The sequence below is a fragment of the Rhinoraja longicauda genome, chromosome 16, assembly GCF_053455715.1.
Source record: "Rhinoraja longicauda isolate Sanriku21f chromosome 16, sRhiLon1.1, whole genome shotgun sequence".
Taxonomy (NCBI): Eukaryota; Metazoa; Chordata; class Chondrichthyes; order Rajiformes; family Arhynchobatidae; genus Rhinoraja; species Rhinoraja longicauda.
This window is the reverse complement of record NC_135968.1, coordinates 11,006,260-11,078,348: the sequence shown is the minus strand read 5'-3', so window position 1 is coordinate 11,078,348 and position 72,089 is coordinate 11,006,260. Positions and strand designations below refer to the sequence as shown.

The 72,089-nt window shown below is 44.0% G+C and overlaps 2 protein-coding genes across 2 annotated transcripts; one reads left to right on the top strand and one right to left on the bottom strand.

The window, feature by feature from the left end:
- Nucleotides 1-37,148: 37,148 nt before the first annotated feature.
- On the bottom strand, nt 37,149-54,566 carry tfam (transcription factor A, mitochondrial). The gene is made up of 7 exons (XM_078412763.1): nt 54,441-54,566; nt 46,983-47,116; nt 46,175-46,245; nt 45,859-46,008; nt 44,420-44,515; nt 41,549-41,605; nt 37,149-37,886 (listed from the first exon to the last, which is right to left on the bottom strand). Exons 1-7 carry the CDS (start codon nt 54,509-54,511, stop codon nt 37,635-37,637), a joined length of 831 nt encoding a protein of 276 aa, XP_078268889.1. The 5' UTR covers nt 54,512-54,566; the 3' UTR covers nt 37,149-37,634.
- A 6,277-nt stretch (nt 54,567-60,843) lies between these two features.
- Nucleotides 60,844-71,024, top strand: cisd1 (CDGSH iron sulfur domain 1). The gene is made up of 3 exons (XM_078413195.1): nt 60,844-60,998; nt 66,141-66,343; nt 70,611-71,024. The coding sequence occupies exons 1-3, from the start codon at nt 60,974-60,976 to the stop codon at nt 70,698-70,700; spliced, it is 318 nt and encodes a 105-aa protein (XP_078269321.1). The 5' UTR covers nt 60,844-60,973; the 3' UTR covers nt 70,701-71,024.
- Nucleotides 71,025-72,089: the final 1,065 nt, after the last annotated feature.

The window sequence follows — 72,089 nt, the reverse complement described above, 5'->3', positions numbered from 1 at the left end:
CACCCTTTAGACGCACATCAGTGCCTCCACTGGTAAAGGGCTATAATTGCAACGTGATCAGTTCACATAGGCAGTCTCATTAGATAAGATTAGTTCATTTTCATCTACATCAGGGTGCAATGAAATACCTTGTACGCACGGAGCTCATAGAGTATACATGTTAATGATAGATGCAACATTAAATGCAACGATTAATGAAAACAGCAGAATGTTGCAAGATTGTAATGCAAAATCTGAGTAGTCTACTTTACAGATACAGCATGGAAACAGGTCCTTCGGCATACCCAATCCGCGCCATCAAGCGATCGCCCCGTACTCTAGCACTATCCTACACACTTGGGACAATTTACAAATTTTACCAAAGCCAATTAACCCACAAACCAAAGACAGACACAAAATGCTGGAGTAACTCAGATGGGACAATAGACAATAGGGTCAGGCAGCATCTCTGGAGAAAAGGAATGGGTGACATTTTGGGTCGACACCCTTCTTCAAACTGACCTGAAATGTCAACCATTCTGAGTTTACTTTAGAGATACAGCATGGAAACAGGCCCTTCGGCCCACCCAATCTATGCCGTCCAGCGATCGCCCCATACTGTAGCACTAACCTACACACTTGGGACTATTTACTCATTTTACCGAAGCCAATTAACCCACAAACCAAAGACAGAGACAAAATGCTGGAGTAACTAAAGGCCTGAAGAAGGGCCTCGACCGAAAATGTCATCTATTCCTTTTCTCCACTGAGTTACACCAGCTTTTTGTGTCTGTCGTCTGTGTAAAGCAGCATCTGCAGTTCCACCCTACACATTTAACCTACGAACCTAGTTGTGCAAAGGAATATTAAAGTACAACAACCACAAGAGGTAGAGTTAAGAGTGAGTGTCCGTGGTAGCAGCTCCAGGAACGGTGTGTGAAAAAGATGATTGGTTCAAGAGTCAGACAGCGATGGGGAAGATGCACCTGGAGGCACTGTGGCAATGTTTAGAGATGAGCTTATTTGGTATTGTGATGCTGAAGGCTGAGCCGTAGTCAATGAATAGCATCCTCACATTGGTGATGCTGTTGACAAGGTGATCCAGGGCAGATTGTAGTGCAAGAGAAAGAGGGCGGCAGGGTGGTGCAGCAGTAGTGTTGCTGCCTTTACAGCGTCAGAGACCCAGGTTCGATCCTGACTACGGGTGCTGTCTGTTCATCTCCCGATGAACACTTGGGTTTTCTCCGGGTGCTCCGATTTCCTCCCACACTCGAAAGACGCACAGGGTTGTAGGATAATTGACTTTGATAAAAATTGTAAATTGGCACTGGTGTGTAGGATAGTGTTAGTGAATAGGGGTCGCTGGTCGGCGCGGACTCGGTGGGCCAAAGGGCCTATTTCCACGCTGTATCTCTGAACTAAACTCAACTAATAAATGCCATTATTCATAGACATATCTTTCCTGTATGTAAGAAAATAACTGCAAATCGACGGTATTTATTCACAAAGTGCTGGAGTAACTCAGCAGGTCAGGCAGCATCTCAGGAGAGAAGGAATGGGTGACGTTTCGGGTCGAGACCCTTCTTCAGACCTTTCCTGTATGTGAATTATCAGACATGTCGATTTTCTGGAAGACTGGCACAAGTATAGGCCATTACCAGTCTTTCAAAGCACTTTAATTTAGTTTAGAGATACAGCGCAGAAACAGGCCTTTCGGCCCACCGAGACAACGCCGACCAGCAATCCCCAAGCACTAACACTATCTTACACACCGTTACCAAGCCAATTAACCTACAAACCAGTACCTCCAAAGAGTTTGGAAGGAAACCGGAGCTCCCGGAGATAACCCACGCAGGGAGAATGTACAAACTCCGTACAGACATCACCTGTAGTGTGGATCGAACCCGGGTCTCTGGCATTGTAAGGCAACAACTCTACCACTGCACCACCACGTCATTATCTAAGACCCATCTGGCAGTAGTCATTGAAACTGAACAATATATTTTTCTTAGGGGGTGAAACGATGGAGGTTTCCTTGAAGCAGTTGAAGTGAGAGGTTGAAGATGTTGGTGAAACTATGCATAATTGATAGGCACACACTAAAAGGAACTCCATCTGGGCCGATCGCTTTCTGAGAGTTTATCCATGTGAAAGCAGATCTGACTTCTGCCTCCGAAATAGAGTCATACAGCGTGGAAACAGGGCCTTCGACCCAAGTTGTGCACTCTGGACAAAATGTCCCAGCTACACTCGTCCCACCTGCCCACGTATCCCTGCAAACCTGTCCCATCCATGTACCTGTCTAACTGTTTCTTAAATGTTGGGATAGTCCCAGCCTCAACTACCTCCCCTGGCAGCTTGTTCTACACGCTCACCACCCTTTGTGTGAAAATGTATGGGACAGAGCCAAGATATTAAAAATAGAGAAAAAATATATAAATGAGCAAATAATCTACCTCTGTGATATCGATTGGTGAAGAAATATTACTCGAGAACAGCGTTCATAAGTTCATAAGTCATAGGAGCAGAAGTATGCCAATAGGTCCATCAGGTCTACTCCGCCATTCAGTCATGGCTGATCTATCTTTCCCTCAACCCCACTCTCCTGCCTTCTCCCCATAATCTCTGACACCCGTACTAATCAAGAAACTATCAATCTCCGCCTTAAATATATCCATTGACCTGGCCTCCATAGCCTTCTGCGGCAATGAATTCGACAGATTCACCACCCTCTGACTAAAGAAATTCCTCCTCATCTCCTTTCTAAAGGTACGTCCTTTTATTCCGAGGCTATGGCCTCTGGTCCTAGAGTGGAAACATCCCACTAGTGGAAACATCCTCTCCACATCCACTCTATCCAGGCCTTTCACTATTTGGTAAGTTTCAATGAGGTCCCTCCACATCCAATTGAAGAGTAAAGTGTGCCCAGGTTAAGTGTGACTTCTGCAATATGACACCCAACTGACTAGCATTCCCACCGTGCTACTTCACAGAATGGCCATGATTGGGTTGAAGCCATTGGAGTGAGTCTTGAGACGATGAGTTCCGATTCGGATACAAGTGTCACCATGAACCGAGGCAGGGCAGCCAGAGTTTGGAACTGAAGGCTAAACAAAAAAACGGTCAACCGCAAGATAGAGACTAAAATAAACCTGCATGTCCTGATTCAAATACTCGTCAGGTTCTATCGCTGTCTCACCTGGATAGTTTAGTTTTTGTTTAGTTTAGAGATACGGCGCGGAAACAGGCCCTTCGGCCTAACAAGTTCCCGCCGACCAGCGATCACCGCGCATTAACACTATCCCACACACACTGGGGGCAATTTGCATTTATACCAAGCCAATTAACCTACAAACCTGTACGGCTTTGGAGTGCAGAAGGAAATCGAAGATCGGCCCGCCGCGGCCTGGAATAGGCCGCGGACCTTTCACCGTCCGGCGCGGCCTGGAATAGGCCGCGGACCTTTCACCGTCCGGCGCGGCCTGGAATAGGCCGCGGACCTTTCACCGTCCGGCGCGGTGCTTCAATGTCGGGAGCCCCGACCGCCCCGATGTGGCAACTCCAACAGCCTGACCGCGGGAGAAGACGGCAGGGGAAGAGAAAAAGACATTCTGGCCTTCCATCACAGTGAGGAGGTGACTGGAGGAGACTCACTGTGATGGGTATTTCTTTTGTTTGGTGTTGGTTTATGATTGTATGTGTTATTGCATTTTTCTTTTGCTTATTTTTATTGGTCTTATTGTTGAACTGCGGGTAATTTTTCATTTCACTGCACATTTATGTGTATAATAATAATAATAATAATAATACATTACATTTATATAGCGCTTTTCATATACTCAAAGACGCTTTATAGGGATTTAGAGAACATAGGGAAGTGAATAAATAGATAAATAAGTAAACGAACAGAGAAAGGAGACAGAGGGTGGGGTGACCTTCAGTGGTTGAAGGCAGTACTGAATAGGTGAGACTTCAGTGATGTTTTGAATGTGGTGAGTGTGGAGGAGTCTCTGACGGTTTGAGGTAGTGAGTTCCATAGGGTGGGAGCAGCGATGGAGAAAGCCCTGTCCCCCCAGGATGTGAGTTTGGTCCGGATGTGGGGGGATAGGAGATTGGCAGCAGCAGAGCGGAGGGTGCAGGTGGCAGTGTGCCTGTGGAGGAGGTCGGTCAGGTAGGATGGGGCCAGGTTATGGAGGGCTTTGTAGGTCATGAGGAGGATTTTGTACTGGATTCTCTGGGGGATGGGGAGCCAGTGGAGCTTGTAAAGGACGGGGGTGATATGGTCACGGATCGGGGTGTGGGTGAGTAGACGGGCAGCGGAGTTTTGAATGTATTGAAGTTTACTGATGATTTTTGAGGGTGCGCCATAGAGGAGGCTGTTGCAGTAGTCCAGACGGGAGGTGATGAAGGCGTGGATGAGGGTTTCTGCAGCTGTGGAGGAGAGGGATGGATGGAGACGGGCAATGTTTTTGAGGTGGAAGAAGGCTGTCTTTGTGATGTGTTTGATGTGTTTGTCGAAGGAGAGGGTTTGATCAAAGATGATTCCAAGATTCCGGATGTGAGAAATAAATTGACTATTGACTATTGACTATTGATCACGGAGAAAACCCACTGGAGAATGTACAAACTCTCTCCAGACAGCACCGGTAGTCAGTGATGCAGTGCTAATTGTTTAGGTGCCAGAGCTGTCACTGGTGCCAGAGCGGCCGCTGTTAAATTCCCCGCTAGTTAAGATTCCCTGCTGTTTATTTTGGCTTTTGTTTTTTTTACAGAGGTGCCGGGGCGTTGCTCCGGTGAGCTCAGTCAGCACTGCACCCCTGCCTGCAGTCAGGATCAAATCCAGGTCTCCGGCGCTGTAAGCGCTGTAAGGCAGCAACTCTACCGCTGCGCCACCGAGAGGAGATTCATATGGTGAAAAGCTGCAAACATTTATTGAAATCACTTTGAATCCCCATTATCTATCAAGAATGTTGGAAACTTCCAATACTTCAGTCAAGCTTTAATAGACAATAGACAATAGGTGCAGGAGGAGGCCATTCGGCCCTTCGAGCCAGCACCGCCATTCAATGTGATCATGGCTGATCATTCACTATCAGTACCCCATTCCTGCCTTCTCCCCATACCCCTGACTCCGCTATCCTTAAGAGCTCTATCTAGCTCTCTCTTGAATGCATTCAGAGAATTGGCCTCCACTGCCTTCTGAGGCAGAGAATTCCACAGATTTACAACTCTAATACTTGGTGAGAGTCGTGTTATTCAGTCTGTCCTGCTCATTCCATGAAGCCAAGGGCTCGATGAAATCCATCCGTGTTATGTTTTAATATTTAAGTGACATATTACAGATGGCCCTTTCAACATTACACATCCTCATAGTTTTCTCTCAACAAATGTACACGCTGGAAAAAGGGCAGCCCGAGAGGAGATGTAACCCACAGTGCTGTTCCATTTTCTTTGCAATCATTGTATTTATTAACATTAAAAATCTACATATACCTATATGAACTGTGCAGGTCTAGGTTTTGACACACGTACATTCTTGCTATTGAGGGAGTGCAGCGTGGGTTCACTAGGTTAATTTCCGGAATGGCGGGACTGTCGTATGTTGAAAGACTGGAGCTTGCATACACTGGAATTTAGCAGGATGAGAGGGGATCTTATTGAAACATATAAGATTATTAAGGGATTGGACACGCTAGAGGCAGGAAACATGTTCCCGATGTTGGGGGAGTCCAGAACCAGGGGCCACAGTTTAAGAATAAGGGGTAGGCCATTTAGAACGGAGATGAGGAAAAACATTTTCACTCAGAGAGTTGTAAATCTGTGGAATTCTTTGCCTCAGAAGCCAGTGGAGGTCAATTCTCTGGATGCTTTCAAGGGAGAGCTAAATAGAGCTCTTAATGATAGCGGAGTCAGGGGGTATGGGGAGAAGGCAGGAATGGGGTACTGATTGTGAGTGATCAGGCATGATCACATTGAATGGCGGTGCTGGCTCGAAGGGCCGAATGGCCTCCTCCTGCACCTATTGTCTACACAAATTGCCAGGTAATATTTCTTTAGTTAATTTTCGTATCAATGTTGATAAAGGTGTTTGGACATTTAAGCAATTGTCAGTCTGAAGAAGGGCTCGACCCGAAACGTCACCCATTCCTTCTCTCCCGAGATGCTGCCTGACCTACTGAGTTACTCCAGCATTTTGTGAATAAATACCTTCGAGTCATTTTTCGGAAAGTAAATATTAAATTGGGTTTGGGTACCTGAGTTTTCCATTTCATTTGGCTTGCGTTTGAGAAGTGCCCTGGGGCGCATTTCTGTTTCTCTTTCAATGCTCAATTCCTTCTTCGTCATTACTATAGTCCTCTTCCTCCTTCTCAACCACATCCAGTTGTGCTAGCCCACCTTGGTTCTTGGTCCTCCAAAATATTCCAAATGGAATTTAAACTGGAGGTGGACCTCAAACCTCATGGCCCCTAGGGTGGGGAAGAATAATTGGTCAGCTTTCCTGCTTCTAATTGTTTCCTAATATTCTCAGCTGGAACTCAAAACATGTCCAGGTTTGGCTTGGAAAATCTATAGTTTAGTTTAGTTTGGTTTAGTTGAGTTTAGTTTAGTTTGGTTTGATTTGGTCATAAGTCATAAGGTCATAAGTGATAGTAGAATTAGGCCATTCGGCCCATCAAGTCTACTCCGCCACTCAATCTATCTCTCCCTCCTAACCCCATTCTCCTGCCTTCTCTCCGTAACCTCAGACTAATCAAAAATCTGTCTGCCTTTAAAATGTCCACTGACTTGGCCTCTACAACCTTATGTGGCAAATAATTCCACAGATTCACCACCCTCTGATGAATTATGTTTTTCCTCATCTCCTTCCTAACGTAACGTCCTTCAATTCTAAGGCTATGACCTCGAGGTCTAGACTCCCCCACTAGTGGAAACATCCTCTCCACATTGAGTTTGCTTTCTTTACTACCAATTCGACTTAAAGATTAACTTTTTGGGAATCCTGCACCAGCACTCCCTAGTCCCTTTGCACCTCCGATTTCTGGATTCTCTCCCCATTTAGAAAATAGTCTACGCCTTTATTCCTACTACCAAAATGCATGACTCCACACTTTGCTGCAGTATATTCAATCTGGCACTTCTCTGCCCACTCTCCCCTGTCCAAATCCTTCTGCAGAGTCCCTGCTTTCTCTACACTACCTGCCCTTCCACCTATTGCATCCGCAAACTTGGCCAAATCATTAATATATAACGTGAAGAGTACCGGCCCCAGCACCGACCCCTGCGGAACCCCACGAGTCACTGGCAGCCCACCAGAGAAAGCCCCCTTTATTGCCACTCTGTCTTCTGCCATCCAGCCAACCTGCTATCCATGCTAGTATCTGCCCTTTGATACCATGGGCTCTCATCATCCTTAGCCAGCCTCACGTATGGCACCTTGTCAAAGGCTTTCTGAAAATCTAGGTAAATAACATCTACTGGCTCTCCTTTGTCTGTCCTGCTATTTATGTCTTCAAAGAATTCGAGCAAATTTATCATGCAAGACCTCCCCTTCACAAAGCCATGCTGACTTCGACCGGTGTTATCGTGACCTTCTAAGTGCTCCGTAACCTCATCCTTCATAATGGACTATAAAAGCTTACCAACCACCAGAGTCAGACTGACCGGCCTATAGTTCCCACTATTTCGCTTTGCTCCCTTCTTGTGCAGCGGGGTAATATTGGCAATTTTCCAATCAACTGGGACCTTTCCTGTCTCCAGTGATGCTTGAAATATCACTGTCAACGCTTCCACAATCTCTAAACTCACCTCTTTCAGAGCCCTAGGGTGCAGTCCATCTGGTCCACATGACTTATCCACTTTCAGCCCTTTCAACATCCCAAGCACCTTCTCCCGAGTAATAGCCACTCCACTAACTTACAAGCCCCGACTCTCTTGAATTTCAGGCAAGTTGCTGGTGTTTTCCACTGTGAAGGCTGATGCAAAAAAGTTATTCAACTCCTCTGCCATTTCTTTATTCCCCATTATCAGTTTAGTTTAGTTTAGTTTAGTTTAGTTTAGTTTAGTTTAGTTTAGTTTAGTTTATTGTCATGTGTACCGAGGTACAGTGAAAAGCTTTTGGTGCGTGCTAACCAGTGGAAAGACTATACATGATTACAATCGAACCATCCACAGTGTACAGATACATGATAAAGGAAATAACGTTTAGTGTAAGGAAAAGTCCAGTCCCAGAAACGTTTTAGCTTTTGTCCAAGTAAAGTAAAATAACACTGGGGAAGGGTTCCATCACCTGCTAACGTTTAGTGAAATGTTAACATATGTATATGTATACCGCCTTCCCAGCATGCTAGCTCCTTCATTAACCCCAGCCAGTGAATCAATTATATCCCCAACCACCAGGGACCAGAAAACTAGACCATGGAGCAGTACAGCACAGGAACAGGCCCTTTGGCCCACAATGTCTGTGCCAAACAGGCTGCCAAGATAAACTAATCTCCTCTGTCTGCACATGATCCATATCCCTCCATTTCCTGCATTTCCATGTGAAAAGTCAAACACAACAGAGTCAATGAAGGAGAAAGCACAGAACAAGCCAGCCACCTCATTAGGTGCAGAGTTCCAAGCCTTCTCAGATACTCCCCTCAAACATCTCTCTCCCTCCCTCCCAGGCCCACCAGCACAGCGTTCTGCACTGGAGCAGTTGAGCATCTCGGTCCATATCCATCCTTGAAACTGCTATTGATGCCATGCGGCTACATTTCTTTCATGCAATGAAGTTAAGGAAAATAGCTTGTACTTTTCACAATTTCAAGAGGTTGTTACAGGCAAATTAGTCTGTTTTGGCATGTGAAGTGCAGCAGCCACGTTATGATGCAGCAGCCAAAATTTAACCCAGAGAGTTGTGAATCTGTGGAATTCTCCGCCACAGAAGGCAGTGGAGGCCAATTCACTGGATATTTTCAAGAGGGAGTTAGATTTAGCTCTTAGGGCGAACGGAATCAAGGGATTTGGGGAGAAAGTAGGAATGGGGCACTGATTTTGGATGATCAGCCATGATAACATTGAATGGCGGTGCTGGCTCAATGCTATTCCTACTCCTCCACCTATTTTCTATGTTTCTAGGTTGTTTTGTAAGAAAGTCCCGCAAACACACTTAACTCCCATTGTGGTGGCATGCAAAAGTCAGCATCAGGTTAGAATACTGGGCTTGTCTCTGTGCCTGGGGTTCGTGAACAGAGGATGCTGGGGGATTCTGCATCGCATGCTTTCATTACGCGGGGTGTATTGTTTCAAGGGTTTTTGAAAAGGTGGCGATTCTAAATCAGGGTGTACACATCTACACGGTTCCTTCGTGTAGAAATAAAGAACTGCAGATGCTGGATTATACCGAAGGTAGACACAAAGTGCTGGAGTAACCAGGGACGTCTTAACGCATGGGCCTGATGGGCACTTGCCCAGGGGCCCACGAGCATAGGGGCCCCATGCTGATCTGTGTATGTTAAGTGACTTGCAATAAATAAATACTACTTTAAAAATGTAGGTTCAATAAGTGCTTTTTTCGCAACATTTTCGGTCACTAAGTGCTTCTCACAGCGATCTGTAAGTGCTTTTCGCAACAATGTAGCACCCTAAGTCCATCGCTAAGTGCTTTTCGGTAAGTGCTTTTAGCCGGCATGACAGGGGGGGGCTGGTAGGGAAAGGGGGGGTGGGGGAGAGTAACGGTAGGGGCCCCAGTACACTGCTTTGCCCGGGGGCCCATAATGCTGTAAAAACGGCCCTGGGAGTAACTCAGCATCTCTGGAGAAAAAAGGATGGGCGATGTTTCGTGTCGGGACCCTTCCTCAGATGGGTTCCTTCCGCAGGTTGCAATCCCCCAAATCTCTTTTACGCATGGCCCTTTTGTGGAAATTGTCCCTACAGGTGTACCAGAGAGAGTAAAGTAAAGGATTCGCACACAAGCTCAACTCTCGGTCTTATATTGCTTTGAAATGCTATGGAGGAGAGCTCCACGATGAAAACAAACGGCAGGGTCGTGGATTTGTGATCAAGTCAAGTCAAGTTTATTTGTCACATACACATACACGATGTGCAGTGAAATGAAAGTGGCAATGCCTGCGGATTGTGCACAAAAAAGAATTACAGTTACAGCATATAAATTAAAGTTAATACAGAGAAGACAAAATTTAGTCCCTGAAGTTATAAAAGTTAACAGTCCTGTTGGCCTGTGGGAAGAAACTCCGTCTCATCCTCTCCGTTTTCACAGCGTGACATTTGCCTGACCGTAGCAGCTGGAACAGTCCGTTGCTGGGGTGGCAGGGGTCCCTCATAATCTTGCTTGCTCTCGATCTGCACCTCCTGATGTATAGGTCCTGCAGGGGGGCGAGTGTAGTTCCCATGGTGCGTTCTGCCGAACGCACTACTCTCTGCAGGGCCTTCCTGTCCTGGGCGGAGCTGTTCCCAAACCAGACTGTGATGTTGCCGGACAGGATGCTCTCTACAGCCCCAGAGTGGAAGCATTGAAGGATCCTCAGAGACACTCTGAATTTCCTCAGCTGTCTAAGGTGGTAGAGGCGCTGCTTTGCCTTACCCACCAGTGCGGCAATGTGCGTTGTCCATGTCAGATCCTCTGGATCTGGATCTTGGATTTAAAAATGATATTTAAGATTTATTCTTGCAACCAGACTGTAAACAACGCAAGGTGGGTGATTAACGCTGGGTCAGTCCCAAGTGACTGAGGAATGTAGGTTCAGATTCCCTGGAGAAAGCAGTTCATAAGCTCATAAGTGACAGGAGTAGAAATAAGCCATTCGGCCTATCAAGTCAATCATGGCTGATCTACCTTTCCCTCTCAACCCCATTCTCCTGCCTTCTCCCCATAACAATAGACAATAGACAATAGGAGCAGGAGGAGGCCATTCGGCCCTTCGAGTCAGCACCGCCATTCAATGTGATCATGGCTGATCATTCTCAATCAGTACCCCGTTCCTGCCTTCTCCCCATACCCCCTGACTCCGCTATCCTTAAGAGCTCTATCTAGCTCTCTCTTGAATGCATTCAGAGAATTGGCCTCCACTGCCTTCTGAGACGGAGAATTCCACAGATTCACAACTCTCTGACTGAAAAAGCTTTTCCTCATCTCAGTTCTAAATGGCCTACCCCTTATTCTTAAACTGTGGCCCCTTGTTCTGGACTCCCCCAACATTGGGAACATGTTTCCTGCCTCTAATATGTCCAACCCCTTAATAATTTTATACGTTCCGATAAGATCCCCTCTCATCCTTCTAAATTCCAGTGTATACAAGCCTAGTCGTTCCAGTCTCCTCTGACGCCCGCACTGGTCAAGAATCTATCAATTTCTGCATTAAAAATATCCATTGACTTGGCCTCCACAGCCTTCTGTGGCAAAGAATTCCACAGATTCACCACCCTCTGAATAAAGAAATTCCTCCTCATTTCCTTTCAACAGGTGTGTCCTTTTATTCTTTTTATTCTAACACTCTTGACTCTTGAGACCCTACCAAGTCCTCTTCTATCTGCTTACTGTAGCTTTCCCTGAACAGCATGAAAGCCTTGAGTCTGAAAAAGGGTCTCGATCCAAGACGTCCCCAATCCATGTTCTCCAGAGATGCTGCCAGTCCTGCTGAGATACCCCAGCACTTTGTGTCTTTTTTTGTAAACCAGCATCTGCAGTTTCTTCTGTCCCCATTTTACTGCTCCACTACAAAACCTCCATGAGGTATGTCGACTTTGAAGAAGTTCTCCTTCTCTCTCCGATCGAAGTTACGTAAAACCTTCTCTCACTGTTCCCTCGCTGTGATTCTTTTTTTAAATTAAAAAAAAATAAAAATTTATTAGCAAAGAAGAAAGAGAATTACAAATATAAAGGTTATGGGGATAGATCCGGGAGATGAGGAGTATAGTTGTACATCCAACCCTAAACTCAAGTTTTAACTTTAGTTTAAAATTTTAGTTTTGTGTGAAACCCATTTTTTAAAAAATTCAATAAATGGAGACGAAATTCCAGCCCTACATACATATCTTATTGGCAATCTATCAGAAGATTAATTATTTGCTCTTCGTCGAAAACTTTAATTTACTTTCAGTTAGCGTTGTATTGATTAGTGAAGTTTTAACAAATTGCTCAATCATCATTTGCTCTGTAGATTCGTGTTAACCTTGAAGGAAGAAACACTATCAGGCTGGGGGAATGTCTCTGCGCATAATGTGTCCGGGCATGTGTGTAACCACCTCCCGGACAGCGTGGCAAGAAGCACTGCTCAGCTGGAAACGAAGTTCCAGCAATGAAGTTCTCACAGGGAGAGTGCTTTGGAATGTGTAGGAAAGAACTGCAGATGCTGCTTTAAATCGAAGGGAGACACAAAATGCTGGAGTAACTCTGCTGGACAGGCAGCGTCCCTGGAGAGAAGGAATGGGTGACGAGAAAGGGATCTCGACCCGAAACGTCACCCATTCCTTCTCTCCAGAGATGCTGCCTGTCCAGCTGAGTTACTCCAGCATTTTGTGTCGACCTTCTGTGTGGAATGTGATCTGCAACAAAACCTGCTTATTGAGCTCCATCTGGTGGCCATTGTGAGCGTGGCAGCGGTCAGAGTGCAGATCTTTGGTGTAAAAAAACATAAACATGTGGACGCCAGCAACAAAATAAATTGTGGTGAATTTAACTGAGGGCTTTCCAGATTTAAAATTGCAGTAATATGCAAGCGGAAAAGTGAATAAATGGATGGGCAATCAGAGTAAGGAAACAAAATAAATAAAACAAGTTGGTACTGAAGAAGATAGACACAAAGTGCTGGAGTAACTCAGCGGGTCAGGCAGCATCTCTGGAGAAAAAGGAATGGGTGAGGTTTTGGGTCAAGCCCTTTCTTCAGACCTCCTTCCTTCGCAAGGGTCACTCCTCCTCCTTTTTCTCCAGAGATGCTGCCTGACCCGCTGAGTTACTCCAGCACTTTGTGTCAATCTTTGGTATAAACCAGCATCTGTAGTTCATTTGTTTCTAATATTTTGCCTGGTATTGAAGAAGGGGTCTGAAGAAGGGCCACGGTCTGAAACATCACTTAGCCATGTTCTCCAGAGATGCTGCCTGACCTGCTGAGTTGCTCCAGCACTTTGTGGCATTGAAATAATTCAGAGTTCCCTCAGGATATTTCTAAATGCTTCACAGCAAATTTAAGTACCTCCAAATATGGTCACTGGTATTACTGGCATTAAATGGGAAACTTGCAGCCAATTCCTATTCAGCAAGATCCCAAAAGCAGGAATAAGGTACTGTTCAGATAATCAGATTTGAGTACATTATATATGTACATACACACGCGCACACACACACACACACACATATGCACACACATATATACATACATGTATACATATAGTCATAGTTGATACAGTGTGGAAGCAGGCCCTTCAGCCCAACTTGTCCAAAATATGTCCTAGCTACACACCTGCCTATGTTTGGTCCATATCCCTCCAATCCTGTCCTATCCATGTACCTGCCTAACTGCTTCTTAAACGTTGGGATAGTCCCAGCTTCAACTACCTCCTCTGGCAACTTTTCCATACACCCACCACCCTTTGTGTGAAAAGGGTACCCCTCAGATTCCAATTAAATCTTTTCCCCTTCAGCTTAAACCTATGTCCTCTGGTCCTTGATTCACCTTCTCTGGGCAAGAGACTCTGTGCATCTCGCCGATCTATTCCTCTCATGATTTTGTACACATCTATAGAAACATAGAAAATAGGTGCAGGAGTAGGCCATTCGGCCCTTCGAGCCTGCACCGCCATTCAATATGATCATGGCTGATTATCCAGCTCAGTAACCTGTGCCTGCCTTCTCTCCATACCCCCTGATCCCTTTAGCCACAAGGGCCACATCTAACTCCCTCTTAAATATAGCCAATGAACTGGCCTCAACTACCCTCTGTGGCAGAGAATTCCACAGACTCACCACTCTCTGTGAAGAAATGTTTTCCCATCTCGGTCCTAAAAGACTTCCCCCTTATCCTTAAGCTGTGACCCCTGGTTCTGGACTTCCCCAACATCGGGAACAATCTTCCCGCATCTAGCCTCTCCAACCCATTAAGAATTTTATATGTTTCAATAAGATCCCCCCTCAGTCTTCTAAATTCCAGCGAGTATAAGCCTAGTCTATCCAGTCTTTCTTCATATGAAAGTCCTGCCATCCCAGGGATCAATCTGGTGAACCTTCTCTGTACTCCCTCTAAGGCTAGAATCACCCCCTCATCCTCCTGCACTTCAGGGAATAGAGTCCCAGCCTACCCAACCTCTCCATATAGCTCAGACCATCTCGTCCTGGTAACATCCTCATAAATCTTCTCTGTACCCTGTCCAGCTTGACAACATCTTTCCTATAACACGGTGCCCAGAACTGAACACAATAGTCTAAATGCGGTCTCACCAATATCTTATACAAGTGCAACATGACCGCCCAACATCTATACTCGATACTCTGACTGATGAAGGCCACTGTTCTTTAGGCATCGTCCACGTGAGAAGGAACCATTCACCAGCGCCTTTTCTCACACTGGCACCTTCTTGAATCTGAATATCAAACTAAGATTGGGTGCTCAGCAGAGGTTATTTTCGGAGCAGCAAACAAACAAGAACTGTAATGACAGGAAGCAATGGCCAAAACTAAAGAGCATGAAACAAAGGACATGGTTTCGATCATTGGGAAGCAGTTTAGTAGCATTGTCTTAACAACAATACCGTGCAATTATCTGGTGCCCTTAGTGTAGTAAAATGGGCCAAAGAATTTCACAGGAGTGTAAGCAGGTGAAACTGACAGGGAGCCAAAAAGATATTTGACAAAAACTCGGCCAAAGGTACGGGGCTTAAATTGCATCTTAAAAGAAGAGAAAAGGGTGGAGAGGCAGAGGGGATTACGGAGGGAATTCCAGAGCTTGGGATTCAGAATGTCAAAGGCATGCTGGCCAAAGATGGACACAAAAGGCTGAAGTAACTCAGCAGGTCAGGCAGTATCTGTGGAGAACAGGAAGAGGTGACATTTCGGGTCAGAACCCTTCTGAAGACTCTGACTCAGATTTGGCATGGTGGCCAAAGATGGGCTGGTGCAAATCAGGGACCAACAAGAGGAACAGGGGAAGTGTAGAAGGGTCTCGACCCGAAACGTCACCCATTCCTTCTCTCCCGAGATGCTGCCTGACCTGCTGAGTTACTCCATCATTTTGTGAATAAATCGAAGTGTACAGTGCCCTCCATAATGTTTGGGACGAGGACCCATCATTTATTTATTTGCCTCTCTACTCCACAATTTGAGATTTGTAATAGAAAAAAAAAATCACATGTGGTTAAAGTGTACATTGTCAGATTTTAATAAAAGCCAATTTTATACATTTTGGTTTCACCATATAGAAATTACAGCATTGTTTATACATAGTCCCCCCATTTCAGGGCACCATAATGTTTGGGACACAAGGCTTCACAGGCGTTTATAATTGCTCAGGTGTGTTTAATTGCCTCTTTAATGCAGGTATAAGAGAGCTCTCAGCACCTAGTCTTTCCTCCAGTCTTTCCATCACCTTTGGAAACTTTCATTGCTGTTTATCCACATGAGGACCAAAGTTGTGCCAATGAAAGTCAAAGAAGCCATTATGAGACTGAGAAACAAGAATAAAACTGTTCGAGACATCAGCCAAACCTTAGGCTTACCAAAATCAACTGTTTGGAACATCATTAAGAATAAAGAGAGCACTGGTGAGCGTACTAATCGCAATGGGACTGGCAGGCCAATGAAGACCTCCACAGCTGATGACAGAAGAATTCTCACTAAAATAAAGAAAAAATTCCAAACACCTGTCCGACAGATCAGAAATACTCTTCGGGAGTCAGGTGTGGATTTGTCAATGACCACTGTCCGCAGAAGACTTCATGAACAGAAATGCAAACCACTGGTTAGCTTTAAAAATAGGATGGCCAGGTTACATTTTGCCAAGAAGTACTTAAAAGAGCAACCACAGTTCTGGAAAAAGGTCTTGTGGACAGATGAGATGAAGATTAACTTATATCAGAGTGATGGCAAGAGCAAAGTATGGAGGAGAGAAGGAACTGCCCAAGATCCAAAGCATACCACCTCATCTGTGAAACACGGTGGTGGGGGTGTTATGGCCTGGGCATGCATGGCTGCTGAAGGTACAGGCTCACTTATCTTCATTGATGATACAACTGCTGATGGTCGTAGCATAATGAATTCTGAACTGTATAGACACATCCTATCTACTCAAGTTCAAACAAATGCCTCAAAACTTATTAGCCAGCGGTTCATTCTACAGCAAGACAATGATCCCAAACATACTGCTAAAGCAACAAAGGAGTTTTTCAAAGCTAAAAAATGGTCAATTCTTGTATGGCCAAGTCAATAACCCGATCTGAACCCAATTGAGCATGCATTTTATATGCTGAAGAGAAAACTGAAGGGGACTAACCCCCAAAACAAGCATAAGCTAAAGATGGCTGCAATACAGGCCTGGCAGAGCATCAGCAGAGAAGACACCCAGCAACTGGTGATGTCCATGAATAGCAGGCTTCAAGCAGTCATTGCATGCAAAGGGTATGCAACAAAATACTGAACATGACTACTTTCATTTACATGACACTGCTGTGTCCCAAACATTATGGTGCCCTGAAATTGGGGGACTATGTATAAACACTGCTGTAATTTCTACATGGTGAAACCAAAAAGTATAAAAATGGCCTTTAATAAAATCTGACAATGTGCACTTTAACCATATGTGATTTTTTTTCTATTACAAATCTCAAATTGTGGAGTACATGGCAAATAAATAAATGATGGGTCTATGTCCCAAACATTATGGAGGGCACTGTATGTATCTCAGTCTTGCAGGTGTGGAGGGGGTTACAGAGAGAGGGAGAGAAGGGAGATCACGGAAAGATTTAAAAACAAGGGTGAGAATTTTAAAATCAAGTCCTTGTTTACCTTAGTTTTTGTTTAGTTTACAGACACGGTGTGGAAACAGGCCCTTCAGCCCACCCAATCCGTGCCGACCGGCGATCCCTGTACACTTGCAGTATCCTACACTCTAGGGACAAGTTACAATTATTACCAAAGCCAATTAACTTACAAACCTGGACGTCTTTGGAATATGGGAGGAAACCGGAGCACCCGGGGAAAACCCACAGTCACGGGGAGAACGTACAAACTCCACACAGACAGCACTTGACGCATTGGAGAATATAGCTCCATTCTTAATGTGGAGACAAAGACTGCAATGAAGTCCTCAGCCATCGAAGGAGACGGTGAAAGTTTATTTCTTAAAGTCCCTAGTCACCGCCTAATCAGCTTGATATGTACAATGCTGGATAGCTGACAATTGCATTCTTTCCCACAAGCTGTGCTGGTTTCGACACCTGTTGCAGGCCACAGAAGTGGCTTTGTTCAGCGAACAGCAATATAAAATAAGTACTGCAACTAATTCCCCTGCACCTCAGTGTCACAGTCAGTCATCCCACACTGTAACACTACCTGGCTTGCACAAAGGATTTAACTTGGATCAGCTCCGTCCGTGCAGGTTACAGCTCACAGCTGAACCGGCCTCATGCCTCAGAATCAGAAGGTGTGGAATTCATGGTTTCAGGAAGTGATGTGTTGCAGGAGACACAAGGAACTGCAGATGCTGGAATCTCGAGCAAAACGCGAGTGCTGGAGGAACTTTATGGGCGGCAAGGTGGCAGAGCGCCAGAGACCTGGGTTCGATCCTGACTATACGTAGTGCTGTCTGAACGCAGTATGAATGTTCTCACCGTGACCGCGTGAGCTTTATCCAGGATCTCCAGTTTCCTCCCAAACTCCAAAGATGTACAAAGTTGGCAGGCCAATAGGCTTGGTATAACCAGTGTTGCAGTGCTAATCTTTTAGGTGCCGGAGCTGTCACTGGTGCCAGGGCGGCAGCTGTTAAATTCCCCGTTAGTTAAAATTCCCCGCTGTTTAATTTGGGGGGTTTTAACAGAGGTGCCGGTGAGCTATACCCCTGGGTATAACTGTAAATTGTCCCTAGTGTGTGTGTGGGTCATGTAAGTGTGCAGGGATCGCTGGTCGGCGCGGACACGGTGGGCCGAAGGGCCTGTTTCCGCACTCTACCTCTAAACTAAACTAAACTTAGCGGGTCGGGCAGCATCTGTGGAGGGAATGGACAGGATCCTTCTTCAGACTGATCGACAGAAGATGTTTCAGGTTGGGACCCTTCTTCAAACAAATCAGTCTGAAGAATGGTCCCAAACCAAAACATCGTCTGTCCAATCCCACCACAGATGCTGCCTGACCCGCTGAGTTCCTCCAACACTTTGTGACTTGCCACATGAACAACTTGTGACCGTACAGTGTCACATGTTGGAACAATATATAAAGTTGGCAGTGATCCACCCAAGGACTCGGGTGCTGCATGGCGACACAGCAGGTAGTACCACTACACTCCTGACCTCAGCTGCTGTCAGTGTAGACCTTGCACATTCTCCCTGTGAACTTGTGGGACCCACTGGGTGCTCTGGTTTTGTCCTAGTGCCTAAAAAACATGGTTAGCGTGTTAACTGGCTACTGTAAATTCACAATAAGTTCATAAATTATGGGCACAATAAGTTCATAAGTTATAAGTTATAACCTCATCTATTGTATCCGCTGCTCTAGATGTCAACTTCTTTACATTGGCGAAACCAAACGCAGGCTCGGCGATCGTTTCGCTCAACACCTTCGCCCAGTCTGCCTTAACCAACCTGATCTCCCGGTGGCTGAGCACTTCAACTCCCCCTCCCACTCCCAGTCCCAGTCTGACCTTTCTGTTATGGGCCTCCTCCAGTGCCATAGTGAGGCCCACCGGAAATTGGAGGAACAGCACCTCATATTTCGCCTGAGCAGCTTGCAGCCCAGCGGTAAGAACATTGACTTCTCCAACTTTAGATAGTTCCTCTGTCCCTCTCTTCCCCTCCCCCTTCCCAGATCGCCCTCTATCTTCCTGTCTCCACCTATATACTTCCTTTGTCCCGCCCCCCTGACATCAGTCTGAAGAAGGGTCTCGACCCGAAATGTCACCCATTCCTTCTCTCCTGAGATGACCTGCTGAGTTACTCCAGTATTTTGTGAATAAATACCTTCGATTTGTACCAGCATCTGCAGCTATTTTCTTACATAAGTTATGGACGTATATTGAAATGCAACGGAGGAGTGCTGCATGATAAGAACTACCTGTAGGGACGTGGATTTTTGATGGATTTTAAAATGATATTCAGGATTTATTCTTACAACCAGACTAGAAACAACACATGTTGAGTGATTGATACTGAATCTGCTCGGTCAGTCTCAAGTGACTGAGAAATGTAGGTTCAGATTCCCTGGAGAAAGCAGTCCATATGTGATAGGAGCAGAATTAGGCCATGTCTAATGAGCAAGTCTACTCCGCAATTCAATCATGGCTGATCTATCTTTCCCTCACAACCCCATTCTCCTCCCTTCGCCCCATAACCCGCGACCCCTTACTATTCAAGAATCTGCCTTAAAAATGTCCATTGACTTGGCCTCCACAGCCATCTGTGCCTCAGATGCCTCAAGTCAGTAGAATCTGTCCAGATGAAGCTACTTATCCCCTTCAGTCTGAAGAAGGTTTCCCACCCGAAACGTCATCCGTCTATTCCTTCCACAAATGTTGCCTGAACCGCTGAGTTCCTCCAGCATTTTGTGTTCTGCTTCTTATATCCGTGCCTGGTGGAAAAGTAGAATTGGCTTCTTTAGGTAGTAGTAGAGAGAGCAGTGCACATGCATTTAGAAGGAAACTGAATAATGAAACTATATGGGAACAGTGGGTTATACTGAAGGAGTTGAATGAAGTAGGATGGAGGAGGCTTGAAGGATCATGTGTGCCAGAATTGGCTGGTTGTGCCTTTTGGTCAGTTTCTGTAAAACACATCTTATGTAACACTGTAAATTAACCTGTGATGGACCAGGCAGTGTCTACCACCCTCTGTAAATCTCCTTGGTTCCTGGGCATCCAAGATGCCGAACCTGACCCTGATGCAACCTGTCAATATACTCTCCACTGCACGCCTGCAGACGTTCAAGAGAGTATTCAAGGAATTAGAGGCATTGATGGGATTTCCTTATATTGCTTCAACGTGTCGGCCCCAGGACAGATCTTCAGAGATTTGCACGGCCAGGAATTTGAACCAGTTGATGCTCCCCGTCACCAACATCATCCCTTCAGGAAGTCAACAATCTGCTCCTTATTCTTGCTGACGAGATTGTTGGCCTGGCACCATTTAATGGAACTTTCAACCTCCCTCCTATACCCTGACGCGTCCCTAGTAAACTCCGACCTTGCTGACCTGCTCAGCTTGATGTTAAAGATTCCAGAACAAAACTTGAAGATAATAATAATAATAATAATAATAATACATTTAATTTATATAGCGCTTTTCAGGATACTCAAAGACGCTTTACAGAGCAAACAAGACACAAAGACAAACAAACAAACAAAAGATTTGTCCTGACGGAGAAACGGCGAACAAACAGCGCCAGCGTCCTCTCACGTCAGGGTCCGGCAGTAAACAATAAAGAACACAAGACACACAATTACAATTTAACACAAACAACCATCACAGTGATTGCTCCAGGCACACCCTCACTGTGATGGAAGGCAAAGAAAAGTCTTATCTCCTCCTCATTTTTCTCCCGGTGGTCAGGCAGTCAAACTGCTGCCTCGAGGCGATCGAGGCTCCCGACTTTTGAAACCCCCGCCGGGCGATGGAAGGTCCTAGGGCCGAGCCGAGCAGGCCGATGAAGGTCTTAAGCCCCCACCGGGCGATGGAAAGTGCAGCGGCCGAGCCACGCAGGGCGATGAAGGGCCTGCGAGCGGGTCGATCGAGCCTCGCGATTCGGGGCGGTCGAAGCTGCTCCTGCTGAGGAGCAAGTTCTCCCCATGTCTTCTGGAACCAAGAAATGGAGATGAAGTGATCATTCATCTCATTAGTTGTTCCACAGAACCCTGCGGAACATTTTCTGAGAGTGCACTTGGACTCTGCAAGGGCAATAATGAAATGCAATTTAATATTTCCTTACTTGAAATTGGCTTCTCCGGCTCTTTTGGCTTCTCTTATGCGGGTTTTGCTGTTCCAATTGCAGGGGATATCAGTAACCTTGCCGGTTTTCAGTTTGTTCAATATTAAGAAATAAAGTCTAAAATAAATTAATTTCCAATGGATCATCTTAAGTGCAGCTTTCACACAAAATGAGGATGCAACGTTTGGTCAGATTATCTCCCTTGATTTTTGACTGCTGACTACTGAATTATACTCCTGGTAAAACATTTAAGGCTTGGATGAAAAGTAGCAGCATATCCTCTTTCAGTACATTGATTCTAAGAATGCCTGATTAAACAACTAACAGAGGTGGTATTTAAGAAATTTGACAGAGACTTTAAGCTTTCATATCACGTTGTTCTGGAATCTATAAAAAAATACGCCTCAATTTTTTAGTCTGCATTGCTTTACTAGTTTAGAATCTGAGTTTTGTAAGTTAATACAGACGATCAGTCAAAGTGGTGAAGGATGTTAAATGTATCATAATATTATCTCAAGAATCTCCTCATAAAATCAGTGCCATGGTACTTCGTGAATGGGACATTGTTACGAACAAGTTTCTTATCTTTATAGCTATTTTACTCGTCAAATTATATTTTTCTTCTTCCTCAAAGTCATCCTCCTTAATAATAATAAAAAAATGGCTCTTCACCAATTTTAAAGCAGTAACTATTTGACATGCTAATGACATTCACACATTACAAACTATATTAAAAGAATGATTGTGCACATCTCACTCACTAATTCTTTCTGATAGTTTTCTGTATTCCCCTTTGTATAAAGTCATAGAGTCGTAAGGTCATGAGGTCATAAGGAATAGGAGTAGAATTAAGCCATTCGGCCCATCAAGTCTACTCCACCATTCAATCATGGCTGATCTATCTCTCCCTCCTAACCCCATTCTCCTGCCTTCTCCCCATAACCTCTGACATCATAGAGTGATACAATGTTGAAACAGGCCCTTCGGCCCAACATGTCCCAGCTACACTTGTCCCACCTGCCCGCATTTGGTCCATATCCCTCCAAACATGTCCTATCCATGTACCTGTCTAACTGTCTCGTCCTTTCACATTTGATTCAACACTTTTAACTGTCCTGATTCTCCAACTAACAAGTTTACCTTAGCTTTTCCCAAGCACATACTTCCAAATATTTGGTCCTGAATGGTGTGTGCTCAGGTATCCATCCTCATTCAGATCTGAAGAAGGTTTGCGACCCGAAACGTCACCCATTCCTTCTCTCCAGAGATGCTGCCTGTCCCCCTGAGTTACCCCCGCTTTTTGTGTCTATCTTCGGTTCAAACGAGCATCTGCAGTTCCTTCTAACGCATGTTATAACATGAGTTGGCTGCCATGTAAGGAACACGGAACCACAGTGAGAAAACAGCGGTGACACAGGTACAATCAGCACAAAGAGATGGCATTTGAAAAGAGGCGAGGAAGTGTAAATTATATACAAATTATGTACATGCAAATTATATGAAAGAAAATTTCAAAAGAGTGCACTTCGAGAAGAGTAGGGAATCATTGAAATAGCTTCAGCATTTGCACACACAGCTGGAGTTAATTTCATAGTCAATGAAAGAGAACAAAGACAGTTTGGAAATGATCACATCTGTAAATATCATTGCATTGCATGTTCTACGTTTGCTTCCACCACACATAGAAACATAGAAAATAGGTGCAGGAGTAGGCCATTCGGCCCTTCGAGCCTGCACCGCCATTCAATATGATCATGGCTGATCATCCAACTCAGTATCCCGTACCTGCCTTCTCTCCATACCCCCTGATCCCTTTAGCCACACTCTTTCTTAAGTTAATTAATTTAATTCAATTACCGTTCAACTTAAGCCAGCCAAAGTACTCCTGCAAAGATGGTCAAATTGAAAATTTTAGCCAAGTCAAGTCAAGTCAATTTTATTTGTATAGCACATTTAAAAACAACCCACGTTGACCAAAGTGCTGCACATCTGATTAGGAAAAAAAAGAAACATACAGTGGCAGGCAGCCAAACACAACGGCGCGGCCATCTTGAACAAAATGTTTAACTAAAGCAGAATGGTGTCCCGCGGCCGCGCCGCACCGGGCGATGGAAGGCCCCGCGGCCGAGCCGCACCGGGCGCTGTTCAGTCCCGTGGCCGCGCCGCGCCGCGCCGGGTGATGGAAGGCGATGGAAGACCAGGGGTGCAAATCTTAGCAACAAAATTTTATTGCAAGATATTACATATTGATTATGTTAAAAAAGGCCAAAGCGCCAACAGCCCAGCAGTGTTACAACAAGGTGCCCAGGTTTTATGTGAGGGAAGGAACTGCAGATGCTGGTTTACACTAAAGATAGACACAAAGTTCTGGAGTAACTCAACGGGACAGCCAGCATCTCTGGACAGAAGGAATGGGTGACGTTTGGGCTCGAGACCCTTCTTCACTTGTTACTACTTTATTTACTTTACCACTTTAATACCACTCGTCCGAAGTAATAACCAAAACACAGGAATAGTCTGAAGAAAGGTCTCAACTCGAAACGTCACCCATTCCTTCTCTCCAGAGATGCTGCCTGTTCCTCTGAGTTACTCCAGCATTTTGTGTCTATCTTCAGAAATAATCTATTCTTTATTCATTTGACATTTTGTACACAGGCTGGGAAAAGCTCAGGGAGAATGACATTTAGAGGGCAGGCTGTTTGTGCAACATTAAATACCATGTAATGCAGTCTTCGATATTTTTGAGTTGCTATACTTATCCATAAATATTCAAATCTTTCAGACCCAAGAACTTGAATCTTCTTTCCCCATCCTTTTTAAATACCGGCCCACCACCGATTTTCCAGTAACTGATGGTCCAGCACCTCCTTTAATTCAAACAAATTCACAAGAGCGCAATTGAAATCCACCCCCCCCCCCCCCCCCGAAAATATGGTGCCTAGGCTGGGTGAGGCGGCTGAATTCAACCTCAGCGAGACTTCCGCGGCCGATCTGCGGGTCAAAATTACCTTCCGCGGCCAGAGCTCTGGAACTCCGGCCTGGCTGAACCGGCAGATCCGTTCCCATAGCTGACTTCCGAGACGATTTTGTGGGCTGGTATCTTAATCTCCCAAAGCCATGTCCTCTGTTGGTCTGACAAAACGGATAATACAGCAGGCCTCTGGAACCAAGGGAAAAAGTGATGGAACCTGTACTTAATTTTTGATCGAGCCGTGGACATATTTGTTTATTCATTCTTCGTCCATTAAATATCTTTCCTTTCTTCTGAATTATTTTACATTGGCACATTTATCCCTTTCTTGCCGTCTTTGGTGGATATAAAATTGTCATTGAAATTGCTGTCAGTGCGAAGAAGGATCTCGACCCAGAACGTCACCCATTCCTTGTATCTATCGTCAAGAACCCAGAATCAGGGGCCACAGTTTAAGAATAAGGGGTGGGCCATTTAGAACGGAGATGAGGAAAAACTTTTTCACTTAGAGAGTTGTAAATCTGTGGAATTCTCTGCCTCGGAAGGCAGTGGGGGCCAATTCTCTGAATGCTTTCAAGAGAGAGTTAGATAGAGCTCTTAATGATAGTGGAGTCATGGGGTATGGGGAGAGGGCAGGAAAGGGGTGCTGATTGTGGATGATCAGCCATGATCACATTGGCTCGAGGGACCGAATGGCCTACTCCTCTATTGTCTATTGTCAGTGGAGCTCCATTCGTTAGCAGCTCCAGAACCAATTAGCAGCAAATTATTATGGTCAAAGCGTCCATTGGTTGACTTCTGCATCAAAATAATACCTCCTGGTCTGGTGAGCAAATGATTGGGGCACATGGGATCCATGGTGACTAGGTAGATTGGAATACAAATTGGCTTCGCCACATAAGACCCAGGGTGGTTGTGAAGACTGGAAATCCATGACCAGTGGTGCCCAGCAGGGATTAGCGCTGGAACCTCTGCTATTTGTGATACAGATCAATGATTTGAAAAAAAAAATGTACATGGACTGATAAGAAAGTTTGCAGACAAAACAAAAATGAAGCATTATTGAATTATTGAAAAATTGGTAGAGTTGTAGACAACGAGGAAAGTTATCAAGGAAAGATGCAGGATATAGAACAATTGGAAATCTGGCTTGATAGATGGCAGATGGAGATTAATACGGACAAGTATACGGCACGGTAGCGCAGCGGTAGAGTTGCTGCTTTACAGCGAATGCAGCGCCGGAGACACAGGTTCGATCCTGACTACGGGTGCTGCACTGTAAGGAGTTTGTACGTTCTCCCCGTGGGTTTTCTCCGAGATCTTCGGTTTCCTCCCACACTCCAAAGACGTACAGGTATGTAGGTTAATTGGCTGGGTAAATGTAAAAATTGTCCCTAGTGGGTGTAGGATAGTGTTAATGTGCGGGGATCACTGGGCGGCACGGACTTGGAGGGCCGAAAAGGCCTGTTTCCGGCTGTAGATATATGATATGATATGATATGAAGTGTGAGGTGGTAGATCAAGTGTAAGAGAAAAGTACTCGTTAAATGGCAGGAAAGCAAGGTACATTGATGCACAGCAAGATCTTGGGGAGCAAGTCCACTGCTCTCTGAAAGTGGTACACACATAGACAGAGTGGTAAAGAAGGCACATGGTACCCTTCTTGCCTTCACCTGTTGGGGCACTGAGGTTAAAAGTCCAGAAGTCATGTTGCAGCTTTATAAAGCTTTGGTTAGGCCACATTTGGAGTATTGTCCACAGTTCAGGTTACCACATGATGTTATGGACAAATACCATTGTCTTATTAGTGAAAATGTCGCTTTAAAAATGTGATTTTTCACACATTGAATAACACCCATGGAACTTCCAGCTCGACATACATATCTTTTTGGCAATCTATCAGAAGATTAATTATTTACTTTTCCCCTTCAAAAATTTCAATTTACTTTTATTTTCAAGTTATAACAAATTGCCTATCATTTGTTTAGTTCAGAGATACAGTGCGGAAACAGGCCCTTCGGCCCAACCGAGTCCGCAACGACCAGTGATCCCCGCTCACTAACACCATCCTACACACACAAGGGACAATTTACAATTTTACCAAGACAATTAACCTGCAAACCTATACGTCTTTGGAGTGTGGGGGGAAACGGGAGTTCCCGGAGATCACGGGGAGAACGTACAAACTCCGTACAGACAGCACTCGTAGTCAGGAGTGAACCCGGGTCTCTGGAGCTGTAAGGCAGCCACTCTACCGCTGCACCACAGCGCCTCTTCTCTGAAGAATCGTGGTATCTTTGAAGGATGAAACATTGTAGCTACATTTGATCTTATCACGAACAGGGCATTTTGGACTGAGGATTGATGATGGAAGACCTTTGAATATATTTACAGTATTGGAGATAGGTAATCTAACCCTAGTCATGGATGTTTACATTTCCCGTTAGCCATTTTTATAACCTTGCTGATAAACCTGAAAAAAAAGTGCAATCACATTACTGGTTGAGGTCAAAAGTGTATAAAATTTAGTGTTAGATTTTAGTTTTAGAGATACTTAAATTTGTGAAAAGGGTTGAGAATGTAGGCTTGAGTCAAGGCCCTGCCAATAATTTTGCTTCTAATATGAGAGTAATTGAAGTGGAAAAACCCAAGTCGGATCCAATTCCCAAACTGACACTCAAGAGTTTCCGAGTAGGTGTTTTCTGCAAGAATATTTTGGGATTATTGCAATTTTTGTGTGTCGTGGTTCATGCTTGTTTGATCATCAGATTTTCCTGTAAATTTATGGAGTGGAGTTACATGGCTGGATAGTTGCTTAGAGACCTGTCATATCATGCTTGACACAACTAACGCGATTGATGGAGCCAACAGATTATAATTACATATATTTTCAATCTGACTGCTCCTAACTCAAATATGAACAGATCAAAAACAAATGTTAAGCAAAAAAAGAGCTGCCATGTAAGGTACACCGAAAAGTGCTGTGGACGAATTGATTACAAAACCTCTGAACGCAAATGTCCGTAAATAGTTTCTTGCTTCCTTAGGGCGAAAAGGGGAACAGTGTGGAATGCAATATGTATGTGCTTCAGTGTATAACTTGGGAATTATTCTCTGCACCACGTACCTTTAACTTGAAAACATTTGTTTTTATTAATTTCCTATTAGAAAGTTTCCTTTCCTTTCCTTTAACTTTCATTGAAGTTTGCTGAAAAAATAGCCAATGCTGTTGATTACTAATGGGCATGTTCAGTAAACAAATCAAACACATTAAAAAGCTGGAAACAATTCATATGCATCACTGGGCTATTAGGTAATGCCATAACAGTTGTGCCCTGGCATACTTGTCCGCCAAATAACTTGAGTTATACATTATGGAGCTGGCTATTCATTGTTCAAGGTAAACTTTGTTGATCAAATGTCAAAGGCAAGACTGTATTTCAAAGTTAATATGGGTGCGGGTTTGGATACGTTTGATATACAAGCTTGAGACAGCTTTGACCTGTTCCAATGAAGTAAAAGTGTAAACTGACCACATAGGTTAAGATTGCCCAAACAATACTAAAAACGACTAACTGGCAAGGATCTGGTAGTGATTCTCATTGTATGAATTACTTGTCCGCCCACTTAAAAAAAAAAAAAAAATGATAATTTTATGAGCTTTCCTGTTTAACCCAATCATAAACTATTTCACAGCTGCGTTAGGATTTTGTCTTCACCATTTCACTATTACTATGTTAAATAATTAAACTCATCATCAGGCTCCACGACCTGGGCCTCTGCACCTTTCCTTGCAAATAGATCCTTGACTTCCTCATTGGCAGACATCAATCGGTATAATCAAGAAGACGTCCCGACCCGAATCGTCATCTATTCCTATTTTCCAGAGATGCTGAGTTACTCCAGCATTTTGTGTCTATCTTCGGTGCAAACCAGCATCCATAGCAACATCTCCTCCTCACTGGCCGTCACCTCAGCCGTGCCTCAATGGCATATGCTGAGCCGCCTGCTCTACCTTTAGTTTAGTTTAGAGAAACAGCGCTGAAACAGGCCCTTCGGCCCACCGAGTCCGTACCAGCCAGCGATCCCCCGAACATTAACACTATCCTGCACACACTAGGGACAATTTACACTTATACCAAGCCAACTAACCAACAAACCTGGTCGTCTTTGGAGTGTGGGAGGAAACCAAAGATCTCGGAGAAAACCCACACAGTTCATGGAGACAACATACAAACTCCGTATAGGCAAGCACCCGTAGTCAGGACCGAACCCGGGACCTCCTAAAGTTACATTTACGACTGTGTCGCCAAGCACAGCTCCAATAACATCTACAAATTCATTGACAACACCATTCTGGTTGTCCAAATCACAGATGTTTTTCGCCTCTCCCAGGAGATCACACGGTTCTTTTGGGTGGGAAGAAGGGCGATAGTGGGAAGGGGGTTGGGGTGGGATCAGCCATGATCGTATTGAATGGCGGAGCGGGCTCGAGGGGCCGGTTGGCCTACTCCTGCTCCTATTTTCTTGTGTTCTTATGTTGTCAAGGGTGAGTCAGCACACAGGACAGAGGTAGAAGACCTGGCTGAGTGGTGCCCACCACAACAACCTCTCTCTTAACATCAGCAAGAGCGAAGATCTAATTGTTGACTTCAGAAAGGGGAAGTCAGTAAACCACACGGCAGTTTTCATAGGTGGGTTGGTGGTGGAGAGACGTAGCAGCTTCAAATTTCTGGGTGTTAACATCACAGATTATCTATTCTGGGCCCAGCACATAGATGTAATCAGGAAAAAAGCTTGCTAACACCTCTACTCTGGTAGAAGTTTAGAGATTTTGCATGTCTCAGAATACTCTAATATTTAGGTTCTACATATCTACAGATTTAGGTTCAGTTGTATTATTGACATGTGTTCCGAGGTACAGTGAAAAGCTTTGCTTTGCATTCTATCCAATGGGGTCAGATAATAATATATATAAATAGAATCATGTCATACAATAGGTAGAGCATTGGAGGAGATAGAGTGCAGAATGTAGTTCTCATCATTGTAGCACAATAGTCCCATAGACAAAGTCCAATGTTCATGATGGGGCTCAGGTATATTGGACAGTATAATAGCTTATGGAACGACCGTTCAGAAGCCTGATAACAGATGGAAAGCAGCTGTTCTTGAGTCTGGCAGTGCGCACTTTCAAGCTTCTGTACCTTCTGACGGACAAGAGCAGGGCAAAGAAAGAGTGAACCGGGTGGGTCAAGTCTTTAGACAATAGGTCCAGGAGTAGGCCATTCGGCCCTTCGAGCCAGCACCTCCATTCAATGTGATCATGGCTGATCATTCTCAATCAGAACCCCGTTCCTGCCTTCTCCCCATACCCCCTGACTCCGCTATCCTTAAGAGCTCTATCTAGCCCTCTCTTGAATGCATTTAGAGAATTGGCCTCCACTGCCTTCTGAGGCAGAGAATTCCACAGATTCACAACTCTCAGACTGAAAAGGTTTTTCCTCAACTCCGTTCTAAATGGCCTACCCCTTATTCTTAAACTGTGGCCCCTTGTTCTGGACTCCCCCAACATTGGGAACATGTTTCCTGCCTCTAACGTGTCCAACCCCTTAATAATCTTATATGTTTCGATAAGATCCCCTCTCATCCTTCTAAATTCCAGTGTATACAAGCCGAGTTGCTCCAGTCTTTCAAGATATGACAGTCCCGCCATTGTGGAAATCAACCTAGTAAACCTACGCTGCACGCCCTCAATAGCAAGAATATCCTTCCTGCTTCACGGGCAGTTTAAAACTAAATAAGGGAGGGGGTGTCAAATGGGATAGTCAAGGATGGAGTTAAAAGGAAAGAAAGGAATAGTTAATGACCCCAGAATTAACGGGAAAGCTGACAAAGGGGTAGGAGAGTATGGCCAAGTGTAATGGGGATCGATGTGAAGGGTGAGATGAGTAAGGGATTAAAAGTATTGTATATGAATGCGCGAAGTATAAGAAGTAAAGTAGATGAGCTTGAGGCTCAGTTAGAGGTTGGTAGATATGACATTGTGGGGATTACGGAGACGTGGCTGCAGGAAGATCGGGCCTGGGAACTTAATATTCAGGGTTATACATCCGATAGAAAGGACAGGCAGGTGGGCAGAGGCGGTGGGGTAGCTCTGCTGGTGAGGGATGAAATTCAGTCCCTTGCGAGGGAAGACATAGGGACTGACGAGGTAGAGTCACTGTGGGATTGAGTTGAGGAATTGTAAAGGCAAGAAGACACTAATTCAGGATCCTCAGGGAGGTGGCTCTAGAAATAGTGGACGCATCGGTGATCATTTTCCAATGTTCAATAGATTCAGGATCAGTTCCTGTGGATTGCAGGATAGCTAATGTTATCCCACGTTTCAAGAAAGGAGCGAGAGAGAGAAAACGGGGAATAACAGACCAGTTAGCCTGACTTCGGTGGTGGGAAAGATGCTGGAGTCAATTATTAAAGTGGTAATAACGGTGCATTTGGATAGCAGTAAAAGGATGTCCAAGTCAGCATGGATTTATGAAAAGGAAATCATGCTTGACTAATCTTCTGGAATTTCTTGAGGATGTGACAAATAAAATGGATGAAGGGGAGCCAGTGGATGTAGTGTATCTAGACTTTCAGAAAGCCTTTGATAAGGTCCCGCACAGGAGATTGGTGACTAAACTTAGAGCACATGGTATTGGGGGTGGGGTGTTGACATGGATAAAAAATTGGTTGGCAGACAGGAAGCAAAGAGTAGGAGTAAACGGGTCCTTTTCAGAATGGCAGGCAGTAGCGAGTGGAGTGCCACAAGGCTCGGTGTTGGGGCCACAACTGTTTACCATATATATTAATGATTTGGAAGAGGGAATTTGAAGCAACACTAGCAAGTTTGCAGATGACACAAAGCTGGGTGGCAGTGTAAACTGTGAAGAGGATGTTAGGAGGTTGCAGGGTGACCTGGACAGGTTGAGTGAGTGGGCAGATGCGTGGCAGATGCAGTATAATATAGGTAAATGTGAGGTTATCCACTTGGGCGGCAGAAACAAGGAGGCAGATTATTATCTCAATGGAGTTAGGTTAGGTAAGGGGGAGGTGCAGCGAGACCTGGGTGTCCTTGTACACCAGTCACTGAAAGTTGGTGTGCAGGTACAGCAGGCAGTGAAGAAAGCTAATGGAATGTTGGCCTTCATAACAAGAGGATTTCAGTATAGGAGTAAAGAGGTTCTTCTGCAGTTGTATAGGGCCCTGGTAAGACCACATCTGGAGTATTGTGTACAGTTTTGGTCTCCTAATTTGAGGAAGGACATCCTTGTAATTGAGGCAGTGCAGCGTAGGTTCACGAGATTGATCCCTGGGATGGCGGGACTGACGTATGAGGAAAGATTGAAAAGACTAGGCTTGTATTCACTGGAGTTTAGAAGGATGAGAGGGGATCTTATAGAAACATATAAAATTATAAAAGGACTGGACAAGCTAGATGCAGGAAAAATGTTCTCAATGTTGGGCGAGTCCAGAACCAGGGGCCACAATCTTAGAATAAAGGGGAGGCCATTTGAAAACTGAGGTGAGAAAAAACCTTTTTCACCCAGAGAGTTGTGAATTTGTGGAATTCTCTGCCACAGAGGGCAGTGGAAGCCAAATCACTGGATGGATTTAAGAGAGAGTTAGATAGAGCTCTCGGGGCTAGTGGAATCAAGGGATATGGGGAGAAGGCATGTAAGAGTCAGGAAGTTATGCTACAGCTTCATAAAACTATGGTTAGACTGCATTTGGAGTATTGCGAGCAATCCTGGTTGCCCATTACAGGAAAGACCTGGAGGCTTTGGAGAGGGTGCAAGGGGTTTACCAGAATTCTGTCTGGATTAGAGGGTTTCAGCTATAAGCAGAGGTTGGACATATGGGTTTTGTTTGGCTGAAGAAGGGTCCTGGCCCGATACGTCACCTATCATTTTTCTCCAGTGATGCTGCCTGACCCGCTGAACTACCCCAGCATCTTGTGTCTATCTTTTGTTTAGTTTTCTCTGGAGCATCAGAGGGTGATGGGAGACCTGATAGAAGCATACAAAATTATGAGATAGTTAGAACCTTATTCCCCAGGGTGGAAATGTCAAGAGTACAAGGTATAACGTTAAGTTCAGAGGATAAAAGTTAAAGGAGATGTGCCGGGAAAGTTTTTTATTTACACAAGAGACTGGATGCCTGGAACGTGCTGCCAGGGATAGTGGTAGAAACAGATATGATTGTGACATTTAAGAGGCTCTCAGAGAGGCACATGTATATGCAGGGTATGGAGGGTTATGGATCACAGGCAAGCAGACATCAACATGGCATCATGGTAGGCCAAAGCCAGCATGGCTTTGAGAAGGGGAGGTCTTGTCTCACAAATTTGCTGGTATTCTTTGAAGAAGTAAATAGCAGGACAGAAAAAAGTCAGTAGATGTTGTTTACTTAGATTTTCAGAAAGCCTTTGATAAGGTGCCACACGTGAGGCTGCTGAGGAAGATACTAACATGGATAGCAGGTTGGCTGGATGGCGGAAGACAAAGCGTGGCAATAAAGGGGGCCTTTTCTGGTTGGCTGCCAGTGACAAGCGGAGTTCGGCAGGGGTCAGTTCTGGGGGTGCTACTCTTCACGTTGTATATTAATGATTTGGACGAGGGGATTGAAGGCTTTGTGGCCAGGTTTGCTGATGATATGAAAACAGATGGAAGGGCAGATAGTGTAGAGAAAAGCAGGGACTCTGCAGAAGGACTTGGACCGTGTGGGAGAGTGGGCAGGGAAGTGGCAGATGGAATATAGCTTAGCAAAGTGTGGAGTCATGCATTTTGGTAGAATGAATAAAGGTGTAGACTATTTTCTAAATGGGGAGAGAATCCAGAAATCGGAGATGCAAAGGGATTTGGGAGTGCTAGTACAGGATTCCCAAAAGGTTCATCTGCAAGACGAATCAGTAATAAAAAAAGCAAACTCAATGCTAGCATTTATTTCAAGAGGGCTTTTGTACAAAAACAGGGATGTGATGCTGAGGCTCTAAGATGCTGGTAAGGCTGCATTTGGTATATTGTGAGCAATTTTGGGCCCCATATCTGAAGAAGGATGTGCTGACTCTGGAGAGGGTCCTGAGGATGTTTACAAGAATGATCCCTGGAATGAGTAGGTTAGCCTATGATGAGCGTTTGTCATCACTGGGCCTGTACTCGCTGGAGTTTAGAGGAATGAGGGGGGGAGGACCTCATTGAAACATACAGAATAGTGAAAGGCTGGGATAGAGTGGATAAGAAGAGAATGTTTCCACTAGTGGCAGAGTCTAGGACTAGAGGTCGTCGCCTTAGAATTAAAGGACATTCTTTCAGGAAAGGGATGAGGAGTAATTTGTGGAATCTGTGGAATTCTTTGCCACAGAAAGCTGTAGAGGCACAGTCGGTGGATAGTTTTAAGGCAGATAGATACATTTTTGATTAGTACAGGTGTTAAAGGTTATGGGAAGAAGGCAGGAGAATGGGGTTAGGAGGGAGATAGATCAGCTACGATTGAATGGCGGAGTAGACTTGATGGGCCGAATGGCCTAATTCTACTCCTATCACTTATGACATGATGGGCTGAAGGGTTTTCCCTATGCTGCACTGGTCTGTTCTATACATGTTAAGTTCCAGGTTCTCCCCCACCTTGCATCGGTTTCATACTTGACACAACGAAGGATGTGGTTGTTGGAAGTCAACTATCCCAGCCCTAGTACATTGCTGCAGAAGTTCCTCAGGGCAGTGACTAGGAGCAACCATCTTGTTCATTAAATGACCATCTTTCCATCACAAGATCAGATGTAGGGTTAGTTACTGAGGTTTGCAATGCTCAACTCATTTTTATTCTTCAGCAAATGAGGCAGACGGTACATGCACTCAGAAAGAATTGGCACATTCAGCAGCAATATTCCACCATGCAATGGCCAAGCAATGACCAACTTCATCAAGAGAGCAGCCAACCACCTAACCCTAGCATTCAATAGCAATGCCACTGCCAAGACCCCTATGATCAAACACTAATGACCAGAAAAATCAACAAGCCACATGAGTGGAGAAGCAATAAAAACAGGTCAGAGGCGATATGTCGCGCAGTAAGCAATTCACCTCCTGACATGCCAAGGCTTTTCCACCACCGATGTGCCACAAGTCAGAAATTTAAGAATATTTTCCACTTGCTAAGATAATCCAGTCCTCTTAAACAACTATCATCTATCCTAAACATCCATTCTCTCCACTATGGGTGCACAGTGGTTGCAGACTACTATTTACAAAATACATGAAGATATTTGACTAGGTTAGTCTAACAGCATTTCCCAAACCCGCCACCTCTACTACCAAGAACAAGTGCAGGCAACACTGCCACCTGCAGGCTTCTCTGAGTCAAACATCAGCTCGATCTGTCAATATATATCTGGTCCAAATCCTTGAGTACCCTACCCAAAGCACTCTGTTTGTACAGGTTTGTAGGCTAATTGGCTTGATATAATTGGAAATTGTCCCCAGTGTGTGTAGGATAGTGTAAGAGTGCCTTCCCAGAGGTAATGTGGGGATTCGAGACTGGCTCACCAAGAGCAATTAGATATGGTTCATGAATGCACGTCCAATTAAGGGAACTGGTTTTTAATTTTTTTATTAACTGGTTTTTAGTTTATTAACTGTAAAGCACTTTTGTGCACCACAAGATCCTGCAGCCTCCATTCACCGGATTGCAAAATCCATGTCAATGTTTGGGAATACAAGATTTTGAAAGTTTACTTATCTTACACAATCAAATGCTTAATATATTTCAATTCTTCTACAGCTCGACATGGTGGCACAGCGGGCAGCGCGGTAGAGTTGCTGCCTTGCAGCGCCAGAGACCTAGGTTTGAGTATGACTAAGGGTGCCTGGCAGTATGGAGTTTGTACGTTCTCCCCGTGACCGGTGTGGGTTTAATCTGGGATCTCCGGTTTCCTCCCACACTCAAGACCTACAGGTTTGTAGGTTAATCGGCTTGGTATAATTGGAAATTGTCCCTAGTGTGTTGGATGATCACTGGTCAGTGCGGACTTGGTGGGCCAGAGGGCCTGTTTCTCTGCTGTATCCCTGAACTAAACTTAAAAAGCTGGTTGGTCTATTTTTTGTGAGCATGCTATAGTAGTGGTTTTTACTGTTGCTTCCAGAAGCTCATGCTCGAAACGTATGTTGACACCCGAAGGCAATAAAGTTTATTAAAAGGCATTGGGTTTCAGGACATTTTGTCATTATGTGTATCAGTGTTGTTAGCTCACATTTCCATTGGCACCACAAATTCCATTGTATAGGTTGGGCTAGATTATACTTAAGTGGGAGCAAGCAAAGAGAACAATATCCCCATGATATTCACCATGCACGTGGGGTGCTCAAATTCCACAAGAATGCAGAACATCCAGTATCGATAGCCAGGACCACACACCCACCAGCCGATCGGTAAATTGAAGAATACACTTCCCTTGGGCTGTTAAGCTACCACCGCAACAATTTTAGTGGTCACGATTATAAAGGAGCAAAATTGAATGGCTTCACTGTCTCCAATAAACCTCAACTGCTAGTCTGACCAGATCATTTTAAATTACAAGCATGTCCAACGCCATTCTTACTTGCACTGGGTGATGTATTTGGACACTTGGACACCAGAGCTGGTGGAAAAAAGAAACCAACAAATGTGATATGAAGATCAGTAATGGTTTGATCGGCAATGGCATAGGAAACGCCAAAACAATGCGACTTCAGGGGGACATTTTTCAATTGACCATTCTATGGTTGAATGGAATGCCTGTAAACACAAATCTAAAATGCAATCATTTTCAATACCTATTGTTCATTCATGATTCCAGATTTTATAACATCCAAATACTGCTTATTGCTCTGCTTACTTCTATTGACCCCAAAACTTCCTTTACAAACACTTACAATCCAATTCCCATTCTGATTGATCACCATTACTGCCTCAGTTAAAATTGCCAAAAACATCCCTTTACTTACACATTTTTCCCATCTTGGTTTAGTTTTTAATTTAGCAATACAGCACGAAAACAGTCCGCAATGCCCATCGAGTCTGTGCCGACCAGCAATCACCCATACACTAATTCTATCCTGCATACTAGGGACAATTTGCACAAGCCAATTAACCTACAAACTTGCATGTCTTTGGAATGTGGGAGGAAACCAGAGCACCCGTAGAAAACCCACACGGTCACAGGGAAAACATACAAATTCCATACAGACAGCACCCGTAGTCAGGATCGAACCCAGGTCTCTGGCATTGTTGGGTATGGTCATTGTGGGTCGAAGGACCTATTCCTGCACTATGTTGTTCCAGATTCTAATCCTCATTGTCCACTACCCCAACCCATGATTATATGAACATCAGCAAGACATGTTAACAAACATTAAACCATGGGTGAACTGGAATATTCTTTAAGTTACCACTACCAAAATCAAAGTCTCTTTTAGTTTCAAACAAGTACTCTGTTTTAACTTGCTATTCCATCGTCGTCTTTGGTGTGTTTTGGTGTCCTGCTGACTCAGAAGTAGTATTTAAATTCCAAATACAATCAATCATATCATCATTTCTCCTCTCTGGATTATTTTGAGACTGCTATTTAAGACCCAGCACCCAAGAATTCCTGACACACTTCCAATGGATCCACAACTCTGTGACGATATCCTACAATGGAAAGAGTCTCAGAACAATTCTCAAAAATAACTCATTCCAGGTTTCCTATCATACTTTGTCAAATCTTTCACTCTTTCCATCATTACCTTCACAGATACGACCAGTTTTGCAGACCCTAAGCTCCACCAACTCAAAGTCCGAACTGTTTATATGTAAAAACAGAACATTTTAGTAGCATGGTTCTGCATTCTAGAAATTGATCCCAACTTCATTTAAACTGCTTTGCTCTCATGGTTTTGGCCAACTTAGCCCCATTGGAAATATATTTCCATGCCGTTTCTTGAAATGGCCTGTACATTTCTCTTCCAGATTAAACACCATGAGATGATGCACCATATTCATATACAAAATGTTGTGCAAATGTTCTATGCAAATTTGAATCTTTATTTACATGTCATAATTGAAGATTCTTCAGCTGATAATTTGTCGCATTCATTATTTCGGCTTACAAAAAAAAAGTTGTAAAATTTACACTACAGATCCTGTCCATAGTGGAGTTCTCCGTCCGACTCCAGAATATGTAGATCACAAAACTGAATTTAGTTCACATTATTACAGACAAGCCTTGCGTATTTACAACTTGTAAATTACGCCTCTTCTACTGAACCCAAGAGGTTCCTCATAGTATGCCCAATATAGATTGCATACACTAACTTTCTATGAAGTAGCTAGAACACAGTCCCTAGTATATCTGCTGTCATAACCGTATTGCTGCAGAGAAAATCAAACGATTGATGAAATCCTTCACAATTATATTCCAAGTATATTCTTGAAATTGCAGGAATAGTAGTCAGTTTTGAACATCAGTTACGAGTATGGTCAATAAAAATAGGCCTTTCAGGAATAACCTTATTCTTCAGGTTTTTTAACTTCTTTCCCTGTTTTTGAAGTAGAGGACAGTGTTGAGGCTTTGGCACCAGTGGAAACTGTTTGTGACGCTGTTTGTTTTGATTTTGCTTTCTTCCGTGGCAACCTTCGAATTTTTTTCTTGTTCTTTGCACGAATGACATCTTCGTGTCCTGTCTCGATCATCTGCTCTTCCCAGGACTTGATTTCATTCCGGTATCGGATTTTATCATCCTCAGCCAGCTGCTTGTACATCTAAAAGAGTAACAGCGAGTGCAAGAGATTTATACAACGTCAGATGGCATAAAAGATTTAAGTGAGTCACAAACATGGTGAAGACCAGTTGCACCAAATGGCCCATTTCTATCCGAAAATTTTATGTACACCAAAGATCATTGAAATACAGAAACAGTGTCCTTTTCTAAATCTTTCTTAGATTTTCTTCAGCAAGGGTGTATTAAAGGCATGAGTTTTGAAACAGTTTTCCAAATAGACTTGCACGACCTCACCCAGCACTTCAAACTGCATAATGGGAGTCAGTGAGGGGGTGGGGTGATGTAGGAGGAAGATGAAGTGAAAGAAATGGGAACAGAGGGAAGAAGTGGTGGCTTGACACAGAAGCCATCTTTATCTCGACTCACTGCTGGAAAACTAACTACAGTCCATGTTTTTCCACTAGGCCTTACAAATGTCCGACAATAACATTTTAACAATATTAACTTGCTCACCCTCGTGCCAGGTTTTGATGTGGATAAATGTGAGGTTATCCACTTTGGTGGTAAGAACAGGAAGGCAGATTATTATCTGAATGGTGTCAAGTTAGGAAATGGGGAAGTACAAAGAGATCTGGGTGTCCTTGTTCATCAGTCACTTAAAGTTAGCATGCAGGAACAGCAGGCAGTATGGCATGTTGGCCTTTATGACAAGAGGAGTTGAGTATTGGAGCAAAGAGGTCCTTCTGCAGTTGTACAGGGCCCTAGTGAGACCACACCTGGAGTACTGTGTGCAGTTTTGGTCTCCAAATTTGAGGAAGGACATTTGTGCTATTGAGGGAGTGCAGCGTAGGTTCACTAGGTTAATTCCCGGAATGGTGGGACTGTCGTACATTGAAAGACTGGAGCGACTGGGCTTGTATACATTGGAATTTAGAAGGATGAGAGGGGATCTTATTGAAACATATAAGATTATTAAGGGATTGGACACGTTAGAGGCAAGAAACATGTTCCCAATGTTGGGGGAGTCCAGAACCAGGGGCCACAGTTTAAGAATAAGGGAATAAGGGGTAAGCTATTTAGAACAGAGATGAGGAAAACATTTTCAGTCAGAGAGTTGTGAATCTGTGGAATTCTCTGCCTCAGAAGGCAGTGGAGGCCAATTCTCTGAATGCATTCAAGAGAGAGCTAGATAGAGCTCTTAAGGATAGCGGAGTCAGGGGGTATGGGGAGAAGGCAGGAACGGGGTACTGATTGAGAATGATCAGCCATGATCACATTGAATGGTGGTGCTGGCTCGAAGGGCTAAATGGCCTACTCCTGCACCTATTGTCTAAACAATGCATTCCTTCTTCTGCAACCAAGGTAAGCATGTAGCAAGCCTATTATATATGCAGCCTTCATAGTTGCCAACAGCTTAAGGTAAACTTTCTCAACTAGAAAGTTGAGCCGGAGACTCAGGTTCGATCCTGACTACGGGTGCTGCACTGTAAGGAGTTTGTACGTTCTCCCCGTGACCTGCGTGGGTTTTCTCCGAGATATTCGGTTTCCTCCCACTTCAAATAGCTAATTTTCAACACCCAGGATAATTAATCAGTACGAGAAAGTTGTATTTGCTTCATTATAAGTAGTAATTCAAATTTTACATACTACAAGCTTATATCCTCGTTAATCACAAATGTCTTGCAAATTACAGCCTCTGACATGTGTACCTATCTGCAAGTTTCCATACCTTAAGATTCCAAAGCCAAACATGTAATGCCATACGAGTAAAGATTTGTATTTAAAGTAGGAGAAATAGATCTCACATGACTCAGAATTATCCCTTGCACCAGGACAACGTGTGAGAGGTTCTATGGGTGGTCATTACACAGGACTAATCATAGTTTCGCAGAATGAGACATGTCGTCCAAATCAGAAATCATTCATTATATTAAATAAATCTGCACAGAAATTAACTACATCAGATAAAGAGTAGCAATGTCGACCGTGCGATATTTTAAATATCAGGAGTATAAAACTTTGAATTTAGTGTTTGTAAATACTGTGCTGTAATGAGTCTAATCTTGTATACATTTGTCCAAGTGGAATTATTCCACTGTGTCGCATAAACAGTTCCACCAAACAAGTATCATAGATCTGCTGTCAGACATACTGCCTTCCTAGAGCAAAATATAAACTGCTGGAGGAGCTCAGCAAGCATCTAAACCAAGGAAGTACAGTCCCCGTTTACTGTCTGTAAAGTCAAGTCAATTTTATTTGTATAGCACATTTAAAAACAACCCACGTTGACCAGTGTTGTACATCTGTTTAGGTACTAAGGAAAAAAATGAAACATACAGTAGCACACAAACATATCAGCACATACAAAACAGTTTACAGCGCCCCCCTCAGAGGGCCTCAAACGCTAGGGAGTAGAAATAGGTTTTGAGCCTGGACTTAAAGGAGTCGATGGAGGGGGCAGTTCTGATGGGGAGAGGGATGCTGTTCCACAGTCTAGGAGCTGCAACCGCAAAAGCGCGGTCACCCCTGAGTAAAGTGGCACACCTACTGCTCTTGCAGCCCGTGAATCTTCACTATACTCCATTCTATACCAAATAGATCATTTCCTAGATAAGGGCACCAGTGGTATTTGAAAATATCAGGGATGAAGGATTTCAGAAATTGGAGAGTTGACAATCTGCAAGTCTTCTCAGAACAGATCAAAAGATTTGATCAAACTGTTCAAAATAATGATCAGTTTTGAGCAAATAAAATAATTTATTTCCAATTACAGTAGCTGGCATACATTTAAGTTGATTGGGCAATGGACCAGCAACAAACTTGTGTTCTTAAAGCAGTGCACGAGTAGCAAAGTAAATTCTGTTACACAAAATAAATTACAGACACTAGAAAGTTTATCGGGAAAAAATGTGAAATGGAATAATTTAGATAGCTCCACCAAGGAATCAGCACTGTTGTGAAGGGTCAATCTGCCTTGTGAGCTGTGTCACCCAGTAAAGAAACAAGAAAGGATGCATTCCTTAAAAAGGGAGATGAAACATTTACAATTATTTCCAAACCCCCACTCATCTGACGATTGCAGTTTTGACTGTGTGGGACACTGTTGAAAATGCCTATCATTTCAATCACCTGAATGCCAATTCCACTGTCTAAAAATAATAATATTTTGAGCCTAAATATATTTTAAGCAAAACCTACTGACTGGAACGAGGTAAAGTGGACTATTCCCCATTTAATCTTGAAATAGAGATAACACGAGGCAGTGTCAAGGAATTGCCAGTCATTATAAATGACTATCTTTCCTACCACAGGTCAGATTAATAGCTGTATTCCTCTCGGCGTTTTCTATCCAAGTATCTATTTTAATGCCCGAGATAAATTAGGAGCAGTTTTATTCTATAGGCTTTGACTACCAAGACATGGACAGTAAATGACCACACTGATTCTACATATTAACTTGTGACTGATGGATAGGGCTCCAGTCACAAATGGTCCTTGATGCGAGAATATGAATGCCCAAGTCACAGTTCCTGGCGCTACTTTGAAGAGAAAATTGAGCGATAGGAAAGACATCATAAAGCAAATGGTAATAATATGGTTAAGGCTAAGCATATGCTCAGGCAGAAATTCCAAATCAAATGACAATACAAGGACAAGGGAACCACTCTGCATTTAATCTATTAAAAGCAAAGACATTTTTACCTGTTTCTGTGTATCAGATAACTGATGCCACTCAACCTGGAGGTTCTTTAGCTTTGCCTACAAAGACAAAATGTTGGCATTTTGTTTAGTGGAGGGATTAAAGACAATCAACATAGACTAATAAATAGCAGCAGCACTCAAATAATACAGCATGTTTAAAAAGCAAATCATGGAAATCTCAATGCAGACAAAATATTCCACGTTAAAATCACATGGAAACATTTCTTGACTACATTGATTCCAACAACTCATGTCTAGATCAGCGAACCCCCAAGTGAAAATGGTGTCAACTAAACATTTGAGTCGTAATTTGTTAGGTTGCCTTAGGGAATCGTGAACCAATGCATGGAAACCACCAAATATTCCCAAAATTTCATTTCCGGAAACGTGACATTGGCCTCTTGTTAAGTCTCATGGGCTTCCTGGAACACCTGGTACTCAAACCTGATGAGCTTTTATTGCTCACTTTGTGTTGCGGTACTACCAGTTCGCCAGAAAGTGTTATCTGGAGCCGCACAATATATGATGCTAAGCACCAGAGAAATTTATGTCACAAATAAATATCTTTGTCTTTTCATCAGTTTATCTTCCACTTCTGTTTTGGAAATTATCTGACAAGAATCTCTCTGGTTAATTGCCCCATTGCTGCCAGCAACATTACTGTGCCATGCCAAAATGGCCGAGCCTGGTTTTAAAGGCCCGACAGTCAATCTTTCCCATTTCATTTCAGCCTTAACAGAGTCCACCGTGAAACCCAGAACTTTGCAGCTATGTGCATTTTCCACTAGATCTCTAGAGAACAAACTGTAACAGCATCCAGGTTGACCCTGGTTGAAACCATTGATGATCAGTAAAGAATGATATTCCAAAACAATATCCTAGCAATCACGATTAACCACCCCCCCCCCTCCCTCCCACCCACCCCCAGCCTGAAGTAATTTTTCCTCTTCAAACTCTGCCTTCAGTTTTAACGATGTGTTTCCGAGATGTAGAAAGTGATAATGTTTTCCAGGGTTTCGTTGTAGATTGCTACCATCATGTGCAGTGGAAGTAGATTAATTGAGAACTTATGCTTTTGTGAATATCGTAATAATGTCCTTGGACTCAAGTATCCACGCCCAAGAATTAACTGGGTACTGCAGCATCAAAACTGAAGTTGGAAGTTTAACTGAAGTTTTGGAGTGCAGATGATATGGGTTGAAATGGTTGTTATTTGTCCTGTAGATAACCTCCCCTGCAACAGAAAACCTGTTGGAGGCAAGGTTTCATATTTTGTCACGTATGGTTGAATAAAGGGTATATAATATACAATGATACAAACTCCAGGACTGCACTGGGATTGGGTCAGTTGAGAATCCTTTCGTTAGAATCGCAGCGTGCATGTCAACATGTAGCACATGTAAAATCGAGATAGGTTTCAAAAGGCAGCCAAATTTGATGATGTTCCAATCCCTCAAACGTGATAAAGAGTCAATGTCTCCCGTTAGACTGATAAAGAAAGCATACTCTGGTTGATGTTACTCCCTTCATTTATCTTGGCGCTGTTGCATATTAAACATTAAACCATTGTATTTGTTGATGCACAAAACCCAAACACCAAATGGGGAGCTGTTCTTTGTTCAATTCGAGTTTTAGTAAATTCAACTCTATTGGGCCAAGTTTGAACATCACAAAACAAATAGTGAGCAGAATTTTGGGTAGATCCCAACATGACTCCTTACTCATAAGGCAGTCAAGATCGGTCTTCTGAGATAGGTGACCCAGCGGTAGAATTGCCAGCAACCCAGGTTCGATCACAACTACGGGTGCTGTCTGTACACAGTTTGTACGTTCTCCCCTTGACCTGCATAGGTTTTCTCCGGGTAATCCAGTTTTCTCCCACATTCTAAAGACGTGCAGGTTTGTATGTTAATTGGCTTCAGTAAAGATTATGAATTGTCTCCAGTATGTAGGATAGCGTTAGTGTATGGAGATTGCTGGACGGCACGGACTCGGTGGGCCGAAGGACCTGTTGCTGGATTGATTCTCAAAACTAAACTAATATTCAAGACGAGAGAAATGGAGCAAATGGCATGCAATGCAAAAGACAATTGAAGAGATGCTAAGTGGTGCAGCAGTGAGATCTGGTGATGCACAAACAGATCGTTGAAAATGGTAGGCTAATTTTGAGACGACTTAAAAATAGCACATGGAATCTTTAACGTACTTAAGAAGCCTGGGGGACACAAAATAAGTTACACAAAATCTTCATAAATCACATTAAACAGCAGTTTGGATATTATGACCAGCCATGCCAGAAATCATGTCAAGGTCTTAATGCAGGTGCAGAGAAGACAGAATACTACAAGTCATACAGTACTTAAGTTATATAGTTATATTGAGTCTGAAGGGTCTCAACCCGAAACATCACCCATTACCTCTCTCCTGACATGCTGCATGATCAGCTGAGTTACTCCAGCATTTTGTGAATAAACACTTTCGATTTGTACCAGCATCTGCAGTTATTTTCTTATACTAGTTATATTCAGTTATATGCTACATTGTTCCATCACTCATCAAAATAGATGTTGTTAAATTATTATAAAAACATTATTCCATTGGCTTCAAAACCAGAAAGAAAAAAGTTTAACAAGCATAATTAAAATTCAGAAGCAATAAAAAGTTCTAGTAACTTTGCAGCTTTAACTATTGCAACTTTAAAAATAAATGTTACATTAAAGCAGAATTGTTAATATAAATGAAAGGACAGCACTGAAACTAGCAGTTACATTTTGTCATTTTGATATTATCTGGTGGAAGCAGGTTTTAACCCAAATAGAAATGTTTTAAACAATTTATTTCCCGATAATAAAATGATTTTGTTATTTTTACCGTGGAAGTTGGGCCTTTGGCATCATCAAAGTTTTCCGCCATGAAGATATTGAAACCCGTCCGTGGACGTTTAGGCTTCCCCAACATTGTAAGCTTCTGCACGCAACAAAAATAGTTAACATTACATAACACTTCATTAGCACCAAAATCCAACATGATTTGTAACTGGATTTTAATTGTAATGTCCCCCGCTCCTCCTCCTCAAAAACATTTTGCAATTCTGTGACACTTTTGAACTTGATAACACACCATCCTGGAATTCAGTAACCAAAGGTACACTACATCTCCCTTGTTCAACGACTGAACCATGCAGGTACAGCAGGCAGTGAAGAAAGCCAATGGAATGTTAGCCTTCATAACAAGAGGCGTTGAGTATAAGAGCAAAGAGGTCCTTCTGCAGTTGTACAGGGCCCTAGTGAGACCGCACCTGGAGTACTGTGTGCAGTTTTGGTCTCCAAATTTGAGAAAGGATATTCTTGCTATTGAGGGCGTGCAGCGTAGGTTTACTAGGTTAATTTCCGGAATGGCGGGACTGTCATATGTTGAAAGACTGGAGCGACTAGGCTTGTATACACTGGAATTTAGAAGGATGAGAGGGGATCTTATCGAAACGTATAAGATTATTAAGGGGTTGGACACGTTAGAGGCAGGAAACATGTTCCCAATGTTGGAGGAGTCCAGAACCAGGGGCCACAGTTTAAGCGGTAGGCCATTTAGAACGGAGATGAGGAAAAACGTTTTCAGTCAGTTGTGAATCTGTGGAATTCTCTGCCTCAGAAGGCAGTGGAGGCCAATTCTCTGAATGCATTCAAGAGAGAGCTAGATAGAGCTCTTAAGGATAGCGGAGTCAGGGGGTATGGGGAGAAGGCAGGAACAGGGTACTGATTGAGAATGATCAGCCAAGATCACATTGAATGGCGGTGCTGGCTCGAAGGGCCGAATGGCCTACTCCTGCACCTATTGTCTATTGAACCTCCCATTGTGAAAGATTTCCCAACCTTCTTTCACTCTGAATAGCTAAGCCATTCACACCAGAAAATTGACACGGTGCTTCCGGGAGATGAAGCTGATTGGCTTCACCAACCTTCTGAATTAATTGACTCCAATTGTAGACCACCCGAGCTACGAGGAGAAGAACGGCAAAGTGCAGGCAGACACAAAGTGCAGGAGTAACTCAGCGAGTCAAGCAGCATCTCTGGAGAATGTGGATAGGGGATGTTTCAAAACCGTTCTTCAGACTGGTAACAGTCTAAAAAAGAGTCTCTGCACGAAATGTCACCTTTTCACATTCTCCAGAGATACTGCCTCACCTGATGTTGCTCCAGCTCTTTGATGTCCTAACCAGCATCTAGTTCTTTGTTTCTACAGTAAAGTACAGACATAGTCTTCTCCAGAATTACTTACCATTTTTCAAGACACAAGGCTAACTTAGTACTTACTCGTTTCTGCCTCATTGTTTTCCGTTTGGCCAGTTTGTGTCTCTTTTTTTCTTTTAAATTGGCTAACTCAGCTGGAGTGAGTTGTGCGTTGAAAGCTGCCAAATCCAATTTATATTTCTCTTTACCACCATTTGCTTCAATTTGATATGGCTGAAAGCACAAGACAGAGCATTAGTTATTTGAAAAGGCAGGAAGGCCATATCTGAGGGCGTTCTTCTGTAATAGGAACAGCAGCCAAAATGTAAAGTTTTTAGACATTTTACAAAAGATACAGCTATTGCCAATAATTCTTGTCCCGGAAATTTAAACCACTTACATGTTTCTGATCTGCTGTTAACTGTCTCCAAGCCTGAGCAATCCATTTAGTCCTTTCTACAACACGGATATCTGTAAATAGACAATTTTATATTGATCAAAACAAAATAGCTTCATGGCACTGGCTTGTGACTATCTAGCCAAGTGAAAGATTCAAGACTTGGAGCTTCAACCATGGATGAAACACAAAATGTTGACCCATAATTGCACCGATTTTGCTGTTGCCGAATATCTCTCACATTTTATTTAGGTAGAATTAAAATGGCCAGAAATCAGCACAATTAACCCATCAAAGAAAATCCGTCCCAGTTTAATCACAAATTATTGTTCGTTAGAGATAAATATGTCACTTATAAAATAAACCTGGAGACATAATCAGAATGAAAAAAAACTGCAGATAATTACTGGAGGAACACAGTGGGTCAGGTAGCACCTGTCAGGAAATGGACAGATGATATTGAGTCAGGAACCTTCCCTCCATAGATGCTACCTGACCCACTGGTTCATCCAGCAAGTTAGATTTCACTCAAGATCAGCAGTTCCATGTGTCTCAAAGAACTGCAGATGCTGGAAATCTGAACCAAAAAAACAGAACATACAAAAACAGAAAGCAGCGAGCAGGTCAGGCAGTATATCTGGTTGGCCTGAAACATTAAATGCTTATATTTCCACTAATGCCATTGAATATTTCAGAGACACAGCTGCGGCCTTATGATTTCCATAGCAACTTGCAAGAGGGTTTACAAAATAATGTTCAACCGATATATCATCCCATTAATAAAATTGATTTGATTTAGAAGTATTTTTACCTGGTTTTTGCTTAAATAATATCTGTTGCTGTTCCACCATGTAACGTACGTAAGCATTGAGTGGCCGTTTTGGTGGGCTGAGGGGGGACTTATCCAGTGCCAACCTTCGTATTCCTGAGCAAATGTTGCTGCAGCTGTTTCAAAGAAAAGTTTATTTTACTCTTCAACATTCACTGACAATCAAACTGAAAAATAGGGACATAAGAAAACCATTCCATATGATATCTATAATACAACAGCTTTGTAAAGAATGCCATCAAAAGTATGAGACTGATAATAACTACTAAAAGTGGAGAGAGCAAGGAAACTAGCTCTGTTGCTTTTTGTACGTATGTTGGTGGACTTGCACTCATTTCTCCTTGTCCTGCCCTTCATCTCTCTTACAGGTTTTCCTGCCATTTTGCGTGATCTTTCCTGCCAATAAGTCAAAAATTCAAACGCCGACCATTTGAACCAATGTGGGTTTTTTAGCCTCGTGTCAGTTTAGCCTCGTGTCAGTTTTTACTCTTAGAGCAGACAACAGCAAACAGAACCACAGCACTCTGGGGCAAAGGTGACCTTTACAAGAGGGATGGGTGAATCCGAACAGGAGAAGGAGCTATATCCTAACGGGGAGATTTGCTAGAGCAACTTGAGAAGATTTACAGTAGTCTGGGTGAGTTAGGACCCTAAGTAATAGTACAGCAGATAAAGTAGTCGAGGCAAATATAGAAGCCAAAACAGGTAAGTCCAGTAGGCATGATAGGGAGCGAGGGAGGTCTGATGAGCTAAATTGTATTTATTTTAATGCAAGAAGTTTGACAAGGAATGCAGATTAGATCAGGGTATCATTCTGCACTAGGAATTGTGATATAGCTATAGAAATATGGCTGGGAAAGGGGGTTAGGGCTGGCAGCTCAATAATCACATTGATGGGACTGTACTTGGGGCATGGCTAATATTGAATGCTTTGGATAGGAACTTGCAAAGGTTGATTGGGAAAGGTTGTTAGCAAGTGAAAGGAATATCTGGCAAGTGGATGGTTTTTAAAAGTGAGGCAAGGAGATTTCAGGGTTAACATTTTCCCGTTGAAGTGAATGGCAGGACGAGGAGGAACCCTGGCCGACAAGGGATATTGGTCAGGAGTTTGCAAAGATTGCCCCCCCCCCATCACCAATTTGCACATCCTCACAGAATGACTCCAGTTTAACAATAGAAATTGCAGAGGTGGAGAGACTATTCAGAAAACAGAAATGCCAGAAATCTCCAGGACAATAGACAATAGGTGCAGGAGTAGACCATTCGGCCCTTTGAGCCAGCACCACCATTCAATGTGATCATGGCTGATCATTCTCAATCAGTACCCCGTTCCTGCCTTCTCCCCATACCCCCTGACTCCGCTATCCTTAAGAGCTCTATCGAGCTCTCTCTTGAATGCATTCAGAGAATTGGCCTCCACTGCCTTCTGAGGCAGAGAATTCCACAGATTCACAACTCTCTGACTGAAAAAGTTTTTCCTCATCTCAGTTCTACACAGACATTTTCAACCAGTCCCTGCAAACCTGCACTGTCCCTGCCTGCTTCAAGATCTCCACTATTGTCCCTGTACCCAAAAAGACAAGGATCACTGGTCTTAATGACTACAGGCCTGTCGCACTTACCTCTGTGGTCATGAAGACCTTTGAAAGATGTGCTGGCCCAGCTGAAAAATATCACAAACCCCCTGCTGGACCCCCTGCAGTTTGCATAAAGGGCCAATAGATAGGTGGACGACGCAGTCATAGGCCTGCACTTCATCCTCCAGCACCGAGACCACAAGGGGACCTACGCCAGGATTCTGTTTGTGGACTTTAGCTCCGCTTTTAACACCATTGTGCCAGAGCTACTACACTACAAACTCTCCCAGCTGACTGTGCCTGAACCCCTCCGTCAGTGGATCATCAACTTCCTGACGGACAGGAAGCAGCATGTGAGGCTGGGAAAGCACATCTCAGACCCGCAGACCCTCAGCATAGGAGCACCGCAAGGCTGCGTACTCTCCCCTCTCCTTTACTATCTCTACACCAATGACTGCACCTCCACAGACTGTCAAGCTCTTCAAGTTTGCGGATGACACTACCCTGATTGGACTGATCCAGGATGGGGAGGAATCTGCCTACAGACGGGAAGTGACACAGCTGGCGCCCTGGTGCCATCGCGACAACCTGGAGCTCAATGCTCTCAAGACAGTGGAACTAATTGTAGACTTTCAAAGCGACCCCCTCCCCTCCCCCCACTCACCATCAACAACAACATAGTCACATCTGTGGAGTCATTTAAGTTCCTTGGAATCATCATCTCCAGGGACCTTAAATGGGGGGCCACCATCGACTCCACAGTCAAAAAGGCCCAACAGAGAATGTACTTCCTGCGGCAACTGAAGAAACACAATCTGCCACAGGCAATGATGGTCCAATTCTATACTGCTATCATTGAGTGCTACCACCTTCTCCATCATGGTCTGGTTTGGCTCAGCCACCAAGCACGATATACGGTGGCTGCAACGGATTGTTCGCACAGCTGAGAAGATTGTTGGCTGCAATCTTTTCCCCCCATTGACGAACTGTACACTGCAAGGGCCAGGAAGCGAGCGGGCAAAATCATCTCTGACCCCTCTCACCCTGGCCACAAACTCTTCGAAGCACTTCCCTCTGGAAGGCGACTCCGGACTGTCAAAGCAGCCACAGCCAGACATAAAAACATATTTTTTCCACGAGTGATAGTTCTACTCAATAACCAAAGTATGTAGTCCCTTTTTTGCTCTGGTTTATTTTCACCCACATGTTTAGACCGTAATGTTGTATCCTTATTGTTTTGATGTGGTTATGCCTTATTCTTAATTGTTAACTGTATGTTTGTGTTGTCATTTGGCACATTCCTTGTATATGCATACTTGGCCAATAAACTTATTCATTCATTCATAAAGATAGATAAAACCCTGGACCCTGAACTTTCTGGGAAGCAAGAGAAAAACTTAATGCTGTATTGGGAGAATTGTTTTTATCTTCTCCAGCCAGGTGTGAGGTACCAGAAGACAGGGTGGCTAAATATTGTGCATTATTGAACAAAGGCTGCAAGGACAAACCAGGAAACTACAAGACGCAATCCTTAAGGGGCGAGTAGTTTTACTGGAGGGGTTTCTGAGAGACAGGATCTTTGTGCATTTGAAAAGACGACTAAGAATGGTCAACGCAGCTTTGTCAAGGGAAATCATGCTTCACAGGTTTAATTACCTTTATGAGGATTGGTAAGGGAAGGGTAGACATATGTCTGAAGAAGGGTCTTGACACGAAACGTCACCCATTCCTTCTCTCCAGAGATGCTTCCTGTCTCGCTGAGTTACTCAGGTTTTTTTGTGTCTATCTTCAGTTTAAACCAGCATCTGCAGTCCCTTTCTTACACGTTGTCTACAAGGACTTTAGCAAGGCCTTTGACAAGATCCCACATTGTACATGTAGCTCTGTCATAATACGTTAGTTCCTAAGAAACCTCATGTTGTCGAAAAGTGTTATAAAGATTTTTTTGTCTATGGTAAAAGTTGGGGGGTGGGGATATGGGCGAGAGCTTCAGACTGGAAATAAGTTATTTTTCGTGCAGGACTTTGAAAAATTGTATTTTTAATATATTGTATATTTTTTGTTACAAACTAAACGTGCTAATGGCGGTATGTAACATTGTTTACCAGAGTATACTGTAGATGCACAATTGTCAATAAAAGGCATTGTTTGCCTATTTCAATGACCCCCCATCCCGGTTAAAGTAGCAGACGTCTTAAGACAATGGAAAAAATTGGTGAGGTGGTAGACAGTGAAGGTATCACAAAATGCTGGAGTAACTCAGCAGGTCAGGCAGCATCTCTGGGGAGAAGGAATGGGTGACGTTTCGGGTCGAGACCCTTCTTCAGACACCAGCATCTGCAGTTATTTTCCTACACAACCTGGTAGACAGTGAAGGTTGTCTCGGGTTACAAAAAGCTGCTGGACAACTAGGAAAATGGCCAAACGAATGGCCGCTGGAATTTAACAGGGAAACGTTCATAGTTCCCCGAGAGAGAAGATGATGGTGGTTTCCTGCCGACCTTCATCACAATGAGTACAAATGCTAGCTCATTACATTACGGCTTTACAGTATATTGGTTTGATCGCATCCGGAATATTCTGGTTGCAATATTATAGGAAGGCAGTGATTAAGCTAGCGAGGGCACAGAAAAGATTCACAAGGAAGTTGCCGGGATGAGCACACTTATCATATATATATACAGCCGGAAACAGGCCTTTTCGGCCCTCCAAGTCCGTGCCGCCCAGCGATCCCCTTACATTAACACTATCCTACACACACTAGGGACAATTTTTTACATTTACCCAGCCAATTAACCTACATACCTGTACGTCTTTGGAGTGTGGGAGGAAACCGAAGATCTCGGAGAAAACCCACGCAGGTCACGGGGAGAACGTACAAACTCCTTACAGTACAGCACCCGTAGTCAGGATCGAACCTTAGTCTCCGGCGCTGCATTCGCTGTAAAGCAGCAACTCTACCGCTGCGCTACCGTGCCGCCCTTGAATTATGTGAGACAGGATAGGCTACATCTGTTTTCCCTTGGGGTTAAGACTGAGGCATGGCCTTCTAGAGGTTAATAAAAACATGAGTGGCATAAATAGATGGTTAGTCTCCCCCCCCCCCCCCTCAAGGGCAATGGAGTCTAGAGGGCTACAGTAAGATGAGGGGGGGAAGATTTAAAAAGGACAACAGGGCCATGTTTATCTTTTTATACAGAGGGTGGTAGGCATATAGAACAAGGTGCCAGAGGAAGTGCTAGAAGCAGGTACAATTACAACATATGAAAGACATTTGAACAAATTAATGGATATCAAAGGTTTAGAGTGGAATGGGATTACAATACGATATAACTTTATTTTTCCCAGGAGGGAAATTGATCTGCCAACAGCCATAAAACACAAGATACATGAAATTAAAGTGATGAATGGAAAAATTGGGGATGTGCAAAGATTTGGTATGGGGGGGGGGGGGGGGGGGGGGGAGGGGTGGTTAGTCTACCCCACGACAGAAGGGGGAGTTGTACAGTTTGATAGCCACAGGGAAGAAGGATCTCCTGTGGCGTTCTGTACTGCATGTTGGTAGAACCAGTCTGTCACTTTTGTTGGCATGGACAAATTAAAAGAATGGCCCGTTCTGTGATATTTAACTTCAAGACATATAATAATCCCAATTTCAACCATGTTACTGATGTGCCCTCAGCCACCATAATCAAGACCAATTTGCAGGGGAAAAAATCAGAATCAGAGAATCCAAAAATGTTAGTTAAATCAAAGCATTTTCAGAATTTGATATTTTAAGTCACAAACCTCCTAATAATAGGCAAGACTCCTAATATACACTATTCTACAAGACAATTAAAACCACACTACAAAAGTGTCATACAAATCCAAGTGAAAGAAAGTAGACATTTTCTTGCAGTTACTCTGAACTAGAAATATCAAACAGGATTTACCATTTGTTTTCAACGATGCACATCTCCTTTCCAAATCACACACCAAATCAACGAAATGCATTTGATCAGAAATAAAAAAGTTATATTTATTAGTTTTTGTTGAGTGGCATTGGCATGGCCAAACTTTAATATAATGGTAACAGTAATGGATAAGAGGGTGCTACTCAGCAACCTTCATTAGCGGCAGTCTTTGCAATTTCTTAGACTTTGTTCCAATACTGATAAAATACCTGTGATAGCATAGCAACACCAGGAGCAGAGAAACATAGAAAATAGGTACAGGAATGGGCCATTCAGCCTTTCGAGGCAGTACCACCATTCAATATGATCATAGCTGATCATCTAAAATCAGTACCCCGTTCTGGCAGTTTTCTACTATCTGCCTTTCAAAACCACCCCTCCCTCACCTGTATCAAGCTATTATCTGCCCTATAGACACACTGAAGTGCTGGAGTAACCCAGTAGGTCAGGCAGCATCTCTGGAGAAAAAGGATGGTGGCGTTTCGGGTCGGAAAAATTCTTCTGCAGTCTGATGAAGGATCCCGACCAGAAACATCACCCGTCCTTTTTCTCCAGAGGTATTGCCTGACCTGCTGAGTTACTCTTGAACTTTGTGTCTATCTCAACATAAAAAATATGTTGCAGGAGAAGGCCATTTGGCCCTTCGAGCCAGCACTGTAACCTGTGCCTGCCTTCTCCTCATATCCCTTGATTCCACTAGCCCCTAGAGTTCTATCTAACTCTTTTAAATTCATCCAGTGAATTGACCTCCACTGCCCTCTGTGGCAGAGAATTCCACAAATTCACAACGCTCTGGGTGAAAAAGTTTCTTTTCACCTCAGTCTAGGAATGAAGGGGAGGCCATTTAAAACTGTGTCCCCTGGTTCTTCAGCATATACCAACCAGTATCTGCATCTACACATATTACCTGCCAGACTTTATTTGTCCTGCCCTTCCTCTCTTCCAGCTTTCTTTCCCCCTCGCCCAATAGTCAGTCTGAAGCAGGGTCTGACTCAGCCTGAAACATTACCTATCCATGTTCTCAGAGTTGCTGTTTGACCCCCTAAGTTACTGTAGTGTATGTAGCACTGTTGTGTTTTCTTATTGTAATTTTTGGGAGTGTATCTTACACTGCGCAGATGGGGGGGGGTCGACGATTTTGTGCAGGAAATGAAGAGGATGGAAGTCACTTTATAGTACAGACAATAAAATAATTTGCTGAGGGGAGGAAGAGCCAGAGACCGTTTAGAATGTAGAGCACAGGACAGAGACCCGACCACCCGCTTCTCCTTCTCCTCCTCCTCCTCCTCTCACTTCAAAGGCAAGCATGAGAAACACGTTTAAGTTTAAACACGAGTAGTAAGACTGCAAGCGGGAATGCACTTCTCTATGTTATGGGGAGGGGATGTTGGGACTGGGGCCAGACCGCGCTTGACAATGAGCGGGCAATAATGAAGAGGGGAGGGGAGGGGAGGGGGTTCAGGGATCCATCCCCTCTACGTTGCCTCTCCCGTTCACTCCTCCAACACTGCCTGGCTGCGGTAACGGCGTCTGCAGAAGCCGCCAGAACTTGCCCTCAAAATAGAAGAGCGTCCCTGCTCTGGAGAGAAGGAATGGGCAATGGGCGGGCGGCGTTTCGGGTGAAGATCTTTCTTCAGAGGAGGGTCTCGACCCGAAACGTGCCCCGTTCCTCCTCTCCGGGCACAGACAATAGACAACAGACGCAGGAGGAGGCCATTCAGCCCTTCGAGCCAGCACCGCCATCCAATGTGATCATGGCTGATCACTCTCAATCAGTACCCCGTTCCTGCCTCCTCCCCATACCCCCTGACTCCGCTATCCTTAAGAGCTCTATCTAGCTCTCTCTTGAATGCATGCAGAGAATTGGCCTCCACTGCCTTGTCCCGCCGAGTCACCCCAGCACTCACCAGGCGGCCCGTGGGCGGCCGAGCAGCCCTCTGCCGAGCAGGCCCACGCCGAGACCCAGCAGCGCCGCCATTGTGCGCGCTCCTGAACAACCCGCTGCTGTGTGTGTATGTATGTATGCGGGGGCGCGCCCCCGCGCGCGGGCTGTGATTGCGCGCTCCCGTCGCCCAACTGCCACAGCCCGCCGCTGGGGGGGGGGGGGGGGGCGCCGCGCACCCGCGCGCGGGCTGTGATTGCACGCTCCCGCCCAACCGCCACAGGCCGCCGCTACGAGTGGGTGCGCACTCGTCCAACCGCCATGGGGGTGCGCACCCGCTAGAAACAGCCGCTATGGGGGTGCGCACCCGCTAGAAACAGCCGCTGTGGGGGCGCGCACCCGCTAGAAACAGCCGCTATGGGGGCGCGCACCCGCTAGAAACAGCCGCTATGGGGGTGCGCACCCGCTAGAAACAGCCGCTATGGGGGCGCGCACCCGCTAGAAACAGCCGCTATGGGGGTGCGCACCCGCTAGAAACAGCCGATATGGGGGTGCGCACCCGCTAGAAACAGCCGCTATTGGGGTGCGCACCCAGTACAGACCCTGAGATGTAACACTTGTTTCCTATACTTCCACCCTCAACTCCGCCCTTGGACCCCAACAGTCTTTTTAGATGAGGCAGAGAGGTTCAGTTGCACCTCATCTACTGGAATTTAGAAGGATGAGAGGAGATCTTCTCGAAACGTATAAGATTATTAAGGGGTTGGACACGTTAGAGGTAGGAAACATGTTCCCAATGTTGGGGGAGTCCAGAACAAGGGGCCACAGTTTAAGAATTAAGGGGTAGGCAATTTAGAACTGAGATGAGGAAAAACTTTTTCAGTCAGAGAGTTGTGAATCTGTGGAATTCTCTGCCTCAGAAGGCAGTGGAGGCCAATTCTCTGAATGCATTCAAGAGAGAGCTAGATAGAGCTCTTAAGGATAGCGGAGTCAGGGGGTATGGGGAGAAGGCAGGAACGGGGTACTGATTGAGAATGATCAGCCATGATCACATTGAATGGCGGTGCTGGCTCGAGGGGCCGAATGGCCTCCTCCTGCACCTATTGTCTATTGTATCTGCTGTTCCAGATGTGGGCTCCTGTACATCGGCGAGACCAAGAGCAGGCTCGGCCACCACAGCTGAGTCTGCCTAAACCTACCTGATCTCCCAGTTGCTAAACACTTGCTTTCCCTCTCTGTCCATCCCTCCCCATTCCCAGTTCTCTGACCAGTCTGTCCTTCAATAAACATTTTATCTGTTTGCTTTGTTGTTGTCGTCTCCCAGCTAACAATGATCTATTCCTTCGAAGGTATTTATTCACAACATGCTGGAGTAACTCAGCAGGTCAGGCAGCATCTCAGGAGAGAAGGAATGGGTGACATTTCGGGTCGAGACTCCGAAACGTCACCCATTCCTTCTCTCCTGAGATGCTGCCTGACCTGCTGAGTTACTCCAGCATTTTGTGAATAAATACCTTCGATTTGTACCAGCATCTGCAGTTATTTTCTTACACTACATGATCTATTCCTTGAGCTTTGTCCACTTTGTCTTGTTTTCACACCTTTCACTTCCCTATCTCTGTAGCTTCTCTCTGACTCAGTCTGAAGAAGGGTCTCGACCCGAAACGTCAACCATTACCTCTATCCAGAGATGCTGCCTGGCTCACTGAGTTATTCTAGCATTTTGTGTCTATCTTCGGTTTAAATCAGCATCTGCAGTTCCTACCTACACATGATTAGTTTAGTTTAGTTTATTGAAACGTGTACTGAGGAACAGGAAAAAGCTTTTGTTGTATGCTAACCAGTCAGCAGAAAGACAATATATGATCGCAATCAAGCCATTCACAGTGTGCAGATACATGATAAACAGAACAACATGAATAATGTTCAGGACAAGATAAAGCAGGTAAAGTCTGATTGAAGATAGTCCGAGGGTATCCAATGAGGTAGATAATAGTTCAGGACTGTGAGGTGGGATGATTCAGTTGCCTGATAACAGCTGGGAAGAAACTGTCCCTGAATCTGGAGTGTGAAGTGTGCATTTTCACACTTCTATACCTTTTGCCCGATGGGAGATGGGGAGAAGAGGGAGTGGCAAGGGTGTGACTCATCCTTGATTATGCTGGTGGCCTTACCGAGGCAGCGTGAGGTATAAATGGAGTCAATGGAAGGGAGGTTGGTTTGTATGATGCTCTGGGCTGCGTCCACAATTCTCTGCAATTTCTTGCAGTCTTAGATGAAGCTGTTCCCAAACCATGCTGTGATGTATCCCGATAGGCAATATCCTCAATATTTTCGGTAGTGCTTCAGCAGATCATTTGCAATTTAATGTATTGGTCATGATTTTCATTGTCACCCTCATCCACCAGAGGGAGAGGGTGAGTGCCACAGTGCAGGAGTGTGTAAGGATCACAGCTTTTTGTGTCTATCTTTGGTGGAAACCAGCATCTGCAGTTCCTTCCTGCACCCTTTTCTTTTCTCCCGGCAACACAAGGAACTGCAGATACTGCACAAGGAATTGCAAAATCTTAAGCAAAGAATGAAGAGTTGCAAAACCTTTGAGCAAAACACAAAGAACTGGAGTAACTCGACAGATCAGGCAGCATCTGTGGAGGGAAATGGACAGGCGACATTTCAACCAGGACCATTTCTCCTGTTTGGGTGGGGGGGAATGAAAGCAGCAAACATAAAACTGTGATTAAAACCTATGCATTTCCTTGAGATGAAAGGTTCAGACTCCACCTGAACGATGCCTTATGATGATTTATTGTAAGCAGGCACACTTGAGGAATTTGCTTTCAGGGGGGAAATAAAAGCAAAGGCACAAAGTACTGGAGTAACTCCATGGGTCAGGCAGCATCACTGGAGAACGTGGATAGGCGGTTTTGGGTCAGGGCCCTTTTCTAAAAGCAGAGGCAATTGATTCGCCAAACCCGCTTAGACTGGGCATCAGGAACTGGGTCGAGATGGGTAGCTGTCCACTTGAGTTTGATGTTCAGCATTTGAACACACCTAGCCCACAGCTAACAATGGCTTGTTTCCTTTATCATTGTAAATTTTTTGCATATCTTTCATTCATTTGTTCTGTATCTCTCTATATCACCGTTTATTTCTCTCGTTTCCCTTTTCCCTGACTCTCAATCTGAAGAAGGGTCTCAACCTGAAACGTCGCCTGTTCCTTTTCTCCCGAGATGCTGTTTGACCCACTGAGTTACTCCAGCTTTTTATGTCTATCCACCGAATTAGGTTTACAGAAATGATTCAGCAGATCATTTGCAATTTAGTGAATTGGTTCCGACTTTCATTGTCACTCTCATCCACAACCACTAGAGGGAGGGCCACAGTGCATGAGTGGATTAGGACCACATACCAAGCCATATAAATTATAACCACACCGAGAGTACCCCCATCAGGATCAAACCTGTGGTCTACATGAAAATCTTTGAAAAGTTTTGTATTCCCCAGGGATACTATTGTATAAGTGTGGGACAGTGGGGGGGATACTCGCGTGGTCAGCTTGGACCATGAAAGAATGAACAAATTAAATTTTGATGAATTAAATTTTGAACGAGTGAATGAACCTTTAATGTTACATGCACCTAGGGTACTTGGGCACAGTGAAATGCTTTGTTTTGCATAGGCAGTACATAAGTGTCCCAACCCAAAACGTCATCTATCCATGTTCTATAGCAGCAGTGGCCAAACCGCGGCTCACGAGCTACTTTGACCTTTAATATGCGGCTCGTGGAAATATGTTGGCTGAGCTCCTTTTTTCATCACAGTTAATATAAAAGGTAAATAAGAAAAAATTTCAAGCCTGATATTTGTAGCATTGTCTGTTTGTCATAAAAATATTATGATAAGACTGTAATTTTGTAAGGTGGTATCTGATTAAAATATCTCTAATTTTATTGGTTTGCTTTTTGTTAACATATTTCCCTCCATGTTTTGACCTGATATTTACTAAGACAAATAAATATAATTAAAAATATAATGTTTTCCTTTTTAGTCTTAGTTTTGGCAGTCTCATTTTATGTTACCGAAATGCAAATTCGCACATTTTTCTTAGAAGTTACCGTAGTTCATTACCGTATTAAATACGCTCAATATAGTTAAAACAATCATCAGTCAAGATTTTGAAAACATTTGGTATATATGTGTACTTTGTGATTACTGAAACTAATACAAATTAACAGTTTAAAAAACTGCATACATGAATAAATATTATTGCATACATGCATTTCTTAATATTTATATAAATTTTTTGTAACAAAATGTGTATGTAACAATAAAAACGTATGTGTAAATTTTGTTCATGTCTTGCGGCTCTCAAACATCTGAACTTTATCGTATGTGGCTCTTACATTAAGTAAGTTTGGCCACCCCTGTTCTATAGGGATGCTGCCTCATCTGCTGAGTTATTCCAGCACTTAGCAGAGTCATGGAGCGCGGAAACAGGTCCTTCGGCCCAACTTGCCCACACCGGCCAACATGTCCCAGCTACACAAGTCCCACCTGCCCGCTTTTGGCCCTTATCCCTCCAAACCTCCAAACCACCATTCAATGTGATCATGGCTGATCATTCTCAATCAGTACCCCGTTTCTGCCTTCTCCCCAGGGGGTATGGGGAGAAGGCAGGAACGGGGTACTGATTGAGACTAATCAGCCATGATCACATTGAATGGTGGTGCTGGCTTGAAGGGCCGAATGGCCTACTCCTGCACCTATTGTCTATTGTAAACCTGTCCAATCCATTTACCTGTCTAACTGTTTTGTTAAATCTTAAATTTCTTTTGTCCTTTTTTTTTGTAAACCTAGCCTGTCTGTGCAAGTTCCTTGTTTCTACAATATATGTATTTTTAAAAATGATTTATTGGCTTTGCCGCAGTTGTAAGGGACTGGCTGCATATTGTGCAATGTCCTTGATTGGTGTGTGAAGCGCCTTGGGACTGCCAGAGGACGTGGCAGACACTGAGGAGAGGCGGAGGAGGTCAGGAGAATTTGACATCTAGAGCAGCGGATGCAATAGATGAGGTTGGAGGAGGTGCAGGGGAACCTCTGTCTCACCTGGAAAGACTGTTTGGGTCCTTGGATGGAGTTCAGGGGGGGAGGTAAAGCAAGGGACAGGTGTTGCAATTCCTGTTTGACATCTAGAGCAGCGGATGCAATAGATGAGGTTGGAGGAGGTGCAGGTGAACCTCTGTCTCACCTGGAAAGACTGTTTGGGTCCTTGGATGGAGTTGAGGGGGGCAGGTAAAGGGACAGGTGTTGCATCTCCTGTTTGACATCTAGAGCAGCGGATGCAATAGATGAGGTTGGAGGAGTGCAGGTGAACCTATGTCTCACCTGGAAAGACTTTGGGTCCTTGGATGGAGTTGAGGGGGGGGAGGTAAAGGGACAGGTGTTACAAAGGGACAGGTGTCACAAAAACTGTTACAATTTGTTTCGTTGGGTTGTTTAAGTTAATTAAATTATTGCATCGTATGGGAGGCGCATTCTCAATCTCGTTATACCCCTGTACAATGACAATAAAGATATATTGTATTGTATTGCATCTCCTGTTTGACATCTAGAGCAGCCGATGAGGTTGGAGGAGGTGCAGGTGAACTGCTGTCTCACCTAGAAAGACTGTTTGGGTCCTTGGATGGAGTTGAGGGAGGAGGTACAGGGACAGGTGTTACATCTCCTGTTTGACATCTAGAGCAGCGGATGAGGTTGGAGGAGGTGCAGGTGAACCTCTGTCTCACCTGGAAAGACTGTTTGGGTCCTTGGATAGAGTTGAGGGGGGGGGGGGGTAAAGGGACAGGTGTTACAAAGGGACAGGTGTCACAAAAACTTACAATTTGTTTCGTTGGGTTGTTGTTGTTTCAGTTAATTAAATTATTGCATCGTATGGGAGGCGCATTCCCAATCTCGTTATACCCCTGTACAATGTTTTCTCCGAGATCTTCGGTTTCCTCCCACACTCCAAAGACGTACAGGTATGTAGGTTAATTGCCTGGGTAAATGTAAAAATTGTCCCTAGTGTGTGTAGGATAGTGTTAATGTGCGGGGATCACTGGGCGGTGCGGACTTGGTGGGCCGAAAAGGCCTGTTTCCGCGCTGTATCTGAAATATGAAAAATAAAGTATGAAAATGACAATAAAGATATATTGTATTGTATTGCATCTCCTGTTTGACATCTAGAGCAGCTGATGCAATAGATGAGGTTGGAGGAGGTGCAGGTGAACCTCTGTCTCACCTGGAAAGACTGTTTGGGTCCTTGGATGGAGTTGAAGGGGGAGGTAAAGGGACAGGTGTTGCATCTTCTGTTTGACGTCTAAAGCAGCGGATGAGGTTGGAGGAGGGGCGCCCTGCGGCTGACGTCGGAGGACGCCCGGCGCCTGACGTCAGGAGACAGCCGGTCCCCGTGACGTCAGGAGACCGCCGGGCCAGGGTTCCATTGGGGACACGTGACTGGTCGGTCGCTACTTTGTCGCCGAGCCCGGGCGAAGGTCCGAATTGGCCAAGTCAGGCGTGATGGGGAGCAACACAGCGTTGAAAGGTGAGGCAGGGGGGGAGCAAAGCAAAGCAAAGGCTTACCTCTATTTGCATGCAAGGTAATGGTCGCTTGGAGTGGGGGGGGGGTTATTTTGTGCAAAGCAGCTCCTCTGTTTGAGATGCAACCCTCCCCGGGCAATGCCTGGGGCAACTCTCTCTTTCTCTCAGCGCCCACCGCCCTCTCTGGATGGACGACTGGAGGAGGCGTGCGACCCTTCCCTTGCGAGGCCGGCCCCGATGATCCGACGACGCTGCCGGCGCTGCACGCACATATAGACCATGCACGAATGTCACCTCCTGGAAGGTCAACCTCACCTTCTGCCCTGAAGTCCCCTGACTCCCAGTCTGAAGAAGAATCTCGACCCGAAACGCCTCCTTTCCATTTTCTCCAGAGTCTGCTACCTTGCCCGCTTAGTTAATCCAGCATTTTGTGTCCATCTTCGGTTTAAAGCAACATCTGCAGCTCCATCACTAAAGAACGCCACCCATTCCTTCTCTCCTGAGATGCTGCCTATTGTTTGTTTATATATATATAATTTTGTGAATATTATTTTGTGAATAAATTGATTTGTACCAGCATCTGCAGTTATTTTCTTATATATATATATATATATATATATATACAAATCAATTTATTCACAAAATGCTGGAGTAACTCAGCAGGTCAGGCAGCATCTCGGGAGAGACGTTTCGGGGTCGTGACCCTTCTTCACCCATTCCTTCTCTCCCGAGATGCTGCCTGACCTGCTGAGTTACTCCAGCATTTTGTGAAATAAATACCTTCGATTTGTACCAGCATCTGCAGTTATTTTCTTACACTAAAGAACGCCATGTCTCTCGGAAACCTAACACCCCCCCCCCCCCCCCCCCCAGACAGACCCCCCCCAAAAAGCTGGAGTAACTCAGCGGGTCAGGCAGCATCTCTGGAGAAAAGGAATAGATGACGTTTAGGGTCGAGACCCTTATTCAGACTATCTTCGGTTTAAAGCAGCATCTGCCGTTCCTTCCGAAACACAACCCCCCCCCCCCCCCCCCCCAACTGGCTACAGGTAGCAGACCCTGGGGGTATAAATAACGGGCCAGAATACGCCTCGGACATTTATTCTGCCGTTTAATATATGCCAGTCGGCTCCTGAAATCGCGACACGATATCTATCTCCAGGTCGAAGATCACATGTGGCTGTATGAATGACTGCCCGCGTTTCCCGCCCCATCGTTCACGTCTCTCTGATAGACCATCTTCCTTGAAGTGCAATAACACTTCAAACTAGAATGGTCTGAAGTTCCTTCTCACCAGAGATGCTGCCAGTACCGCTGAGTTACTCCAGCTTTTTGTGTCTATCTTCGGTTTAAACCATCGTCTGGAGTTCCTCCCCACACATAGTTGAAAGTCTGTCGGTTTTTGTTGAACAGATGCATTCACTTTGAAGGTGCATTGGTTATTATATACGTTAACGTGCCCGGTGGCTGACACAGCCTGAATACAGACCAGGTCACACAGTACTGTATGTGGGAAGGAACTGCAGATGCTGGTTCAAAGTGAAGATGGACACAAAAATCTGGAGTAACTCGAGATAGACTCAAAATGAAAGGCCAGGATAGAGTGAATGCGGAGAGCATGTTTCCACTAGTGGGTGAGTCTTGGTCTAGAGGCCATAACCTCAGAATAAAAGTACACACCTTCAGAAAGGAGATGAGGAGGAATTTCTTTAGTCAGAGGGTGGTGAATCTGAAGAATTCATTGCCATAGACGGCCTTGGAGGCCAAGTCAATTGATTTTTTTTTTAAGGTGGAGATTGACAGATTCTTGATTAATACGGGGGTCAGGGGTTATGGGGAGAAGGCAGGAGAATGGGGTTGAGAGGGAAAGATATATCAACCATGATTGAATGGTGGAGTGGAACTGATGGGCTGAATGTCCTAATTATGCTCTTAGAACATATGAAAATGCTAGAGCAACTGGGTGGGTCAGGCAGTCAGGATGCTTCAGAATTTTGTGTCTATCTCCAGAATAGTTGTATAGGGCCCTAGCAAGACCACATCTGGAGTATTGTGTAGAATTTTGGTCTCCTAATTTGAGGAAGGACATCCTTGTAATTGCGGCAGTGCAGCGTAGGTTCACGAGATTGATCCCTGGGATGGCGGGACTGACATATGAGGAAAGATTGAAAAGACTAGGCTTGTATTCACTGGAGTTTAGAAGGATGAGAGGGGATCTTATAGAAACATATAAAATTATAAAAGAACTGGACAAGCTAGATGCAGGAAAAATGTACCCAATGTTGGGCGAGTCCAGAACCAGGGGCCACAGTCTTAGAATAAAGGGGAGGCCATTTAAAACTGAGACGAGAAAAAACTTTTTCACCCAGAGAGTTGTAAATTTGTGGAATGCTCTGCCACAGAGGGCAGTGGAAGCCAAATCACTGGATGGGTTTAAGAGAGAGTTAGATAGAGCTCCAGGGGCTAGTGGAATCAAGGGATATGAGGAGAAGGCAGGCACGGGTTATTGATTGGGGACGATCAGCCATGATCACAATGCTGGCTCGAAGGGGAGTTACATGAACTTTTATGTTAATTTACCAAATTCTCCATTCTGCAGTTTAATGGAATAATAGGTGGTATATATTAAAATATCTGATCAAATTAATTCTACGTAATATCATAATAAGAAGGGTCTCGACCCAAAACGTCACCCATTCCTTCTCTCTAGAGATGTTGCCTGTCCCGCTGAGTTGCTCCAGCATTTTGTGCCTGTCATGATAAGTGTTGTTTGAAAATATTATTTCTTATTCGTGCTGCAAACAATACATTAAGTAATGTTAGAAGCAGTAGATTAATTCCTACCTGTTAACATAACACAATGGTAATATGCTTTATATGTTTCTGTTCCTGGCCATATCAATGTAGCTACAATGCACAATGAGAGTTGCATGACATGTTAGATTCTATTCTGCTGCACCCACTTAGCTGCCCACACCATCATCGATTCACGCTGGTTCCATCCTTGGCTCTCGCCAGCTTCCTTGTTTGCCTTGGCTTCCAAAGATCAAATGCATGACCGAATGTCCTTTGTTGGTCAATAGTAAATAACCTTGGCCTAACTCGAGGAGGGAAAGGGTGGGGGTGGGGGGGGGGATCAAAGACATTATTTTGTGTTTAGTTTAATCATATACTTTAGTATTAACTGTAGTCATACATTAATCCATGCTGTCAGTAATTCATGTATTTTTGCTTTTGGATGGTTTCTTAAACTGCATTAACGTCCGTCCTCTTGACTGAACAGATTTGTTTTGCTTTTAAAAAGATCTGCAGCAGATTTTGAAAATCGATGGCATTCTCTTTGTCCTTGTTGTTGAGAAATAATCAAAGAGGGTGTAAGGCTCTACCCTTGATCTCATTGAGATAGTTGCCTTTCACCTCTGCAAAACCTTAATCAGGCCCTGATACAATATTGTATTCGACTTTGAACACTACGTTTTGGGCCTTTGGGTGGCAACAGCACAGATTCTGTACTTTGCTTTATTTTGCCAATTGCTAAACAAAATGGTTTGAATTTAACTTTCCCAAGTTGTTAAATAGATCTTCAGAGTGCAAGTCCGTTGATGTATTAATATGACAGGACAGTGTTTTTTTCTTTTATTAAATAAAGCTATTGAGTAAAGACACACATGTAGAACTGAGATGGAGGCCATTCATGAGTTTGAGGAGCAGAATTAGGCCATTTGGCCCATCAAGTCTACTCCGCCATCCAGTCATGGCTGATCTATCTTTCCCTATTCCCAACCATATTCTCTACCTTCTACGCATAACCCCTGACTGCTTTACTAATCAAGAATCTATCAATCTCCGCCTTAAAAATATCCATTGGCTTGGCCTCGTGGTGCAATAGAATGGCTGAATGAGCTTGGATTGGTGATTGGGGGAGGGGGTGGGGGGGTTAATTTTCTATAGGATCTTGCCCCAGTATTTTCTTGGTAAGAAGCAATCTTAAGTCAAAGTATCAGCAAGTGGTTTGGATATTGGACTACCGGTCCGAAGCTTTTAGTACAAATCTTTCCGCCGTAAGTTATTAAAAACCAATTTTATGAAGTCCAACTGCTGAATTGCAATTTAATGACGCAAATTATGCGCTTGTATTCACCAATATGTCTCACCAGCTAGTAACTTGGTGAAATTGTTTCAAACCGATGGCTCCTTCGGTTGGCTGTGAATAGATCAGACATCTGCATTGATTGATTGATTGATACAGGTTTTTAGCTCTTTTTATTTTGCCGTTTCTGAGAGTGGGCTAGAGGAGCTGGCGCGTTGTTGGAGTGTGGGCAGAAACCAGAGCACCCGGAGAAAACCCAAGTGGTCACAGGGAAAACGTACAGACTCCATACAGACGACACCCGTAGTCAAAATATAAGAAAATAACTGCAGATGCTGGTACAAATTGAAGGTATTTATTCACAAAATGCTGGAGTAACTCAGCAGGTCAGGCAGCATCTCGGGAGAGAAGGAATGGGTGACGTTTCGGGTCGAGACCCTTCTTCAGACTGATGTCAGGAGGGCGGGACAAAGGAAGGATATAGGTGGAGACAGGAAGATAGAGGGAGATCTGGGAAGGGGAGGGGAAGAGAGGGACAGAGGAACTACCTAAAGTTGGAGAAGTCGATGTTCATACCACTGGGCTGCAAGCTGCCCAGGCGAAATATGAGGTGCTGTTCCTCCAATTTCCGGTGGGCCTAACTATGGCACTCCCCCTCCCATTCCCAGTCTGACCTTTCTGTCATGGGCCTCCTCCAGTGCCATAAGGCAACAAGTGTACCGCTGCGCCACTGTGCCGCTCATGTTGTTATTATGTGAACAGTTTGCAATGTTTGAGTTGGATTTTATACTCCATAGTCTATGGTGCTACCTCCCCAAAAGATTTTTGTGTTGCATACCATACACAAAGTATGCAAAGAGTCGCCATGTATAGAGCAGTGACAAAGTTACAAGGTGGTCAATGTAGCCCCCAATGGTCCCTCTTTGTTCTCATTGCCCCCCCCCCCACGCTCTTTGTTCTCTTTGTTCATAACAATATTCACTTTGTTAAATAATGTAACAAGCTACATAATTTTGTTTTGATCCACAACTTTCTCTGGTTTCTTCCCTCGCACAGAATGGGCTGCAGCAATTTCACTGACAATCGGAGCTGCCGCCGTTGGTTACGTGGCATACAGAGCTTTGTATTCAAGAGACAAGGGCTGTAAGTCTCTGGTTAACCTAGACATCCAGAAGGATACACCTAAAGTGGTTCATGCATTTGATATTGAAGATCTGGGAGACAAGGCTGTGTATTGTAGATGCTGGAGATCTAAAGAAGTAAGTATTTCAGTTCAGTTGCTCATTTTATGTTGTGGGGACCTGGGAATCTACAAGGGAATCTCCAAGAGAGAGTTAGATTTAGCTCTTGGGGCTGACGGAATTAAGGGATATGGGGAAAAAGCAGGAACAGGGTACTGATTCTGGATGATCAGCCATGATCATGTTGAATGGCGGTGCTGGCTCGAAGGGCCGAATGGCCTACTCCTGCACCTACTTTCTATGTTTCTACGGTCACAGGATGAAACCGGTAGATTTATCCGAGAGAAAGGGAATGTCTGGGATGGTCTTCCAAGGGAGTGGGTAGCGGTAAATAAGATTACATTGATTAAATTTATGATAAAATTCTTACAAGCAAAAGTAATATCAGGACCGACCGGTCACATGGACTAGGCTGATCTTTGTCAATTGTGTACATTCCTATGAGGTTTAGTCGATCTTCACGTGTACCGAAGTACGATGAAAAGCTTTTGTTGCATGCTAACCAGTCAGTGGAAAGACAATACAGGATTACAATCGAGCCATCCACTGTGTACAGGTACATTATAAAGTGTGCATAAGATTTAGTACAAGATAAAGCCAGTGAAGTCTGATCAAATGGATCCCGTCCTGAAACATCATCTGTCCATAGATACTGCCTGGACTGCTGAGTTCCTCCAGCATTTGTTGTTGTTCTTACTATTTGATTGCGTGTATGCCATGCTTTCACAGAGTCATACAGAACGAAAACAGGCCATTCAGCCCAACCTGCCCATGCAGACCAAGATGCCCCATGTCGATTGATCCCACCTGCACGTGTTTGGCCCATATCCCTCCAAACCATTCCTATCCATGAACCTGTCCAAATGCCATAAATGTTACCAGCCTCAACTCCCTCCTCTGGCAGCTCATTCCATATACTCACCACCCTCTGTGTTGAAAAGGTTGCCCCTCACATCTTTCCCCTCTCACATTAAACCTATGTCACCTGGTTCTTGATTTCCCCGACTCTGGGTTTAAAAAAAAAACCTAGTGCATTTCCCTATTTCAACTTTGGTTTTTTGAGGACATAGTTCAGATTTGTTGCATCAGAACTGACGGAAAGGATAATGCTTGAAAAAGTGTCTGTGCTTTGGCTTTCTAATGCCAACTTTGCTTCGCTAATATCTGCCTGTAAATCAAAGGGAATATGCCCAACACAATGGAAAGATTACCAAAATTTGGTTCCAATGTTCTTGGCCTTCTATCTCTGATTTTTTTTTTGCCTTAACAATCAGAAGGTGGTGCAGCTGTAGAGTTGCTGCCTTACAGCCCTTTCAGCGGGTTCGATCCCGACAACAGTTGGTTGTACGTTCTCCCCGTGACCGCGTGGGTTCTACTCCGGGATCTTTGGTTTCCTCCCACACTCCAAAGACGTACTGGTCTGTAGGTTAATTGGCTTTCTATATATAAAAACATGTAAATTGTCCCTAGTGTGTGTGGGATAGTGTTAGTGTGCGGTGCTCGCTGGTCAGTCTGAAGAAGGGTCTCGACCCGAAACGTCACCCATTCCCTCTCTCCTAGATGCTGCCTAACCTGCTGAGTTACTCCAGCATTTTGTGATACCTCCGATTTGTACCTGCATCTGCAGTTATTTTCCTACACAACTTGCCTTTAGGCATAACTACTCGTTAAACTTGCCTGCCAGCTGTTTGTGACTCATGCACTAGAAGCACTCATTCCCATGAGTTGGAGTTGTCTTTACTTGCCTGAATAGTATGTATATAATTAAGAAAACAAGGAAATAAATCATTGTCACTAAAATAATACTTGTTTGTATAAAGGTGACAAGAACAATGAAAATCAAGTTGAATAGAAATGATAGTCTGACTGGTGATATATTTTGTGTAAGAAGGCACTGCAGATGCTGGTTTACACTGAAGATCAGGAGTTTGATGAAGGGTCTCAACTCGAAACATCACCTATTCCTTTTCTCCAGAATGCTGCCTGACCTGCTAAGTTACTCCAGCATTTTGTGTCTATCTTTACTGATATATTTAGATTATTTTTTTAAATCTCACGAGCCCAAAGTGAATTGACTTCCCTCATTTTAATAAGGTGTTGATGTCAAGATGTTGATGTCAATTAAAATGATTTCATAGACCTGAAGACGCCTTTGCACAGAGGAAAGACTATTTATATTATATGTAGGGTTCCCCCTTTCAAAATCATCAAAATTTAATAAATGCACTGTCTCTTGCCCAGAGTAGGTGAATCGAGGACCAGAGGATATAGGTTTAAGATGAAGGGGAAAAGATTTAATAGGTCTCTGAGGGGTAACTTTTTCAGACAAACGGTGGTAGGTGTTTGGAACAAGCTGCCAGAGGAGGTAGTTAAGGCTGGGACTATCCCAACATTTAAGAAACAGTTAGACAGATACATGTGTAGGAAAAAACTGCAGATGCTGGTTTAAATCGAAGGTAGACACAAAATGCTGGAGTAACTCAGCGGGACAGGCAGCATCTCTGGAAAGAAGGAATGGTTCGAGACCCTTCGTCAGATACATGGACAGGACAAGTTTGGAGGGATATGGACCAAGCGCAGGCAGGTGGGACTAGTGTAGCTGGGACATGTTGGCCGGTGTGGGCAAGTTGGGCCGAACGGCCTGTTTCCACACTGTATCACTCTGACCTCACCATCTCTGGACAGATTATTTAACCCTGATTCTGTGTCCCTACAATAACAAAGCCTTCCCACTACCACTCTTGTTTCTGAACTGCCCCTTCCTTGGTCCGATAGTTTAGTTTAGAGATACAGTGTAGAAACAGGCCCTTCGGCCCACCGAGTCCGCACCGACCAGCGATTCCCACCTATTAACACTCTCTCTACACACGCGCACACACACACACACACGCACACACACACACACACACACGGGACAATTTTAATTTATACCAAGCCAATTAAACTACAAACCTGTACGTCTTTGGAGTGTGGGAGGAAACCGGAGAACCCGGAGAAAACCCACAAAGTCATGGGAAAAACATACAGACTCCGTACAGACAAGCTCCTGTAGTCAGGATCGAACCCAGGTCTCTGCACACGTCAAAGACGTACAGGTTTGTAGGTTAATTGGCTTTGGTAAATATTGCAAATTGTCCTTAGTGTGTAAGACGGTGCTAATGTATGCGGATCGCTGATTGGCGCGGACTCGGTGAGCCGATTGGCTTGTTTCCGCTCTCATCAGCAGCAGAACAAGCTTTTACATACAATATGTAGTGATAATATATAATGAGCAAAAATTAAATAAATAACCACCGTATGAGTGCAAAAAAACACACACCTCTTAGTCCAACCGAAGACAGCCCATAAAAGTTAATCGTTGAGATTAGTGTTGTGTACTGTTTAGCAGCCTGATGGTTATTGTGAAGAAGCTATTCTTAAAGCTGGTGGCCACTGTTTCCAAATTCTTATGTCCCTATAGTCTGCTGCTATCCTCTTAACTATTTACTATATTTTGATGTTATGCTATTTGTAAACCAAGTGCAGCTCTCAAATGTCAGAAAAGACTGTGGGCCTAACACTAGTCTCGGTGAGGTACCAATGTATATGTTCATAAGTGAGAGGGACAGAATTAGGCCATTTGACCCATCAAGTCTACTCTGCCATTCAGTCATGGCTGATCTATCTCTCACCCCCCCCCCAACCCCATTCTCCTGCCTTCTCCCCATAACCCCTAACACCCATATTAATCAAGAATCTATCTTTCTTAGAATAAACTTTTTCACCCAGAGAGTTGTGAGTTTGTGGAATTCTCTGCCACAGAAGGCAGTGGAGGCCAATTCACTGGATGAATTTAAAAGAGAGTTGGATAGAGCTCTAGTGGAATCAAGGGATATGGGGAGAAGGCAGGCACGGGTTACTGATTGTGGATGATCAGCCTTGATCACAATGAATGGCGGTGCTGGCTCAAAAGGCCAAATGGCCTCCTCCTGCACCTATTTTCTATGTTTCTATGATACGTGTTTCCACACTGAAAAAACAAGCATTCACCATTATTTTCTTTTTGTACACGAAACAATTATTGTCGAGGCTATCATTGCCCCTTAGTATTAGAGGCCTCAATTTTGCTTGTAAGTTGACTATATTTCAATCATCTGAAATTCTTTTGGCAATCCTAAGCTGCATTATTTTCCTACAACTAGTTCAATGAATAATAAATATATTGTATTTTCTTAAGGTAAGTCCAGAGTTGGAACTCTACACAAAGCAGAAAGCTAACCATGTGTCTCTTTTTTTTAAATTTCAGTTCCCATTTTGTGATGGGTCTCATACTAAACACAATGAAGAAACTGGAGACAATGTAGGGCCATTGATAATAAAGAAAAGAGAAACCTGATTCAAGGATGATTTTAAAATCTGTAAAATGTGTTTTAATGCACAAGTGATTGCTGCATACCACCTTTGCTGGTCTAAAATGAAATAGATGTATAAATGTGTGGTATATATAGACTTTAAAATTTCAGCACTGTATGACAATGGAAACACTAATTTTGGGTAAGGCCATTAAGATGTTCTTTTTAATGTCTGTTTTGTAATTTCTTTGTGTTTGTAAAGTGAAATATTGATACAATGTGAAATGATTTTCTTCAGAATGTAGTTTACAAAAAGAACATTATTTTGATCACTTTACCAGGGTCAAATGAATAAACGATTGAAAGTTGTTTGGCGTCTGACTTTTCAACCTTCAGTTGAATAATATTTGCTTTGAAGATAGACACAAAATGCTGGAGGAACTCAATGGGCCAGGCAAGCATCTCTGGAGAGACAGAATGGATGACGTTTGGGGTCGAGACCCTTCTTCAGATTATTGTCAGGGGAAAGGGAAATAAGAGATATAGACGGTTTCCCTCTCCGCTGACTCTAGTCTGAAGAAGGGTCTTGACCCGAAACGCCACCCATTCCTTCTCTCTGCAGATGCTGCCTGTCCCGCTGAGTTACTCCAGCATTTTGTGTCAATCTCTGGTTTGAACCAGCATCTGCAGTTCCTTCCTACATAATATTTACTTTGAGTTGGATTTAGAAATATAAATCCTAATTCTTCAAGGTCCCAAAAGTATGGGTCTGGAAAGGATCTAGCAATTGCTCTGCGCCTGGTCTATTTCCAAAAATAAAGTTTTCATTGATATAGCAACCATTATAGCACAGTAAATACATCCAAAATGTCTATGCTGTGTGAATAATTGTTGAAGAGGGGATCACTGCTGTAATGTGGGTAAAGAGGCTGACAATTTGCACACAACATCATATCACATCATATCATATATATACAGCCGGAAACAGGCCTTTTCGGCCCTCCAAGTCCGTGCCGCCCAGTGATCCCCGTACATTAACACTATCCTACACCCACTAGGGACATTTTTTACATTTACCCAGCCAATTAACCTACATACCTGTACGTCTTTGGAGTGTGGGAGGAAACCGAAGATCTCGGAGAAAACCCTCGCAGGTCACGGGGAGAACGTACAAACTCCTTACAGTGCAGCACCCGTAGTCAGGATCGACCCTGAGTCTCTGGCGCTGCATTCGCTGTAAAGCAGCAACTCTACCGCTGCGCTACTGTGCCGCCCTACATCGAGCAATGCAAACATCTGTTATTGTGGCTTTGAAAAAATATGGGCCCAGTACGTGAGATACCATCTTGCCTTTCAGAGTTGTATATCAAGGCCTTCAATGTCAATGCTAGGAAGCAGACATGGTGTTGGATGTGAAATTAATCTAAAGACAG

Bases quoted from the DNA above. Each gene is read 5' to 3' on its own strand.
- tfam (XM_078412763.1), bottom strand. From the start codon at position 54,511: ATGGCGGCGCTGCTGGGTCTCGGCGTGGGCCTGCTCGGCAGAGGGCTG. The intron at 46,246-46,982 runs GTAAAAATACTT...GTCTATTTACAG, and splicing joins ATTATTTAAGCAAAAACCAG to ATATCCGTGTTGTAGAAAGG. The intron at 41,606-44,419 runs GTAAAAATAACA...TTGTCTTTGTAG, and splicing joins CCAAAGGCCCAACTTCCACG to GCAAAGCTAAAGAACCTCCA.
- cisd1 (XM_078413195.1), top strand. From the start codon at position 60,974: ATGGGGAGCAACACAGCGTTGAAAG. The intron at 60,999-66,140 runs GTGAGGCAGGGG...TCCCTCGCACAG, and splicing joins GAGCAACACAGCGTTGAAAG to AATGGGCTGCAGCAATTTCA. The intron at 66,344-70,610 runs GTAAGTATTTCA...TTTAAATTTCAG, and splicing joins GATGCTGGAGATCTAAAGAA to TTCCCATTTTGTGATGGGTC.